This window comes from Strigops habroptila, chromosome 6 (assembly GCF_004027225.2).
Source record: "Strigops habroptila isolate Jane chromosome 6, bStrHab1.2.pri, whole genome shotgun sequence".
Taxonomy (NCBI): Eukaryota; Metazoa; Chordata; class Aves; order Psittaciformes; family Psittacidae; genus Strigops; species Strigops habroptila.
The window spans coordinates 47,545,713-47,616,253 of record NC_044282.2 but is presented as its reverse complement, the minus strand read 5'-3'; the positions used below and the strand labels follow the sequence as shown (position 1 = coordinate 47,616,253).

At 47.5% G+C, this 70,541-nt stretch overlaps 3 protein-coding genes across 4 annotated transcripts; 1 reads left to right on the top strand and 2 right to left on the bottom strand.

Moving 5' to 3' along the window:
* Window positions 1–6,661: 6,661 nt before the first annotated feature.
* On the bottom strand, window positions 6,662–12,940 carry RRM2 (ribonucleotide reductase regulatory subunit M2). The gene is made up of 10 exons (XM_030490591.1): window positions 12,806–12,940; window positions 12,652–12,729; window positions 12,259–12,396; window positions 11,487–11,603; window positions 10,856–10,989; window positions 9,685–9,779; window positions 8,767–8,900; window positions 8,237–8,341; window positions 7,988–8,101; window positions 6,662–7,610 (listed from the first exon to the last, which is right to left on the bottom strand). The coding sequence occupies exons 1-10, from the start codon at window positions 12,914–12,916 to the stop codon at window positions 7,458–7,460; spliced, it is 1,179 nt and encodes a 392-aa protein (XP_030346451.1). The 5' UTR covers window positions 12,917–12,940; the 3' UTR covers window positions 6,662–7,457.
* Window positions 12,941–35,194: 22,254 nt separating this feature from the next.
* On the top strand, window positions 35,195–50,845 carry CYS1 (cystin 1). Its single transcript, XM_030489939.2, has 3 exons — window positions 35,195–35,964; window positions 44,193–44,245; window positions 49,482–50,845. The coding sequence occupies exons 1-3, from the start codon at window positions 35,722–35,724 to the stop codon at window positions 49,585–49,587; spliced, it is 402 nt and encodes a 133-aa protein (XP_030345799.1). The 5' UTR covers window positions 35,195–35,721; the 3' UTR covers window positions 49,588–50,845.
* Window positions 50,846–57,340: 6,495 nt separating this feature from the next.
* KLF11 (Kruppel like factor 11) lies at window positions 57,341–69,832 on the bottom strand. 2 transcript variants are annotated; one of them, XM_030489937.1, is made up of 4 exons: window positions 69,692–69,832; window positions 67,060–67,314; window positions 60,967–61,957; window positions 57,341–58,977 (listed from the first exon to the last, which is right to left on the bottom strand). In XM_030489937.1, exons 1-4 carry the CDS (start codon window positions 69,731–69,733, stop codon window positions 58,679–58,681), a joined length of 1,587 nt encoding a protein of 528 aa, XP_030345797.1. In that variant the 5' UTR covers window positions 69,734–69,832; the 3' UTR covers window positions 57,341–58,678. The 2 variants fall into 2 exon arrangements, with proteins under 2 accessions (XP_030345797.1, XP_030345798.1); XM_030489938.1 differs by lacking the exon at window positions 69,692–69,832 and adding an exon at window positions 66,642–66,766 and having other exon boundaries at window positions 67,060–67,149.
* Between the last annotated feature and the right edge of the window lie 709 nt (window positions 69,833–70,541).

Genomic DNA, 70,541 nt, shown 5'->3' with positions numbered 1-70,541 from the left:
AGATACTGCCCTGATTCCCGACGGAAGAAGTTGAGATTAGGATCTTGATTAGAAGATTAAAAGTCAAGACATAAGGATCTCTCCCTGCTGAGAAAGTCTGCTATGAAATCTTCCTCAGAGCAGGATTTGCACATGTAATCTCTTGCCCTGCACTCTGTAAGCAAACCAATATGGATCATGCTTACATTCACTTAAAGAGGGAAAGCCCCACAGCCCAGCATTCCCCCAGATGTGACAGTAACCTGGCACTTCATAAACAGCTAGTGCTGAACTGCTGGAGCAGCTTTTGCTTTCTTTACCAAGGAGCACCCCTGCTGACAGCCAGATGTAGTGCGTGCAATAGGTAACACGTGAGCCGGCACAAATTACTCTAAAATAAGCTTTTAGCTTAACTGCTGTGTCAGGGGCCTAACTCAAAGAGAAAGAGCATTTGAGCTAGTAGAGAAACATTATGTGTACAGGCAAGAGAAGGGGATGGTCGGCCATGGGAGCACCCATCTGCCTGGAGCACTCCTCCAGAACCGGATAGTGCTTCCCCAAGAGGCACAGCAGTCCCTACCCACCTCAGCATGACCACCAACACCAGTTCTGTTATGTTTCGGAAAGCCCATTCCTAAATGGCTCCTGCAGGCAAAATTACTCCATTGTGCTGAACAACTTTCCCTCAGCCACACAAAATTCACTCCCCTCTGTGGAGCCTGAAAAGCTACACCTGAGTGTATAAGCATATTTAAACATGTCTCAGTCTGGTTTTGTGTTATTTGGGGGTATAAGTGGTGAAATCACATCTGCTTCTTGAATATCTACACAGCAATATTTAACATTTTATTTGAAGCATCTTTTCTTAAATTAATTTAAACGCAAGCCTGCCATCCTACTATTTCATAGATAATCCCAGGGATTTAGTAGTGTGAAATGCAGTATCACAGCTAAATAATAGAAAGGTGGCAAGATTAAAAACTTATGAAATTAACCTACTTAGCATAGCAAATAGCTTTTCGTTTTGACAAGGGATAACCATTTTATGGAAATGTGTATTAAAAATTAATCCTGCTTGGTTGCCCAATGTTTGCCAGTCTTAGTTCACACCCAGCAGTAAACCCACATCAGAGTAACTTTTCCAAAGTCTGTATATCTGTACATATTTGCGGTATTATCAAGAGCAACTGTAATAGTTATACCACTAGAATGAGGTATAATTTTCAGAAGCAGTAATTGAAACAGCAGAGTTATTGCTAAGCCTTCAATAAACCTGCAGTGCATTCTGCTTAAAGTTATTACAGAATCCAATATACAATATTTCTATTCCTTTTAGGAGTGAATTACATTTTAGTCCTCCTTATAGCTGAGATTGCATTTGAGCAGCATCACAGAAATTTACAGCCAGAACAGACACCAAATACTTGGCCCAGCTAACATTTCTCTGTTGTTAAATGCTCATTTCAAATATACTCCCTGCCTCGAAACCCTGTGTCTTGTGTTCAACTAATAACTGCTCATTGCTCCACAGCTTCCCTGCCAAATCACTGCTGTCCGCTGAATGTTCACTTTCAAAGCAGGGAAATGTAGTGGGTTTGGTTTTTCTTTTTGGGGGGGGTTATGTTAGCATCACACTGAAAATAAATTCAAAGAGATAAATCATTTAAATACCAAGGAGATGCAGAGGTGTATGGAAATCCAGCTGTCAGCAAATTCTCTGCTACTTACAGAACTGAGATTAAACTAAAGCAGGTGGCAATTCTAGACAGCTATTTGTGTCCTGCGTTGTAAAATAGATTTCAAGGTCTCCCACAGCAGAGATCCAGGGCTAGGAGGATGGAGATCCATTCTGAAGCACTGACACAAACACTGACACTGAAAGCTCCTGGATCACATCAAAACGAAATCATTACATGAAAGAGCGCAAAGGAAGTGATAAATTCACCACAAGACACACTGCTGAAGCCAAATACTGCATCTTGATTTTTAAATCACAGCAGGATTTTGCCAGTTCAGTATTTCAGAGATAAATTCTGACAAAATATTATCATTTTAATGAGGTAGCATCTTCCGAAGGGAAGCAGGAAAGCTTCGGCCAGCTATGGTAACAAGGCAGGCACACTGCAGTCCCTGCAGTAGAACAGCATACGAGGCTGCAGAAGGATGCAGATGACACAGGCAAAGCAAGGCTTGGTATTTGCTGTTGCCTGACTTAGATCTACATGAGCTTGCAACTGCCTCTGAGCTTGATCATTGGAGTAACAACCTGTCAAGCATCTAGGAGCTGGATTCTGACAGATGACTTAAAGGACAAGCAAGATAGGTAGTTCCCTACCTAGGAGAAGGATAAGAAAAGCACCTGGCAGTGTGACTAAGGTGTCAGAGAAGGCCAGGAAAATATGGCATAAAATGCTCCATAAGTGGTCAAAGATGCAGCTATTAAATAGGTCTTGGAAATGAATGAAGAGTCACTCCACTGTCCTCGCCTACTGCTCTAGCCCAAACAGCACCTTTGGAGATAGGGATCTGGAGGTACACTTTCTCCAGGAACATCACCAGGACCTACTTGCACAGCAAGTAGGGATCTGGAGGTACACTTTCTCCAGGAACATCACCAGGACCTACTTGCACAGCAAGAACTGGTTTGCCTAAATATTAGTCCATGTGCAAAAAATACCCACAAGCACCTTCTTCTGTGGCCAAACACCTCTGTCTTTAAATGACTGTCTTAGTCCATAGAATGGTTTGGGTTGGAAGGGACCTTAAAAATCATGTCGTTCCAACCACTCCTGCCATGGGCAGGGACACCTTCCGCTAGGCCAGGTTGCTCAGAGCCCCATCCAACCTGGCCTTGAACACTGCCAGGGATGGGGCAGCCACAGCTTCTCTGGTCAACCTGTTCCAGAGTCTCACCACCCTCACAGTGAAGCACTTCTTAATATCTAATCTAAATCTCCCCTCTTTCAGTTACAGCACCATTCATTTGGATGCCATGAACTGACTTAGTTACTTGAAGATCCATTTACTAGATCCTCATTAAAATGAGAATCTAGCAAAACAAACTCTCCCACACCACTAGGTCTGATTCAGTGGGGAGCAAAAACTGCCTAAGCTTTCTCAGATTATATCAGCAGCACTTGACAATATGAGAGATTGTAAGAGGAGTAGCAGCACACACACACACAGCCCCCAAGCCCAAAGAGAATAGAAATACACAGCTCAACTTTTTTGGGAGCTCAGTACTCCAAATATTTGGAAACCTAAGGACTGTAAACTCCCCTTTAAGGTAAATCCTATAGTACTTGGAAAATACTAATTTCTTACTGGTAACTCATAGCAGAAACAGACCTGGGATGCTCCTCACACACACAAACCCCCCAAATCCGCAACACAGAAGACCCAGAGCATATCCAACACTGCGGTCTTCACCTTTAGGCCAAAGAAAAAACTGAACACAAGTGTTCAGTATCAGGCAAATGCTGATCAACAATGACCATAGCAGCTCATCACTGAAGTCTGTGACACACACTGGAAGAATAAACAGTTTTCCCCCTGCCATTTCTCTGCAGGCTCAGGAAGTAGCAACATTACCATTACTTCAAAGATAACTGGGCATAACTTTAAAAGTAAAACCACTGACACATAGATTTTTCTTCCTGTTAGCTTCATCTTTCAGCCATTCTTCATGTAAAGACTTTTACTGCAGAAACCAAATGACTGTGCTGTGTGCATCATAGGATCTCAGAAATGCTCCCAAGGGATGAATTCCTAAGAAAAAAAGAAAAATAGCTGTCCCTCAGCAAACAGGACATGAGACTTGGCTTTCTGTAACTCTCAAATCCTTCCTGATGAAAGCATTTACTTCTCGTAGTTCATTATGCACAGAAGGAGAGGCCAAAGCACCAAGAGGTAATCAACAGCTTAAAATAAAATGAGCCGTGGCCAACTGTGAAAAGGAGGCTTTGAATGAGCACAACTCTGTTCATTTACTGCTTTCTGCCAGGCAAAGCTTCTGATTATTGACTGGTGCCAAGGAAGCAGCTAACCTTCAGGGATCACACCAGACTTAATATGCCTTCAGATTTTCAGGCTGGCTGTGCCCTGCTGCAGGCATGAGCAGCTGCAGCCTGCTCTGACCTCTTCAGGGCACCAATTGCTGTAATCACTGCAGGAAATTTGAGAAATCTGGGGATTTTCTTTGTCATTACACTGTAATATTGCAATTGCTTCCCGAGGTCAATGCTGACATTAGGCTGCTGCTCTTACTTCTCCATGTTGCCTAAGGTTTTCAACATCTGACATGTAACCTGAAGTGAAAATGCATCAATTAGAGTTATGGAACCTTTCTTACCTGAACCCATGCAATTACAGTAGGAAATAAATTTAACAAGAGAAACTGTGCTTGAGGTGACTGTTCTTGCATTTTATCTGCTGCTATTAAAAGCCATTAATTTTAACAGCAAAAAAACAACATGGGGGACAGCTAGGAATCAGTTCTGCATAAATTAACGACAGACATCAGAGTATTGCACCACCAAATATATCCAGTTTTACTTATCCCTCAGTATTTTTTTCACATCTACCAGCCTAATCACTTTACATTTGCAGCAATTGCTGTGCCAGAACCCCTACTAGACAGCTGTTCTGATTCATACATGGATTATATATCAGCACTTGCATACTGCTTCAAGTCTCTCCTGGTTCTCTAAACTCCATTCCAAATCATATTCCAAAGGGTCAGTCAAATTTTTACTGAAACTTTTGAGTGTTTGTGAGGATGAAGTATCAAAGCAACTGGCATCTCAGTCAAATTGGTAAGTATTCCATTTTCAGTAAACAAGTATTTTATCAAGACTTGGACATGATGTATGCAAACTAAGCAGCAAGACATTTAAATCTTCGTAAGAACTAAGATAAGTGTGTCCAAATGCATACCTTTTCTCCAGACTATAAATAAAGAACTGATTTGCATTATAGCAAGGATATAAGCCAAAACAAAGTAGGCATTTAAACATCAGTGGCACCAGGATAAGATTAATACCAGCCACAGCAAGTCTTACTTTTATTGAATCACTTCTAATTCCTATCTAATCTGTCTCTAATGCATCCATGTCTACACTATCTGTTACCCTATAACAGGAATACTTGCCTAAAAAGGATATTCTTACTACCTGCCATTACAAATGATTACTTGGCCATCACATATCCATTCCAAGCAGTCCTCCTATATCATGTTGAAGAGACAGTTCCAGTTCCTGTCTCCCAGAATTAAGGACAACTAAAACTTCTGGCCCTAATCATTTCTGCGTATTGATCCTTGGCACATACCAAGAATCAAGCAGGTAGAAATAACTGTAACACAGCCAGGCTCTCCTCACAGAAGAATTTTGCCCTTTTTCTACATTAGTAAAGTACATAAATTATCAATTTTAATATAAATTGAATGCTGCTAAATCTTACCTTGGTCCAGACTGATCTCAATACATCAGTCTCATTTATGTTCTAAACAACATAGCCTTACACCATGAGTTCTGATGTTTTGTATCAGACAATTTAATCAAGGCTTTGACTGTTAAAAGTAGCCAAGAAAAAGCAAAAAGCCCAATTTGCTATGAACAAAATGCTGATATTTAGCCAGAAACCTGCCTAACTTTAAAAACAAGCATTAACTTTCAGTGCTTTAAAATGATGCATCTAGCCATCCAACTCATCATATCCCTATTCCACTTCCTGATAGAGATCCTTCTCAGACCCCTGCAATCACTGACCCATTACCAACATCAGTGCTGCAGGGGCATCAGAGCACCATCTGTTAACAGTCTTGTATCTTCTACTCTGAATTCCAGACTTCGGAGTTTGGGATTTTTTAATTATTTATGGGTTTTGCCCCAAAGATAGATAGACTTTGAAACATGCACAGCCTGCTAGCTTCCCAGCCACACACCATCACCCTCAGTGCAATCAAGAGCAAAGAAAGAAAAACCAGCAAGTCAATTTTATGCCAAAGTAGCATCTCTCAAGCAACACTATATATATATGTATATATATACACACACACAATACTTTAAAAGGAAGCACTTTGGCAGAAAGAAACCAACTCCAGCATTCTTGCCTTTCAAGGAAAGGCTTTAAGTTCTGTAAAGTTTGTTTTCCATACCAACTACAGTTGAGGAAGAAAGGCAGACTTCCAGGACAGTCCTTGTTAGATTAGGTTATGGAATAAACTCTTTTGACACCAAGGCAGTAGCTAATTTCAGTCTATAGTCTCTCCCATTGTTATTTAATCCCACTGCAGATCATTTGCAGGAACTTTTAGACCACATGCCCTTACCAAAGTTATATTAAGCATACTCATTCCTGTTGCTCCATGTTTAGTGTGGAATAACAATGCTGTAGCACATACTTTGTTTTCACTACTGTTGTGTATTAAAACCAAAATTTAACTGCATGCTGCAGAAGCTAACACTGCTCCAGCCTAAATTAGCTGGATTTATCCTGAAACATTGTCCATTTAATGCAGTCGATCTGAGAGTAAGAGCTAAGCATCACGATTTCACTTGACACCAACCACATGACTAAGCAGCTATTTCCTGCAGAGCTTGCATTTCCTCTGAAAGCCTGCAATCCAGAAGGAAATTAACACATAGCTTTGCCCATTGGAGCACTGAAGCCAGCAGAGCACTAAATCCAACCAGCTCTTTATTACCATTATATGAAACACTGTTCCCAGATATTAAACAAAAAGTAATTAAGTCCAGAAGCCAGCTGCACATTTTCAGTACCCAGAATATCCAACTTATTAAACTCTTCACTTTCCATAGCAAGTTTGTCTGTTCTTCAATAGATTTCAAAAATCAAGTTTGATTCACAGCACCATTTTAAGTTACGTACCCAGAAAGAAGCACAAGTCATGAAAGGTTAGGTTGCAAAAGTCTAAATCTTTAGACTTGCATTTTACTGTTGTTGAATATTACAAGAGAGTTCTTTATTAAAATAAACATTAAAGTGCCAGGTATATGTACATACTATTCAAGCAATAGTAAAAAAGGTAAACTTAAAACCTGCTAAGAAAGCAGTGAGGTCATGTAGCTGACTCCAGAGTTTTCAGCAGGGTATTCAGCAAATTTAAGACCAGAATTTCCCAATGGCTCCTTTGTTTATGGGGAGAACAGCAGAAGCTAGTGGTCACTGCCCATAACCTCCTGTCTTGTGAAAGGAGGGTACCCATATCTTTCACAAGATGGAGTAGCATATATTCTAAGAGATACATCTAAACATTCTATGAATTAACACCATTGGCAAAGTCTAATAAAAAGGGATCTTACTGCTGGAGCTACACTAGCCTCCTGAAAAGTACCAATATCACCACACTTTAAGAGTGGGATTTTAGTACAGGAATTAAGTCACACTGACTCAACCCATCTAATGTTTCCCTGTAAACAGGAGCATACACACTAACTCATATGGTTTCAGTTCATTTAAAATTCCGCATCCAGGGTGAAAGAGTTGTCCGTGGGCTTCGACATGACTCCCATCCTCTGATATTCACCTACTCTCTTCTCAAAGAAATTGGTCTTGCCCTCCAGAGAGATGTTCTCCATGAAGTCAAAAGGATTCTCTGCTTTGTATATCTGAAATGCAAAGGCAATTCTATAGTCACTACAGGTGTTCACATCTTGAATGTATGAAAGCATTAGCAATCACTGGAAGGAGCCTCATGACATCAACAGGCTTACTACGTAGTAAACCAAAATCTCTGCCCTAAGCCTTCTACCACATTTGTTCCTGTCTTTTAGCTGCAGTAGACAGAAGCACAGCAACTTTTACATAGTTATTTTTCCGTATTTTGCTTTTCCTTCTGTAGGTCTCCAAACAGGATCTAACAGCAAGATTTCTAAATAGTTTTACAAGTTAGACCCATATTGCTAGTCATTTTAGGATTCGGCTTTCTGGAGGAAAATAAACTTTTTATGTTTTCCCCATGAAAGATTCAGTGTATTCGTCTTACCTTGTTAAATCCCAGTTCCAACATAAGCCGGTCTGCTACAAACTCTATGTACTGTTTCATTAAAGTGCAGTTCATGCCAATCAGCTTTACAGGCAGAGCCTCCGTCAAGAATTCCTGCAGATAATAGAAGCACTTTAAGTACAGAAACTGGTATTCACTCTGTACCACATAGGTTAATTTTGTACCCAACAGCTCCCCAGCTTTCTGCCTAATTGCGATCAAGTTCCTAAACAAGGAGCAGACAATTACCTGTTCTATGAGAACAGCATCCATGATGATTTCCTTTACCCTCTCTTCTGCTGGTTTGTGTATCAAGTGCTTGAACATGAGGCAGGCAAAGTCGCAGTGCAAGCCCTGGAATGAAGTTTCAGAAAATTATTTCAGGAACACTGATTTAAAAGAGCCACTCAAATCAGTAGCACAGAATAAATGGCACCATCTTTGCACTTATTATGTTAGTGTTATCTACAGGCAACTTTCTGCCTAACCAGAAAGAGGCATAAGTTCAGCCAGTACCAGCTGTACTTGCTCTGAACAGCAAGGAATACCAAGTGCAAGAGTTAGTGAGAAGCCTTAAACTACTTTACAGGAAGTAAAATGCTAAGTTCATTCATTCTCTGCTGCAAGACCCACGATGACACATGTTTACACAGTTTAGTGAGCTTTATAGACTGTCTGTTTCTAAACATACTGACTTAAAATATAGGCTCCAACTGAATATCATTACTTTGAGGAACTGCAGCACATTACCATCTTAGCTGCTAGAGTTTGATTCATACCTCATCTCTGCTGATGAGTTCATTAGAAAAAGTGAGTCCAGGCATTAATCCTCTTTTCTTCAGCCAAAAAATTGATGCAAAAGAGCCAGAAAAGAAGATTCCTTCCACTGCTGCAAAAGCTACTACACGTTCTCCTGTCAAGAAAAGATTTATGTTACTATCACACAGAAAACTTAATAAGATTAGTACCCAGAAGTTGCAAATAGACCAGTGATCTGCATCCTCCAAGGAGAATGAAGTTTCAGCTCAAGTGTATAATGCCCTGTCCTTAAAAGCTATTTCAGTAAAGCCTTCTGGTCATTAAGCAAAATTTTTCAACACAAGAGGAAGTAAAAACTAACCGGCAGGATTAAGTAGCTGAAGCCAAAGCTCCTTCCCCCAGGTTAACCAGCAATACCATCCTTTTTCCAAAGATGGCACAATGAAACACAGCAGTCACTTTAACACCTGATGTAAGTCAGTGTCTGCTCAGCTTTGATCAAGTAAGGAAGTTTGGCCATGAAGAATGCTGGTGAAATAATGATCAGTACCATCTCAAATCACCTTTGAAGCAAGATATCAAGAATCAACAAGGCAGAGGGGCTACAGCTTCCAACTGTACATGTCCACTGGAGCTAGATGGCCAGTACAGTTCTGGACACATAACAGCAATTTATAATGATCATAGAGCCAGGCATATGAACATTGCCACATGAGCTACCATTATTCAAAATGCCAGCAATTTCGCAAAGATTCAGGACAGCAGCTCAATTGCAAGACAAAAAGTATTTTCTTCAACTCCAGAATTATACCAGTATCTTATACTGGAAAGCATGTACTCTCCCATGAGAGCAATGATCCCTGTGAAGTCCTGACAAATAGTGGGTTTTGCCTTTTTCCAGGCGGAAATTTCACTGTGCTCTCAATAGATGTACTCACCATATGTTGCTTTCTTGTCCCCAATCCAGCGCAAGGCCCAGTCAGCCTTCTTTTTAACACATGGTAATGTTTCAATGGCATTAAAAAGAAATTCCCTGAAAAGGATAAAAGTCATTAGGATCGGACATCAGCACAACTCGTACAATAAGCACCCACCTCCATAAATGGCCTTGTTCACTTAAAAGTGTTCTGCACCTTCACCCTGATAATTAAGTTACATTTCCAATCTTATTTCGCACCAATCTAGCTCTATTTGTATCAATAAATTATCTTTTCATCACCTACTCATGACATCAACACCAGTTCATGTGGAATCTCAGGACAATATCAGATGTTGTACTTAAAAAAGGCTTTCTAAACTACAGATCAACCAGCCTCCACTCTCCAGTAGCAAGCACCAGAGCTCTCATGCGAGCAGCTCTTCTTCAAACATTTACTGGAATTAAGCACCTCAGAGTAAGAACGACACGGTCAGCTTCCTACGAAGTAGCAGCAATTAAATAAATCTAAAACAGCAAATAACATTTCAATACCACATGACATTTCGCTCAACACGGCATTGGTCTGACAAGACACCACCAGAATAATTCAGTCTGGACTGCTCAAAGCCCTGCATTTAGTTTTAAGATACCATTCTTGAACTGATTCATCTTGTTATATTGATTGTACACTTCTGGTTTTATTTTTAATCAAGACCAAAAACCACTTGTCAGCAAAATAATCAAGCGAGTAAGTGCAGCACACAATATAAAAGTGTAGCTGGTAACTAAATGCAGTGAGTTGAAGAGATGACATTTTAATAAAAGTGGCATTCTCAGAGAATTTTTCCAACACAGCTTTCTACTAGGTGCAGGGCTCCTCCATGTAAGTGCTTACCGTAATTTAATATACTCCCCTTATTCAGCTGCTCCATCTTTTACCTAGTTTCATTCCTATTTCAAGATTAAATTGCTTCAGTTTCACTCAGTCTAAGCAAGTTCTTGCTCACTTCAGAGGAGGAAAATAAGAATATAAAAATAAAGAGGAAAATATCACTGCTTTTAAGCAGCAGTGATATCTTATATAAATCTGGTTTAAATCCTAAAATTAGCCTTAAAGTCAGTATGACTGATATGTGTCATTTAAATCTCAACACATAAAAAGTTCTGAACCTTCCTTAAGCAATACAAACCTCTCTTTAGAATCTTTAATGTAGGTGTCAATAAGAAGACTGTACATTTCTGAATGTATATTTTCCATGGCAATCTGGAAGCCATAGAAACAGCGAGCTTCTGTGACTTGCACTTCTTGACTGAACCGCTCCACCTAGAGGAAATAAACCCGTGTTTGCAAAAGCATTTACAAGGAAGTTGCAGGTTAGACATCGTTGCCATCTATAACAGCTTTTGCTCAGCCCACAGAATCCTCCTCAGATTCATTCCAGGTGTTATTAACAGCAATATGAAGAGCAGTAGCCACTCACAGCTCTAACTCATGAGTTATTCTTCAGTACTTGGAGCTGTGAAATGGGTGAACTTCTTATTTTTACTCATTGCCCATTAGTGAGAAGAGCACTAAGAAGGCAGAAGCAGAATGAGGGCTCTGAACCAGACAAGTGTTATAGCAACACTCAGCACCTCGCGGGCAAACTTGTGGATTACAAAAGCAACCCCAATTTGCTAGTTAGCATAAGACAACATTACATGTTGTAATGGTATATGACCTAGCAAACAAGCTAGATGAGTCAGCAAGCATGTCAAACATAGCTATCTGGTTATCTTCACAAAGCGATGTTTCTTTCAGGCCTGTTTCTATGCACTTACCAAGTTTTCATTGACAATGCCATCGCTGGCAGCAAAGAAGGCGAGAACATGAGAGATGAAGTACTTCTCCTCAGGCTTCAGGGACTCCCAGTGCTGGATGTCTTTGGAAAGGTCCACCTAAAACATTACCAGAAGCAGACATTAAATACATAGAGATGAGGTCCCATGAGGCTGCACCTCAAATACTGTGTTCAGTTCTGTGCGCCTCACTACAAGACAGACATTGATGTGCTGGAGCAAGGTCAAGAAAAAGCAAAAAAGCTGAAGGGCCTGGAGCACAATCTTATGAGGAGCTGCTGAGGGAATCGGGGTTGTTTCATCTGGAGAACAAAAGGCTCAGGGAGTACCTTATCACTCTCTACAACTACCTGAAAAGAGGTTGTAGCAAGGTATCTCTTATCCCAATTAAGAATTAATAGGCTAGAGGTAATAACCTCAAGCTGCACCAGGGGGAGTTTAGATTGATTAGGAAAAAATTCTTCACCAAAAGGCTAGTCAGGTATTAGAACAGGCTTCCCGGGGAATTTAGTGGTAGAGTCACCATCCCTGGATGTATTTGAAAGACATGTAGATGAGGCCCTTAGTGACATGTTTTAGCAGTGGACTTGGCAGTCCTGGACTAATGGTTGGACTTGATGATCTTAAAGGGTCCTTTCCAACTTAAAGGATTCTATGACTCGGGATTAGGCCCAGACCAGAGCCCTGGGGCTGCAGGCAGGAGCACCCGGTCGGGAAGGCCGTGGCCGGTCCGGCGCTGCTGAGGGTACCTCACCTCCTCCGCCGTCCAGAAGGAGGCCTCGGCCTTCTTGTACATCTGCCAGATGTCGTGGTACTGGATGGGGAAGATGACGAAGCGGCGGGGATTGTCCCGCAGCAGCGGCTCCTCCTGGTCCTCCGCGCCCCGCGGAACCTGGAGCAGCGGAGAGACAGCGGCTGAGGGGGCGCCGGGATTTAGCGGGAAACTGGGGGGCGGCAGCTGGCGGGAACGGAGGGAGGGACGGGAGACCCCCGTGGGGGAGAGAGATGCGGAGCAACACCCGGCGGGGACGAGGGAACACGGGCGTGGGGGGAGACCGAGAGATCACCCATGGGAGACAGGACAGCAAAGCGGGAGTGACATGAGCCGCCGGGGAAGGGGAGAATGGCCCAGGCTTTCCGCACTCACCGGCTTCACGTCGCCCTCCTGGAAGATCTTGCGGGCCGCCTTGCTAGCCAGGATGCGGGCACTGCTGAACACGGGGGGCTGCGGGGAGAGAGCGGCAGGGTGAGAGCGCTGCGGCGCTCCCGGGCGGGGAGCGGGAGGGAGGGCAGACGCTCACCGTGTTCTCTTTGTCGCTCAGCGCCAGGTTCTTCATGGGCGACAGGCCCTTCATGGGCGAGCGGCGGGGCTGCTCCTGGCGGGCAGCGAGCGGTGCGCGGGAGGACAGCATAGCGACGGCAGTGGCGGAAGGACCGGCGGGAGCTCACAACCCCGCGCCGCCCCTTTATAACCGCTTCGAACTTGGCGCCAGAACGCGCCGCCGGCCACTCACTGCCCGCGCCGCGCCCGCCGCCGCCCGGCCCCCCCGCTGCCATTGGCTGGCGCCACGGCCGGGGCCCCGCCTCCCATTGTGGCGGCGGCGCCGGGAGGGAAGGACCCGCCCTCCGCTTTGGCGCCGGCGGAGCGGAGCGGGGCGGGGGGGAGAAAGGCGGGAGACCGTGGAGGCCACGCCCCCTCTCCCGCGCCGCGGTTTGGCGCGGAATTCGGCGCGGTGCGCGGCCCCGGGAAGGGTGCGGGGTACCTCGGCTGCGGCCCTGAGTACTGGCTACGTGCGCGGTGTCTCGCAAGGAGAGCGTTAGCTGCGGGTCCCGCGTGTTACACCGGGCTTTGAGAGGTTCGGGCCCTATAGGAAAGCAGAAAACTTGCTTCCGGAAATGGGAATGGCCATAATCTGGGATTAAAGTACAGATCTGGAAACGCCACGGCGCCTCCATCCCTGTCTTGCTCTCCCCGTCTCTTTTCTGGCTCTCCTACCTACCGATTCATTTTCACTTTCAACACTCATTCCTGCATTTGGAGGCAGAAATCGGCTTCCTGGAGAAACTGACTCCTTGTGCCACCCGGTCCCACGTTTTAGATAAAGAGCACGAGAAAGCGAGAACACAGGTATAAAGAAGAAGAGGTGAATACTCATTTTCTTTAAAACGTCAGCATTTATTTTATGTTAATTAAATTGCCTTTATTTGAACAACAGTGTTTCCCTCATCCAGCTCTGCAAAGGATTAGTTTCTGTCGACCAAAAGTGTTTTCCCTGAAGTAGTTTTAATGAAACCAGATGCTCAATGAGACCCAGAGGGCCTTCTGCTATGTGGGATGCACAATGTTCTTGAATGACATTGGTCACTGTCATCTGAGCTCATGCTCCCAGGAACTGGTATGAGTAGTTACATGGCCTCTGACACTCTGAATTCACATTCATTATTCATTTCAGTAGGTCAGTGTCAAAGTCACAAATTTGGGTCTGAGCTCTCCTCAGCTGGGATGTATCAGAAATGGCCAGCAGGGAGATCAGGCTTGTGGTATTTTTTGGTCATATTTAGGACATTGGGCTGATGCAGGCACCCACCCAGGAGATGTTCTGTGGGACCTTCTGTGGTAAATATACATCCCAATATACAAATCTAATATACATCTCCATCCCAGCAGAGTGAGCACTGCAAAACCCCATCCTAGCAGGCAGCCTGGACAGGCATGGACACTCTTGCTCTCTTCCAGGAAAGCAGGTCCCAGCAGCAGGCATGCCAGGCAGCTCACCAGCACCCACATAGCACCCTACTATCTCCTGCCACCTCTACAGTGGCTGGATGGGTGACGGAGAGCTACAGCAGCACCATCCTCACCCCAGCCAAACTCATTTACCCTCCCACCCCAGTAAAGGACCCCAAAGCCACCAGCCCCCAAGCCACGGTGCAACGGCTGTGCTACCACTGCAGCTCAGCCACTCTTCTCAGAAGCCCATGGCAGGGGATCAAAGCCCTGCCCTGAGGACAGTGGCTCTGCAGAGAGAAGAAACACCAGGAGAGCACAGAGAGAGCCTGCCAGGAAGCACATTACACCTCTGTGCTACTTAGGAATGAGTGTCCACCCTGAATTTTCCTGTTACAGCAGTTTAACCTTGATATGCTTTGTTCCTCAAGGCACATCCCCAAGATTTACATGCTGTGCACGTTACTTAGCCGTGTACCCACTAGTGGTGTCATGGAGGAAAGCCAGCATAAGGAGTCCTCTCCCCTTCACATACATCCTCCTCCATGATGCAGCTGCATTTTGGGACCAGCATTTTCAAGCCAGCTCTGTGGCCAGCGCTGGGTCCCTGCTTCAAGGTGCCAGTGCTCAGCATCACACCGGGGGATGTCAACTGGCTCGTGCCCTCTCTTTGGGTGTGTGAAAGGATGCTCCGCTCTTCTGACTTCAGGCCCAGAGTGCAGTTCTGTGTGTTCAAAACATACGACACCCCAAAATTTGAATTAGCTTCATGCCTTCTTTGTTTGCAGGAATTTAAACACTCAGAAAGGTGGAAGTAAGAGCAGCCTGGGGCGGCTGGGCAAGGCAGTGTTGTGTAACCATGCTGTTCACACAGGTCCAACCCCCTAGATTGCTCACCCTGAGTGGCCCCAGCACCCACCTCCACCCAGGCCTGGCATATCTCATCAACCCCCTATGGAGCTCAGCAGCAGCCACTGCTGTTGTGGGATCCTCAGTGGGATCCAGCATGGCAAAGCCCCTTCCCACAGGCACAGCTTATAGCCCCCAGACCTCACATCCCCATCACATATCTGCTTCATCATGATGGGTACCGCCTTGGCTCTCAGTTGACCTACATGATGGCATTATGTAATGCTCAGGACAGGGTCTTGCTTGCTCAGAGGATTGGTTTTCTTCCACTTTAATGCAGATTGCCTACAGGACAGATAATGACTCCAGGTTGCTGACTGCCTCCCACCACTGGTCTAACTGATGAAAGCTGGTGAAGATAACTCCATAGGAGACATGGGCTGACTCATCATTAGCTGAGGGCACAGTGTTTACTGATGTTTTTCCCCTGATTTGAGGAAGGTGATTTGGTTTCATGGCTGTGCCAAATCCTGAAATCCTCACTGACTGCTCAATCTGTCAGGGCTGATATTTGTATAGAGCACCATGCTGAAGGATCCCTGCTTAGGCCTGCAAATGACAGAGCCTGGGTTCCAGTGCAACAAAAAGAAATCTAAATACTCTAAATATAAGCTGAGACAGGATAGGTGAGCAGGAGGAGGCCATCAGCCAATACTGCCAAGATGACAAGTGGTGGTCTCAATGGCCACCAACAGGTTTGGAGGTAGCCCTCAGCATTTCCTTGCATGCTCACCCAGCTGTGCTGATAAGAAGGATGCTCCACGTCTGCCCAGAACCAATCTGAACTATAAGGTCTTGGATGAAAACTTCAGTGGTTTGAATGAAAAAATAACCCAAATGGCTTGCCTCACTCTTTAGAGGTGGTTGCCCTCCACTCACTGCAAGGAGACTGTAGAAACTGAGCTGCGGGGCTTTGCCTCTTGAGCCAAGGCACTTTAACAGACTGTTTCACTGAGAAATCTAGAGCAGAACAAAACAAGTCTTAGCTTGATTCTAGCTGGATATCACATGTGCTCATGCAGCCCATTAACGTGTAGATCTGAAAGCACCCTCATTAGTAGCCTGCTTCCCTGATGACTGGCCTTTATGGAGGCAATGAATGGCTGTTGAAAAACAAAGCACTCACATGCTTAGCATCCCCACTGTCTTCAATTCTTTAAAACCAGTTTCTTGCCTATTCAAGGCCCTTACCCCCCATTTACAAGTCTCAGGACAAAGTCTGCAGGCAGTATATGGCCGCATATGGGGTTATAATGGTGCAACTGGACATGTTCCCTTGCTGTTTGTGAAGCTGGGCAGGGAGTTGCAGACACGGTCCCACAAGTGCCATATAGTGGAACCAATGTTAAAAGACTTCCAAGAGCTGCAAAGATAAAGCATTCCAATCAGCTGCACTTGCTGGCCATCAGTGGTCAGTAATACACAAGAGCACCACTGATTTTGGTGCCTTCCTCAGGATCTATGATCACGTTGTAGAGCTGGAGTAGCGAGACCCAGCACTGCATTCATATGTGTGCTCAAGAAGGATTGTCACCCTTTCTGGTAGCACCACCCTCTTATTTCCTGCAGCAGAAGGTGGCAATGACACCAGTAGAAGGCTTTTGGCCCACCACTGACTTGCCTCAAGCAGGTTTTGGTTTCAGCTCTTGTGCTCTGATCATGGAGACTGTGGCTGATCTCTTGCCACACATGGAAAATTACAGGTCGTTCCTGCTCTAGCAGCCTGTCGGTCACCATAGAGGAATAGTGAACTTTTTCCTCAGGGTTACATTCCTCAGCACTTACTCATCTGAAGGAAGGCAGCCCCAGGTCCCTCATTTCTGGGCAGGCTCATGTTGTTTATGTGAAGCAGGGCTCTTGCACAGCAGCATTTCTGATGCATCTCACTCATTACTACCCTGCACACAAAGCAGTCTGAGCCATATTTTCCCTCTTGCTCCAGAAAACAAGCTTGCCATGTTAGCAAAGCAGCTAGCAGCCCCCCTGTACTTCTGAATGGTTTCAAAGAAAACCAACCTCAAACCGTGAAAGTCAATAACTGAGGAGACAAAGACAGGACTGCAAATGATTTTTCTTAACTGGGCCAGAAGTGGGCAGCTTGGTTATCAGCCAAACCTTACTCATCTGCAGGGAAGTCCTGGGTCTTAGGTACCTTAGGTACCCCCATCCCTGCTCTGTCTGCTCCCAATGACCTTTTCTTCCACAGCAGAGATTTTTTTTTCCCCTGGAAGATGCAGATTATCTTCAACAAAGTGAAAGCTTTCTGGTGTATGCCGGCATTCCTACACCAAGACATCACCTAGTCAAGATTGTCATGAATGGATCCTGCCTCTTGTCTTTGACATAGTGCAGCATTTTGGTCCTGTTCTGCTCCTGGTGCCCATGACATCTGCACTTTCCCAGCAGGGCAGAGAAAACAGAGACATTTATCATTGCACATTTTCCTGGCAGCATCTGCCAGACACTTCCATGAAGAGCATGAGAAGGTTCAGTATTTGTCAGGGTTCAATTGCAATTATGCTCAAAATGGGACTGGGAAAAGCAGGCTCCTTCCATGGTGTGTCCTGTTGCTCTGCCAAGGCAAATTCCATTGTGGGGTCTAGCAGTGACCCCATGGTGACAGGACAAGGTGCAAGGGACTGTTTACCTGGTGAGTCCCTGTGCACAAACAGCAGTAGGAAAGATCCCAAATAACATTCAGGTAAGTGAAAGATGAGAGATGCATACACCTACGTATGAAGGCAGAAATTGACCCTAGGAATTGTAATTAGGAAAAAAAAAGAGATAAAATGGAAATTCGAAATATAGAGGCGAGTGCCTGCAGCACTCAGGGGACCATGAAAACATAGAAAAGTGGATATATATTGCACTTGCATTCAAAGGGATAACCAGATGTGGATAAATTGATGCAGGTCTGATATTAAATGACACAGAGGCCTGTATGGAGATATAAGAGACAAAAAATGATCGGCAGTACAGTCACGCTGATCAAAATCCCTTGCTTTATAAGGGCGCATTTGATTTACTGCTTTGTGACATTGAAAGGATTAAAGCTGGTTAACTGATAGACTTAGAAAGTCATTGTAGGGGCATGTCATTACCAGCTCAGTGTCCTGAGATTGTCTGCAAAGTTTCCACATGGTAGATGTGGTGCGTGGTGAATAATGAGTGTAAAAGTGGCCCATCTCACTCTGTCCTTGCTGTTAATGAGCCTGTATGCAAAATCATGCACCAGGGAAGAAAACTGAAGACCACGTTTATGAAATGCTGGACTGCCCCCGCAGAGAGGGACTCCTGGGCGAAGATACGGCTCCATCAGCAGCCTCCCAGGCTAACCCGTGGCCAGCGGACAAACCAGGTCCTCTGCTGTGTAGGCAGAGGGATTGCAGCTGGAAGCAGCACTGCTTCCCACCTGCATCATGTGGGAGAGCATCCATGGGGCAGCCCCAGGGGGCTCAGTTCAGGATTCAGCCACCCAAAGGCAGGTGTCCGCCCATGGGTGGGATGTGTAGGCATAGAAGGTGCCTGACACGTCCTAAAGCATCCTGCCTGCCCTCACCGATCCCTGAAGGTCCTTCATACCTCCCACGTTACACCTGCCAGCCACACATCTCAGCCCCCTGGAGCCTTTCACATGGCACCAATGTCCATGTTCAGGCAACTGCGATATCTAAATGCCGTGTCATTATTTCAAACCAAACCCACGCACTGTGCCCAGTGCCAGCAAAAAAGGGTTGAAAGGGTGTTGACAACCTGGAGCAGTTCAGAAAACAGCCCCAGGGCAGACTGGAGGTTTAAGAAGCCTGTCTTGGAAAAAGCTGTCCTATTTAGTGCGCTGAACCAGCTTTCCTGGGAACACCACAGGTTCCTCAATACCCGGTCATGATTTCAAGGCTTCATGTGACAGTTTTATTCAGTCACATTATGATTTGCTCAGCAGTTACTGGCAAGTTTTGCTGAGGTTAAAAGGATTAGGATAGATTATTTTATTGGTCCGTTTGTCTGGCATCCATCAAGATGCTCTTTCATTTCACAGCACGCTCAAGGGCATGCCAGGAGCTTAGTTCCCCCCAGCTGTGCCTGTCTGCATACCCAACTGAAGAAAGGGGGGAAAAAAATCTTCAAGATAAGGTTTTAACAGTGAAACCATCAATAAATCAATCACTGACATTTTGTTGCAGTGGAACAAGCTGGTCTCATGTAACTTCAGCAGAAAAAAAAAATATATATATGTAAACCAGGAGACAGTGCTTAGCCAACAGACACCCACTGTACCTGCTCCAACACATCTTGCCACATGTTCCATTTGGGGGTTCAGTGACCTCTAGCGTTTCAGTGAAGCTGAGACATATATAATTCCTTTAAAGGATACAGCATTTCCCATACTCCTTTCCTTCTAAAACCCATGAACAGATCCACTCTCCCCTCCTTTCCCACGCCAGTCCTCGGGGAAGAAGAGGGATTATTCTATTTAGTTAACAGATACGTTTCTGGAACTGAATTACTACAGGTGTTTCCCTCCTAGCAGGAGTGGGGAAAGGTTCCACTGTGTAAGCATCCTAGATCAATCACAGATGGATACATCAAAGCATTGTATGACTATTCATTGCCTACACTGCGTTACACTCCTACACTCAGGTTTCCATTCTCCCTATCACCTCCTCCCCTTTCCCCAGCTGGTGGGCCAAAGGCCTTGCTAGCCAAGCTGGGCTGACTTCAGCTGCACCAGCTGCAAACAGGCACTCCTGTTGCATCCCTCCCCTTCCCTCTGGAACATCAGGATGCTCATATTTATTAAAACATGGTGGGTTGGGGTTTCTCAGCTGGTCCCTTCACAGGTAGCTGGGGGAGAAGGAAATATCGCAGTAAAACACCAAGCAGAAGTCTTTGCTGACAGCTCTGCCTTTTCCACCTCCTGCAAGACCAGCCTGTCTTTTGTGTCTTCACAGAGGACTACTGCTAGGGTTTTGCTCTCCTGACCATGTTTTGAGTCCATCCCTGCAGTCCTAACCTTTATTTTCCTCACCCAAATCATGCAGTACTACAATACTACAGACAGGTGCTCACCAGGGCACGTAGGAAGGCATCTGACAGCAAGTTCTGCAACACTGGTCCTGTTCTACAGCTGACATGCGGGAGCAGGGCAGGGGCTCAGTAGCTTCATTCCCAAGCAAATCCCTCATATCACACTCATTGCTGTGTGGGAGATGATAAGACAGTGAAGGAAAGCAAAAAAATGCTCATAGAGACAAAATATCCCAGGAGCCAGAGCTCAGCCAGTTCCCTTGTGGGGCTGAACCTCCAGGAAGAGGGGTCCTGCATCAGTAAGACCGAGCATGGGGACACACAGCTCCTGGAGCTCGGACACAGGGCATGGGACTGCTGAGAGTGAGGGCCCCTCCATCCCACCCCTGCCATGATGCTGTACCTCAGCACAAGCACTCACCACCCCCCTGACCCTGGTTATATCTTGTATATTCAAAGCCATCCACTTGGCACATGTGGAGAAAAAGGCGCTGGTCATGTCCCATGTGCCCTACCATACTGCTTCTACAAAACACCGCTCAATACCCTGTAAATAATCTATAGCAGTAACCACAAAGCCCAGAGAAAGATGTGCCGTGGGAGGAAAGCAGAAGGAATTAAGGCCATCACCAGTTTCCCAGGTCTCTGCCATCACAAGGAATTAGTTAGCCACTAAACAAAAGCATATTCACACAGGCATTTAAATGACGAGAGGAATGGTCTTCACCAGATGAGAGCAATGAGCAGGCCCTTGTTGTCTCCTACAGTAGTGCTAGTGATTAGGGAAATACACATTAGCTTCTGGCGAAGCATTTCCTGCTCTCACTGCTGCCAGGAGGAAAACGTGCCTTTTCCTAATGTGCTCACGCTGCTTGCATATGGAAGCACTAATGAAAACACAGTGTCGGTCAGTGTGTCCTCTCTTGCATTGCTAGAGAGGAATCAGCTTTTCTTGTCCAGCTATTTGTCGACTCGGATGTGTGTGCTCTGCTCCTGGAAGCAGAGCTTGTGCCGGGGGGCTTTGGGGGTGGCTCATATCAGCGGGCAGGAGTCTGCTGCTGAGTCTCAGCCTCTACTTGTCAATTGGCTCAGCATTAAAAAAGACATCTTCAATTTGCATCACCCCAAAATGCATCAAGCCAGCATCTTCTCCAGTGTATTGCCTCCAGGGGAAGCCAGGGATCGTGAGGAACATAGTCTATAACCTCACAGGACCCACAATTGCTTCATTTTTCAAGTCAGTCCAACTGGCTGCAGCCACAAATCATGTAAAGTTTTGTTAAACTGGAAGGAAAGCTGTATTGAGCTTGCCTGGCAAGCACAGGAGAAGCAACCATGGCTCGGGAGAAGTTTATTACCTCTCTCAGTGGTGCTAAGCTGGCTCTGCTCCCATTTACTGCAGAGAGACATGAACAGCTATCATCTGCTCTGATGGGGCAGAACAGAAATACAGCAAACCCAGACATATTTAACAGCTGGGCAGTTACACAATTACCTGACGATGTAAAGAGTAACCACCACCCTGCTGTCGCACCAAAACAAGCATTTGGCTGCCTGCCTTGACCATGGTCCAGGCCTCAAGGAGCACAGCACAGCCATTGCTCTTACTCAGCCTCCACAGTCAGCTGGGGCTTTTGATCCTAATTTCATGGTGTGAGCCCAGATTTCGGCAAGCAACTCACAGTCTCCCTGCAAGCTACACCTCGGGAGTGGAGGTGGGAGCTGGGAACAAAGCACGACTAGCTTCCAGAGGCAATGAGATGCATGTGGTCATCTCTAGAAGATGCTGCAAAGTGTTTTCAGGGCTCTTTGAAAAGCCTCCCACAACAGCAGACCCTCTAACCAACGAGGGGAAAAAACCCCAAAACTCGGTACAGCACAATGTGCAACGGTAGGAGAGCAAAGAAACCTCCCCCATAAGGTACTGCTGAGATGGTTTTACTCTCTGTTCCCTTCTACCACCATGAAGCAGCAGGAAAGCCATAAACCCACTATGGACTTGGCTGCCACCGTCGCTGCTACATGAGGGTGTTATGACAACCCCAGCAGGAGTCTGGAGAACGAACATCTCCTAACAGGTATATCAGTCCCTTACTCCTCATTAGACCTCCAGGCAGTGACGGTGCAAGCGCTTGGCCAAATGCTGGCCTCTCACCTCTACAGATGGCTTTATTTAAACAAGGACCACAGGACTTAGCTAGGACCTGCTCACAACCCCTGGAAAACCCTTCATAGCTGTCATGAGATATGGGTACGTCAGCCCCCTGGCTATTAATTAAGCCAGCTAAATTTAGGGCAGGGGCTAATAGCAACCCCCAGTCCTGGCTGGTGAGGCGGGAGGAGGGATGCACTTCACTGCTTGCACACAGTGTGTGTGTGCACACCACCAAACTCATGTTGGGGCTGCAAACCTCTGAGCTACTTCTGAAGTCTCAGGTGAATGTCCCATGAGCAGGTTATCTTGTACCCAGCACCCCTTGGGAGCTCTGGCACAGCCCTCCAGTTGCTTGCCAGGGCTGGCGAGCAACCTTGCAAATGGAAAGCCTGATCATCCATCTCCTGCCACTTCCCAGGCTGCAGCCACAATATCCTTGAGGGATTACAGAGGGGAACAGCCTTCAAAAATGGGTGGCCACAGCCAAACCACCCAACAAAGGAACCAGCAGTGGTGTTAGCTTCAAGGGGACCAGGACCTGGTGGGGAGGGCAGAGTCATGCAAAAGGAGATGCTGCTGAGCTGGGCATCCCTTTCATCCCTTCATTTGAGCCCTGGGTCTGATCCAGGCTCTGTGTCAGGAACAGTGCTGGCCACAGCCTCCCTGCATACCATCCGTGACATATTCTGGTGGTAAACACAGGGTTTCACAGACATGCACCACTGTTACAGTCAGGTTTTCACCCTCCCTCAGTGCCAGACGCTGGCTGAAGCAGAAGCCAATTTCCATGTACATCTGTGTTTTGAACTGGGTAGTGTTGGAGATGAAAGCACTGATGGCTGAGCTCCTGGGGTCTGCTCCTGACTCCAAACGGTCTTTAGATGTTCACTGTTTGAGAGGTGCTTATAAAAATCACCATATACAGAAAACAGTGACTTCTGTCACCAAACTGGACAAACATTTCCCTGTTCTGTGTTATCTCCTTTTCACAGGCATCCAGCAGCAATATTCTACAAGCATATTTTTAGATAGCAGCTTCTCACTGCTCACTCCAGCCAGTTCAAGCTGTTATAGCGTTGTACAACCAGTTATGCTTGATTTACTTTTAACATTGTAAAAAATAAAAAATACTCCTGACAGATTGGGTTTAGAGACAGAAAATACATGGTGAAGCTGGTGGGGTTTTCTTAGGTTTTTTTGGACCTAAAGCCAAATTAGTCTCTAGGCAGTGAGCTAGAAAAAACAAGTTTCTAATCCAGAAAAGCTCTCTGGTCTCTATTAAGCATTAGATGGCTGTGTTTTATTCACTAGAGGGAGGGCGGAGGGTCTCCCACTCATCCTTTCAAGATTATTATTATTACTTAAAATGTCTTCAGAAGTCTGGTTTTGAGTCTAATCCATGTTAAAAAAGAGCTGGGGGAAAGCTCTGTCTGGTGAACTAACAGCAGCTTTGTTTCAAACTTATATAACCTCTTTATGGGAAGTTCATCTGGAAATAGCATAAAAACAAATTTGAGGCCTGGGGAGGAAGAAAGAGAAAAAGAAATCATACCCTCCTTCTTCCAAAAGCAGACCTCTGCTGCTACGGTTACCATCCATGAAGAGTCCTTCTTTGCGATCCCCCTTAGCTCGGACCATGTGCAAATCCCAAGCCTATGTGCATTTATAAGCAGACTCAGGTCTTTAAGGATTAAAAGGCTCATTTAAAGGTTAAAAGGCTTATCATTTATGATAAGACAAAAATTAAGTACAATGAGACTCCAAGAGAGCAACAACTTTCTTATAGGTGCCTGTACCCAATATACAAAACAGGAATAAGCCACCATACAACAGTTTTAAAAGACCAGACTTTTCCTTTTGTTTTCCCATTTTTTAAATAAAGCTGGATGAAAAGCAATAGACATCTCCAGTAAGATGCCTGTCGATACCAGCTTGTGTTGGTAGCACAATGTAGATTCCTATGACGTTGTTTCAGGATGATCAAGTGTTTAAAATAAAGGCTATGAAATAGCCATGTCTGAAATTCGTATAAAAATCTGCATGCTCCAAAATAAGCTAAAGAAAGCAATGTAGTTAAGTAACAAATCAAAGTGCTGTGAAGTTCTCGTGTCTCTCCAGCTGACATACATTTATTTCTGCTTTATAAAAACTTACTGAATCCAACTTTAAAAAGGGCTTTGTTCCCCTTATGTCTTAAAACAACAGTTTAAGGACACACCTGTAACAGCAGCACACTCTAAAAGTCATTGCATGATTCTTATGGCTAACAAAACAAAGGTAACTTTGGTACAATATTAAAGCAGTCAGTGTTAATGGATTACAGGATTTGTAAGCAATCCTGCTGCAGAGGCATCCAAAGCACTGCAGGAATGCAGTGGTGTTCCCTGGCATGGGCCTGCAGTATCAGTCTAGGACTTCTCAGAAGGTGATAGATCATTCAGATTAGGGCCTTATTTGGTTTGCGCTTGCAATGGAGAGCTAGAAACACTGCAAAAAGCAGGCAGAGGCAGTGGCTGAGGCTATAAGTGTATCTCTTAGCTTAAGCATCCAGGTGCCATGCCACACCACAGAGTAACCCAGGGATGAGAAAGTTACTCTCAGACTGCTGGAGGAGGCATCACCACTCGAAAACATAGGGATGGACACACATGCACAGCAGGGCCTGGTGCTTGGCATATTCTGCCTGTCCTTCAGGTAATGCAGTCTGGAACATGCGCATCCCCCAGGCACCAACATCAGGATGTGGATGTTTCTCAGATCACTGCATGACCAAGCTTGAGCACAGCTTAAACAACATCTTCAGTGCACACAGCAGGACCCGCTCTGTAAACAGACCACATACCTAGAAGAAAGAAAGATAAATTCAGCCACAGAGCAGGTCAACAGCAGAATAAAGAATAAAATCTGATCTTCTCACCCCAAGGCCGCTAGTGGTTTCCACTGCACGTTTTCCATAGACCCCAAGAGCCTCTGTACTATTCCAGTAGGTCTTCAAAAATCAAACAAACCTACTGCCACAACAGGCTGAGGCTCTCACCTCTAAGATAAACATCCTTTGGGACCCCCAGATCAAAAGGGTGCATGAAGTTCTGCTACATCCAACCAAACCTCTGCCAACTATTGAGCAAAGGTTTTTACCAGTGCCATGGACTGACTCAGCTAAAAGCAGAATGGCATTAGACTGGGAAATGCACCAGTGTCAGCACAAAGTGAGTCCACACACAAGGTCTTATAGCACACAATTTATTATTTCCATCCTTATTACACCAAGGTGTCAAACGAGATCCTGAAGATGAAACAGCAACAGTTAGTATGCTAATAGCTACGCTCATTTTCAGTCCTGCACTCTTACTCCACAGCATACAAAACACTCAGACTTGGAAAAAAAAAGCAGTCTGCCTTGGCATTAGCACCTTGCAATTAAATCCTCACCTTTCCATCTCTTGCTTGGAGCACTGTGTTGCTAGAAATGATGCAGCCCTGCCCTGGCTGCCCACTTTCCGCACGTTTTTACTCTTCCAGCAGACTGAGACCACTTGTTCTGTGAGGCCCAGTGGTTAACAAATCCTTGTCTTGCTCTATGGGAAGCCATATCATGATAGCACAAAAAAACCCCACATTGATACTGCTCTGTTATACACAGGCTTTGAAAGCTTTGCAGTTAAATCCATTAACCATCTGCATTTAGAGGAGACACAACTACTCTGCCTGTAACTACACCTGAGAGGTCCTGCAGAAACGCTGTTTCACAAACCACCACCACTCCAGAGCTCCTTAAAGTGAGATTGCTATGCAGTCATTAAGGTGTACAGCACATTGCCAGCTAAGGGAAGTGAAGGCAGCCTCTTCTGTGGCCTTTGCAACTGCAATTTTAAAGGAAAAAATAACACCAAACTTTTAATTAAGTCTTTGCTTACTTCAAAACCAAAACCCACCCACACTATCAGGAGATGTAGCATTAAGCTCTTCTGAGGATGTGGGAAGCGTTTATATCAGCCCACAAACCACCTCTGCGCTCTGTTTTGCCCTTACAAAGCAGAGGTAACCCCATCCACCCCAGCAGGGGCAGGGACTCTTAATTAACTGACAGTTACACAACGCTTTTGCAGGGAAACCACGTGTTTACAGTTTCATTTTGTAATAATTAGTGTCACAAACTGCAGCAACATCTCCAGGACTTCAATACCCAAACTGTGCAAGGGGCATTTCACAAAGCTCAGCAAAAAAATATCCTTGTTATTAAGCAATCTGTTATTCCCACATAAGTATGGTCTGCGCTTGTAGATGCCCTGACATGTCTCAAAAGAAGCAGGTAGTAGGTGAAAGTTTGACTTGCACATGACTCAGTGACATTAAATCAATTTGCTTTAACTAACTGTCTCTGATGCAGTGAGCACTATTCACCCCACAATTAAGAAAAAAGAAAAGGAAAAGAGGAAAAGAGGAAAAGGAAAAGAAAAAGAAAAAGAAAAAGAAAAAGAAAAAGAAAAAGAAAAAGAAAAAGAAAAAGAAAAAGAAAAAGAAAAAAAAAGAAAAGGAAATATATATTTTGCCTTCACTGAAAACAAGCCTGGTTCGGATAGTTATCTGAACACAGGAGTGGAGGAAAGACAAATAATTTGGTGCCTTCTGGGCTAAAACCAAATTTTTCAGGTCTGGTCAACAGAGAAGTCCAAAGCTGTGTTGTTCATTGTGAGACTTGAGTGATAACGGCAATAGTCTTTCACTGCAGTGCTTCACTGACCCCAGGTCAAGGGATCGGCTTGGGCTCAAGGCAACTGATCAAAAGAGCAGATGTGACAACGAGCTTCCATATGGTCTGCTAATGAAGGTCACTAAAGGCCTTCAGGAGATACATCTTTTGATATCTCCTGGGCAAAGCCATAGAATCATAGAACCATAGAATAGTTAGAGTCGGAAAGGACCTTAAGATCATCTAGTTCCAACTCCCCTGCCACGGGCAGGGACACGTTGCACTAAGCCATGTTGCCCAAGGCTCTGTCCAACCTGGCCTTGAACACTGCCAGGGATGTTTCCTTTGGATCACTGTCAGATGTCATATGAGTACTAATCCCTATAAATACCTGAGACACTTGACATCCTTCTTCTGGGAATCTCTTCCTGTGTTTTGGAAACACAGACTTGACTGTAAGCACAGCTGAAGTGTTGCTGAGGTTTCAGACCATCCTGGAGCTGGCCAAACATTGACAAGTGCCCCAGAGGAAAAAAAAGAAGGATTTTTGCAGAGATTATGCCCAGGTAGTATCGTACACAGATTTTTAAAATCAAGGATATAGAGGGTCATTTAAGGTCATGCCTGGCATCATGGTAATGAACAGTTCAGGCCTACGGAAAAGCTGAGTAATAGTCAAAGAAAATCATATGTGAGATTAAAGGTAATGAGCATATAATATGACAAATCCCTTAGTTTTGTTTGAAATCACTTTTCCGTGCAGAGCATCTTTTCTCCCTGGCCTCTGCTACCACACAGCACTCCCATCTCCCCTAGGTGGAAAGAGCCTTGTGGTGGTTGTCTGCTCCAGGCCCATGACTACCACCGTGTAGGAAATCACACTTTGGTGGTCTCCTCCTATTGCCTCTCACTTGCACTCCAGCCATTTACTTCCCACCCTGACTTATTGCTCAGACTTAGGTGCAGCTCAGACATCCCGGCAGGCAGCCTGGGAGCAGGGTCCTGTGCTCCTCATGCACATGCCGGTCTGTCTGGCTCTGGGGCCGGGGCTCACAACCTGCCCCTCACTCTTCTTCAGCAACACTGCGAGGTCATGGCTTCAGTGCATCCATGAACATGTCACATGGATACTATGAGAGAACTAATAACTGGTGGTTGTGTGAATGAGTATTGGGAATAACCCTGAGCAAAGAACCTGGGGGTTTCAGTAGCCCTCTTGTGGGAAAGGTGAAAAAAAAAGCATTGTCATTTAGTTCGGTGGTTTCCACATGTCAGAAGCTGGGACACGTGTTGTTTTCCTCCCCTGTGCAGACAGGCTGCATGCACATCAGCAAAAATACACATATCCCCTGAGGCGGAATTTGATTGCCCAAACATAGGCTGGTGTCAGTGCTCTACTCAGTCACAACATCCATGACTCTCCTCAGAGCTGCTCAGCAACAGGACAAGAGGCAACAGCCACACACTGGAACAAGGGAAATGAGCAAGTTGCCCAGAGAGCATGTGGAGTCTTCATCTCTGGAGATACAAAACTGGACAAGACCCTGAGCAACCTGATCTATCTGGCTGTGCACTGAGCAGAGGGTTGGACTAGAGACTCTTCCAGGTGGGACATCACTATGGCATCTAAAACAGTTCTATGTTCCTGTGTAGAGATTCAGTTGAACTGTAGGTTGCCAAGTCTCTGTTCCTCCATGAGCTGGAAAAGTGAAAATCTGCCTTGCCAGCAGTACTGATTTGCCTGTCTCTGTTCCCAGTCAGGCACCTCTGTGTTTCCAGATCTGCCTCTCAGAGAAAATGCAGTCACTGAGTTTACAAGAGCCAGCCCTTGGATCTGTGACCCATACTTTTGGGGAGATCAAGGGAGCATTCCTGGCTCTCCTTCCCCCTTGTAACTTCCCAGCAGCACAGAGGTGAAGGCAATGCCAATCCCTGTGCTCCCAAACCTCAGGCCTGCCTTCTGGAATAGCACAGCTTGACATTGTTAACTATACACTGAAAGGTATATTGTACATTAGCTACATGCGGTACAGGTCGACTTTTTTATACAGGAAATGCTTTTAAAAACTTCCCTGCCATTAGCCTCTACAAATGTGAAATACCAACAATTGTAAGAGTGCTTTCAACTAGAAGAATGCAAAGGCTTCCCCTCGAGGTAAAAGCGCGTGATTCTGCACATTAAAACCAGGTTAGATGAAAGGAAGGTCTCTTCACAGCCGTTACTCCCAGCGCAAGCAATCTGTTCCTGTTCACACCACCCTTTGCAGATGAAGGCCTGGAATACCCTGCCCTGCCTCTCCCTCAGGCCACCCAGCTGTGGTCCCTCCTCCACCCCACCTGAGAGACGCATATGCTCTATCACAGGCCAGCTTCAGAGATCTTTGTTCCAAACCTGCCTCATCTCTGTGGCTCGTTAGGAGATACAGGTTTCCTAGCACCAGGATAGGTCACGCATACCGTGAAGGGACCAGACAGGATCCCATCACAGCCACTCAGCAAGTTATTTCATGGCCTGAGCCATTAAACTTGACATTACCCAAGTGTGTGCTCTTAACCCAGCTCATCTGGGAGACATGGACTCAACTCGAGCCTGAAGTGGGCACAGAGGGACAGTCAGCACAGCCTGTCAGGACCCATTAACTCAGATGTGTGTCACCCCAGGCTTGTGCAGCCAGCAGAAGCCCAGCCCAGCAACCCTACAGCACATTCAACTCTGCTGAAGTCTGGGACACAGTGCCTTGCTTAGCTGAAATCCCATAGCCTGAAGTTCCATGGGGATGCTAGGCTTTCTGAGGTCAGCCAGTCCTCATACACCTCAACCTTGTCCACACTCAGGATGAGAACCGATCTCACAAAACTGGAACAAGAACAAAGTTTGGAAGGGGAGGTTCATCTCTTGCTGATTAGCTTCATACACACAGAAGATCTCTGCAGAACACTTCTGCTTCCCTCCACCCTTGTGTTTACCCAACAGAGTTAGAAACAGCCATCTCTAAAGGCAACCCACAAAGTTCTACCTCAAGTATGCGGACAAAGAGAGGAGAAGGACGTGGCTGGGGAACCTCAGTAGGAAGTCCAGCAGGGCTCTGCAGAAGGGCAGCCCACCCGGGATGGGGTAGGGGCATGAGGTCCACAGGGCATCCCTGCTTGGAGAGATGGCAGGATCGGGAGTCACAGTGGGAAGGGCCAAGGGAAGCCAGGCTTGAAACAAGGAAGCTGGACCAAACTTGAAGGAGCCAAGTGGGGCCAGGAGTGGCATTCATGCTACTGATGAGGTGTGAGCACCAACAGAGAGCCTGAATAGTCCCCCCACCTTGGTAACTAGATCTATATTGTGGTCACTGACTTGAAGTTATAGTTTGAGTTGTACATTGCTGCTGGGAGCACAGCACTACCAGGCGGACACCAACTCATCTGCATGGTCTGTGCCTCACCTGCAGGATGCCCAAGAGCATCCCTCCTCTATCGCAGGTGACTGGGATTTTGGCCCTCCTCCTTATCTGGCCACAGCTTGAGCCTCACACCGGGACTTGACAGAAAGGGCTAGTCTTTTCAGCACGCAAGCTGCTCACATGGGACATGTCGTCATCCTCCAGCTGAGCCACAGCTGCTTCTCCAGCACACAGAGATGCTCGGCATAAGCCAGCTGCAGCTGCCGCTGGTGGAAGTGCTCCCATGGCATGAGTCCTCCAAGGCCCCAAAGGAAAGACCACAGGAAGACAGCACAGGGAGACACACAAAATGTAACTCCTCACTGGTCTGGGCTTTTGTCCTTGTGGTTTTGAACAAAGCAGAGCCCTTCCCTTAACCTGTGGGAAGCAGGGAGAAAATAAGCTTTTACTGACAATGCTTAGGGTGCAGTAAAATCCAAGATGTGTTGAAAGGACACTCTTAAAAAAGATGCTTTTATACTTAAACATCTGTTCTCAGCAGGTTTTTTTGCAAATTAGATGAGTCAAACTCCAGCCCTGGGCCAAAGCCCAGCTCTGCTAATTACATAGGGGCAACCTCCATCCCTCCTCTAGCTGTGGTTTCCCCACTGTGTCCTGATCCCATTCTGCTGTAGGATGGCTCTTCAGCAATGGAACCAGTCTCCCCTGATTTGAAGAACCCACCTTTCCAGATCATCTCAGCCAAAAGGATGCTTAGCATGATGCAGCACCATAAGCAGCAATAGAGATGAAGCAGGCTTGGGAACATTAACTCCTAACCATCACTTTCCAACTCAGCCTCTTGGACCTTTCCTCTCTGTGTCTCACTGGCCTCTCTTGCGATTATTTTTCTTGTGGCAGCAAAGTCAATTCCCTCCTCTGCTCCCCATTTGGGTACCCAAGCTGTGCTCTGTTCTCAAGCCCAGCTTTTTCCATGTGCTGTACTTCACAGCACATCAGGTCAGGATGTAGCTCAGACTCACAGGACATGAAGTCTCGGCATCAAAGCAAAACCTGGAGAACTGTCAAAATTAGAAATAAATTTTGCAGGACGTTTTGGGTCAGAACTGTAGAAAACCACAGGTGAAGATGGTATCTGGGAAAAGGTTTGAAAGCCAAGTGATAGAGGCTGGCTCTGCTTTGAGCAATGTGCCTTTGCTACACACAAGTTAATGACAGAAAGGCAGATTAATAAATAAACCTGTTCACTAAAGGGTAACGCCAGTCCAGCAGTTTGCAGAGGGAAAGATAAAGGTTTTCCCGCATGCTCCATGGAGACCAAATCTTATTATTTTCTTCTTAGAGCATGGCAAAAGCTGCCTAAGCTAGTTTGAAATCTACACGAACCTCTAATGGGCTTTCACTGGGCTGCTTCTAACAAACCCACAGTGAAAATCTGTACCAAGATCTCCAGGCTGTCTCCAAACTTGCCAGCATGTCCTTACCCATGGTGATCAGGCAGTGCCCGTGCCACAGTGGGGGACAGCCAGGAAGATGCAGCACCTCTCCATGCCACATCCCAGGGAAGCGGGTACCCCACAGGGGCCTTAGGATGCCTGGACAGCACAGGAGAAACCACCCCTTTAGTCAGTGGGCAAAAGGGAGAGATTCTTTCTGACATGATGCATTTTAACTGTGAATTTTAATCCTTTTTGTGGTTAATATAGATGACCACAAAAAATCCCATAGCTTTCCAGAGCTCTTACGCCAAGGGGCTGTATCTATCTTTATTGAAGACTTGCTGAAAATACTGCAAGTATTAGGAAAGAAGACAAAACCTAAACACATGGTGTGATATTTATTGTTACAAGATCAGCTCCTTCACTGGACTAACTGCAAATAGACTAGAAAATTTCTAGTGGGAACAAAAACCTGACAAAACAGAGCTCCCCAGGTTCTGTTTTGGTTATTGTATCAGAGGGAGCCTGTTATTTTACCCAGCAAGGAAGCTCCTCATATGTTTGCTCTCTGGTGCTCCCATAGTAACTACTGGTAGTGCTGCAGCTGCCCATCATGCCTTGCTGGGGTGAACAGCAAAACAACCCACCGCAGCCCCCCCTCCCAAATGCTGGTGCTCGGACCCTCTCAGGGTGTTGCTCCTGCCAGAGGAACATGTCTGTGGGGCAGAGGGTGTGTTGGTATCTGTCTTCCATCCCCCCCATCCCCTCCTTGCACCAATGCCACAAGTGCAAGGGATGGGCTGTGCTGGTCCTTGCACTGACTAAAATCATGAAGATCTGTCTTGTAGGCAGAGGGTTGCTTCAGGGGTTGGAGCCAGAGAGCAAAGACCTGAGGAAGCAGAAAGCTCAGGCTCTGGATCACAGAGAAACCACAAGCCCTTGGCTTCAGTAGAAAGGAAGCCTGGTACTATGGGGTCTCACTTTGAGGTTGAGAAGAGGTATGGGATAAGGTCCATAAAACCATCCCACAGCAACCAGGGGCTGGAGACAAGCAACTCGGCTGGAACTGGCTGCAATTTTTCACATGCCCTCACAGGTGAAAGGCTGTAAGGAGAGAGAAGAGTGGCCATCCTACATGTAGTCTGAGGATGAGAAATGGGGTAAAACAGAGTCCGTCTGGTTTATTCTCTTACTCAGGGAATGAGCAATCTGAAAGTCATATTTTGTCCATGCAATTGAATGTCTTGACTCCACTAACTTTGCTGTTAGAAGCCTAGTCAAATACTACAGCAGGAAAAATCAGTGCTGGTGGCTTCAATGGACAATAGCGATCTTAAAATAATCCCATGTTGCTTAAATAAATGTGATGGTTTGGGCAAGACGTGGATGTTACTATGTGTACTTATAGATGTGGGGGTGTGTATGCATGCATATGCATATATATACACATATACATACACACACATATATAATCAATTCCTTTATTAGAAGAAATGATTGCCAGGTTTGAAGAGTGCTGTCTAACAGAGGTAGGCAACCTTTCACACACAGCATACATGCTTTTCTTTCCCAGAGCAGAGGCCGAGGGTGCCAGCACAGCAGGAGTCAGAAGAGGCCACCTACCATGTAACTGCATCATCCTCCTCCTGAACAGCTCCTGGGCTCCCACAGGACTCGGGAGAAGCCGGGAGCCGGCGCCGCTGGCTCTCAACACTGTGCTTTGGATGTGAAGGCTCCTGGCTCCTCGCCAGCCTGGCTGGGCGCCATCCAAAATTGATCCACATGCCATACTTGGCACTTGCACTACACACTTCCAACCCTTGAAGATCAGCCAAGAGATTATCCACTGGCCCTGCTGGGAAGCAGTGTTAAAAGCCATCAGTCCATCATAAGGACGAATTTGATAGCCAATTCTTATTGATTTTCCTGAGAAGTCATGTGCTTATCAGGCCTTTAGTTTTTGGAAAATCTTCTAATTCTCAGCAGTACTAAAGTCTTCACAGCAGGAAAATGTCACTGAATGGCCTTAGAGTCCTTTGGTGTCACTGCTAAACCACAGCAGCAGCATCTGGGGTCACCACTGCTCAAACACTCCCCTGGCTCCAGCAGCGAGCCGCTTCAAAACACAAGGCATTTGGCTCGATTTGACAGCCGGTTTATGGAGCCAGCATCACTTCCAAGCCAATCTGAGGGACTGCCCTGGAATGAACTGTTTCCGTGGGGACAGCCAGGAAACTTTCCAGGAGGCTCCATGTCCTTCAGAGACAGCCTGCAGGGATGGAGGAGGAGGCATTTGCTCACTTCTTATTGGGAATACTTTTTGTCCCTGATGCCTGCAGAGCCTTTCCCCTTGGGGAAGGATGTGCTACACATGGTGAACCTCAACCCACAGCCCCCCAGGAGCCCAAGCACCAGTCATGCTGGGGACAGCTCAGAAAATAGACCAGGAAAAGGTGGCAGTGCCCCACGTCCTGGAGAGCCCTGAGGAAGCGCCCATGAGGGCTGATGACACCGCTGTTCCCACTCAGCCCAAAGGCCGTGCTGCCTTCTCTGCTTTCAGAGATGCTGACATCTTGTCCAGAAAGCAATATGAATACATGAATGTGCTTTCCCAGGATGAAACAATGTAGGCTGGGCTGATTCAAGGAAGCAGCTTGAGTCCAAGGTTGGGACTGAACTCCCCCAGTGTAGTTAGCATGGTCAAGGACAAAAGTCCTCTCCTCAACTCCCCTCTTCTCCAGCTGGAACAGCCCATTGCACTCACGTACGTGAGATGTGCTCTCCTTCCCACTCAGCCCTGGGCTGCAGTCTGGGGCCGGAAACCAAACAGCCACTTTATCCCTCTGCTCTCACCCCCAGGGGAAAAACAACAGCCTGGCCTTTAACAGGGACTTTTTAATTAGAGTGATACCTTCCAGAGTGTCCAACACAAATATTTTATTGTCAGAAGCAAAGACAGAAAAAAGCAGAGGAGGATGGTTAGGGGATCTGCTGCAAAGGCTCGACAGGCTGCCAGGAAGCAGAGAGTGACTCCATCCGTGGGTCAAGCTGAGGAGGTGCCCACATCCCACCCTTTGCGTGGGAGCTTTCCTGAAACTTCACTCCTTTCACTGATCAGTCCAAGGGCAGAAAACCTCCCCAGCCCACGAACACTGCCAGAACCGCCACTTGGTGCCCCAAACCTGCCCCAAATGCCATTATAGAATCACTGAATGGTTTGGGTTGAAAGGGACCTTAAAAATCATCCAGTTCCCATCCCCCTGCCATGGGCAGGGACACCTTCCACTAGACCAGGTTGCTCAAAGCCCTGTCCAACCTGGCCTTGAGCACTGCCGGGGATGGGACATCCACAGCTTCTCTGGGCAGCCTGTTCCACCCTCACAGTGAAGAATTTCTTCCTTATATCTAACCTAAATGTATCCTGTTTAAATTCCTCTGGGCTGCGTTCATTATTCTCCCAAGGTCTGCAAGACGTGTCTGAGTGAGGTGTCCTGGAATTTAGCCCAGGATTGCTGTTCCTGCTGCGTGGTCCCTGAAGCTGACAGCGCCGGGAGGTGGATGTAAGGAACGGGAGGCTCGGGAGGCCTGAGATAACGGGCTGGTCTCGAAGGTTTTGGCAGGATAAGAGGAGGGTGGCAGCCCGCCGGCGCTCCGAGCACAGAGAGCGTGGTTAGAGACACCCGGGCATCCCTCCCCGCACCCCGGCTCCTTCCCCCGCCGCTGGTTCACTCCTGGGTGGGATTCTCCCCCCTCCCCCAAAGGTTTTGGGAACCGAGAAGCGGCCAAGAACCGCGCCCGCCCCGGCCGGGAGAGGCGGCGGGGCCGGGGAGCGCTTCCCGCCGGCACAGCCCCTCGGCGGCGGCACCGGCGGCGGCCATGGGCAGCGGGAGCAGCCGGCGGCGGGGCGCGGCGGCGGCGCGGGCGGCGGTGCCCGCGGGCAGGGCGCCGGAGCACCGGGAGCTGCTGCAGAAGGCGCTGGCCGAGTGCGAGGAGGCGGCGGCGCTGCCCGCCCCCGGCCGCCGAGCCCCGGCCGCCGGCGGCACCCCCCCGCCCCGGGACGGCGGGCGCTGCGGGGACGCGGCGGCGGGAGGCGGCGGGGGGGCCCCGCTGGAGCAGGCGGTAAGTGCCCGCACCGGCCCCGGACCCCAGGACTCCCCATCTCCTGTGGGGTCCCCGCTGGCGCGGGGAGCCCTGACGCAGCCGAGGGTAACTGCTGCAGCCACGGCTTCCTCCAGGCAGAAGTGGCACTAAACTCTCTCTTTGCTAGCGAACCGTTCCCGGTCACACTGGCTGCTCCCTTCGCATTCTCTTTCTCCCTTGCATCATTCCCATGGTGCAAGGGGAACACGGTCCCGAAAAGGGCGATCCCGTTCGTTCTCCAGTTGCCCTGTGCTACTGAAAGTTTCTTTTCCTCCCTTGTGGAAATAGCTGGGCTTTATAAAGGCCGGCTCCTGCTTGTCCTGGGGTCGGGCTTGTAAACAGAAGTTAAAAAACATGAACATAAAGCTGCTGTTTAATGTTTGCCAATCCCCTGCAACTGCAGTCTGGCTCTTCCTAAAGACGCATTTCAGTCTCTTTCGGTTTAACAAGTAGTGGATTTGCCTCCGAGGGGGTTATCTTTTCTTTTTTCCTACCCAAATACAACAGCAGCATCTATATCATCTGGTGACAAGGCCAAAAATCACCAGCTTCTTGCATCTTCGCTTAGCTGTGGAAGTTGTGTGGTGGTTGTTAGATAAATGCTGCTCTCCGCAGATGCACAAAAGTCGTCAGACTAAAGTAATAGATTTAAAAATAGAAACGAATATTTAGAACCCGGGAACTTTCTGCCTTGCGTGCCTCAGTTTTACTCTTTAGAAGTGTATCATTTCCGTTGCTGAACTGCGCGTCCATGGGGTAACTTTAACATGAAGTAATTTTGCCATTAGGAAACTTGGCAGGGTTCAGTATGAGAACCTTTTTTTTTTTTTTTTAAAGTTTTAAAGAAAAGCCTCGAAGAAAGTAAGAATTGGAAATGGAAAACAAAAATAGACATCTTGTATTGTCGAATTTTTAACTTGCTCTTTTAACTCCAAACCCTCCCATGGTGTGAACAGGAGTTCAGACAGCACCACCTTTTCCTCTGACAAACTCTCATTTACGAGCAGTCCTCCTGACTTCTCCTTTTTACCTTTACTTATGGGAATAGAGGCTGGTGGTGTCGTTTCCTCTCTCTTTCCACATGTGAATATCATGGCTGGATCTTTAAAAATAATGATTATATCAGTGGTGAATATAATGCATAAAGTCTTATTTTAGCTCTATTCCGAAGTGATGTATATTCTGTGTAATTACTTATCAGAAGTAATTGGAATCAGAAGGGAGCTGCCCCCACCTCATTTAGAGAGGCAGTGTACCATGGTAGCGGGTACTAGTGAGCTAACGACAAGGAGCAAACCAGAAAGGCTGAAGAATTCAAGACGCGGTACTTGGGGTGGGGTAGAGGGGGTCACCATGCATCTCCCTGCCACAGACAGACCTCCTCCTCCAGTAGCGATGATGGTGAGGAACCCCTAGCATCACCTTGGCCACCCCATGCTGTGGTCACACCTGGTGCAAACCCAGGATGGGAACACTGTCAAGCATTGCAGCACAGAGATGACTGTGAGGGCCTTCAAAATCCAGCCTGAAGCCAGCATGTGGGGCCTCAGTCGCCCAGTGTGGCCAGCTGGGTGCAGCACACAGCTATGCTGCCTGTGACACCTCAGCGATGCCGAGCATCTTGTGTGTCTCCTCATCCAGCTGCTGCTGCTGCCCCTTGTTTGGGAAAGAAGTTCAAATCTCTGGGTACACTGGCAAAGAATTACCAGTGTTTTTCAAAGCCAGTGTTTTTCAAATATATAAAAGATATACAAGAGAAATCTGAGGTATTTTCAGGGAAAACTTTAAGCTCTCCTTGGTAGCACTTTCTTTGCCTGTGCCTGAGGTGGCCTTGGTACAGACAGCAGACATGGGCTTACCATTCTGACTCCTCGAGTCCTAAAAAGTGACTAGCCCGAGAGGAGGAGGGAGGGAACTGTTTACAGCACCAAGTTTTGGTTGTTTACTGGATGCAGTTTAGTCTTTCAGGTCATTGTGCAAACTGCAGTCCCACCCTTCCCATGAGGCTTGTGGAGGCAGTTTCTGGAAAGGGATACCAGCTTCATTGCGTCACTAGTTCCTTGCTAGAAGTTTTGAGGGCAATTTCTCTCAGTCTTGCCAGCTTCTCGAGCAGTCATTTGTAACTTCTGTCTTGTGGTGAGAGCTTGCTTGCTTTGCCCTGCTCATCTGTGCAGACTGGAGCATGAGCAAAGAAATTTCAGAGAAGAAAGGATGAGTTGATTCAATAAAGTTAGTGGGAGAAAGATGAGGGAGGAGGAGGAGGAAAGGCAAAAAGGAGATACTGCAGTAGAAAAGTCCAATGAGAAATAGCCCATGGAGGAGCAGATTGTGGCCAGTGGAAGGAGAGGAGAGGTTTGCCACCACCCAGAAGAGAGTGGTTGCCTGCAAGCAGGACTCAGCTCTCTGCTATCATGGTTGGGTTTCTCCTGCGTGTGATGTGCATCAGCGTTGTGCTTCACGCCTGAAACCCTGATGCACTGTGTCATCCAGCAGCAAGCTGGCAGCACCACTGGGCAGCCAGGCCAGCTGGCAAGGGCTGGAGGAGAGGGATGTGGCTGCATCTAAAGGCTTGAGCCACCTCTATTGCATTCAAATAGTGCTTGGAAGTGAAAGGGTGAAAGTACATTGCAGCAATGGGCTGAGAACCAAATTCTGATGGGGAACCTGAACCCAGCTCAGAGCAGACCCCAATACCTCCTTGTCAGCATCAAATGCTTATTTTCAGGATTGCCCTCAATTCTAGATGGTTGTATGTGCTTCTTCCTTGTTTCTTTGTTCAAGACAGAAAAAGTATTTGTGGTTTTGCAGGTGCTGCCGCAGCACAGAGTGGGATGGCAGCTCCTGGTGGGAAGCAGGGGAAAGGCTGCAGCCTCAGGTATTTCCCCACTTGTTTCCTGAAATGGAAGAGTCACTCAGACATGTTAGGGCCTTGCTTTAAACAGCTTTTTCCATGGCACCATCACTCCTCCTGACTGGAGACAGGATGTGATTACAGTAAGCCTATCTACCCCAGCTGCAGCACAAGAATAACGCAGGTAGCAGGTGCATTAACTGATTTCTAGAGGGGCTATCATATCCTTTCAGAACACCCAGGACTTCAAAGCTTTGCCTGATTTTTTCAGCCAGATAAGTGTTCTTTCTGCAGATTGATGTGGTGCAGCGTCATCTCGTGGCTGTGAACACACAGCAGGGTCCTGTGGGGACATTTGATGTCATGCCCATTAGTTTCTTACAGGAACTCGCATAAGTTTATTTTTCTACTCCTGTTAAAATGTGCTTCCCTCAAGCAGAAATTTGATATTTCTAATTCTGTGCTGTTAGCAATTTATTTCAACATTTTCTTCCTGGTTGTGTTAATGGTCAAAAATGCCCCCGAGTCCAGACATTCTCCTGCAGTTGTGTAGGGAACACAACCTTCACTGGTAGGGTGCTTCAGAAAAGGTCTTTTCCAGCTGAACATCCAGGACTCCTTGAACTCCAAACTAGGGAAGCGGCTATGTCAAAAGTCCAAAGTCAGATTATTTCTGATAATTTCTGGTTGCTGAGCAAAAGGTCTCCCTCTCTCTCATATTATGGTCCTTGCCTTTTTAAAAGCACCTGAAACTTCACCAGAACCCAGCAAGCAGTGAACTGTGCTGTCCCCTCAGCCCGTGTCACCCCCCCCAGCACAGCTGTGCTGCAGCTGGATCCAGAAACCTGCTAACTAAGTATTTTTTCCCCCATCACTTGGCAGAGCACGGGACGCTTTTGCCCTGAAACCATTCCTGATTCAGAAACTAAGCACAGGGCATGCGCAGCAGAGCTGGGAGTTGGTGTTTTAGTTGGCAGGAGAGGAGAAGCGTGGGAACTCCCCACCTCCCTGCCCACTTCCCGTCCACCGCCTGTTCCTAATTCCTTCACTGGCCAGAGGATGTTGCTGCAGACTAGAGCAAGGCTGGGAGCGCTTTGCCTGGGATGCGGCTGGAGCTATACATCCCGTTTGGTGCCTACTGACGCGTTAGGTGAGCTAGATTGTTTTGCCAGTGGTACTCGCGGCTGCGGGTCCGTGAGAGGCTGTTTTGGGCAGCGATGGCTGTTTTAGCCAGCCACATCGTTTGCTGGTGTCGCTGGAGGGTGCTGCCCTTCTGCTGTACCAGCTCAGCCGTCTGGACCTCTGTGCAAACTGCTTCTGCCACACGCTCTGGCTGACATCGCCTTCATTTCAGCTCAGACCAGACCCCTGATCCAGCTCTTGGGGCGCTTGTGAAGGGGGAGTGGAGGCAGGAAGGAGGCACTGGCTTACATTTGCGCTATGAAATCACAGCCCAGGGGACCAGCACTGCTGGGGACCACACTGCTCCCATGAGGATGTTTTAGGTGGCTCAGCCACTCTCTAGGCTCCCCCGTACATAATGAGACCACTCATGGTCTATGTCTCTACCATACCTCAGGGCTGTATCTGTACTGGTAAACTGTACAGATACAGTTTACAGTTTACAAATAGCAGCATTGGACCACAGTGATCTGCCCCACTAAGCTGACATGGTTTTGGCCAAGACCAACTTGCATTCTCCCAGATAACACTTGGGCATGGCACAGAGCCCATCCCCAAATTTGGGTTTGGCCACCCAGTTCTGGAGACAATGTGATTTTAACAGTTGAGACTATGGTTGGCCGGTTTCAACAAAACTTGGGGGCAGCTCAGAGCCTATGATGGTGCATTGGCTCCAGGTTGCCCTGTGGGTCCCAGGGCAGGGTGTTCTCACCCAGCTCATCTGCAGATGCTAGAGGTGACATAGGAAGAGGGGAAGGACGTGATGGGGTAAGGGCTGGACTATAAGGAACACCAGCCACAGCTTTTCCGGGGTTGGGGGGAATGGAAGGCTGCACCCTGGAAGTGCTGGTTCATGCACGCAATAGAGAGAAATAGCTCCTGGTTCCAGATCTCTTCTCTGCCTTGCTCCCAGGAGCCGCTGCCCTAACATAAAGAATGGCTGAACTGTGTGCAATGGCTGACAAACCCTTCCCCCTCACATCTCATTACATCAAATTAAACCCAAGTACATGCTGGGTGACCTTAATATCCAAGCCTTTCAACTTGGAGGAGGTGGCGACGTGGAGCATTGTAACACAACAGACCCCAGCACGAGATGCCTACGCTGGGAACAGGGTGGAAAACAAGGAGACACGCTGCGATCTGAATGAGTAATAAAAAGATGACTGCAAGCTGCAGAAAGGAGAAGGTGACTTCATTTATCTCTTAACAGGGTGCAGGCCAACCAAGCCTGCAATTACTTATTTAGCTGTAGGATAGGAACCCATAATATTAAAGTGTCATGACGTACGCATCATGTTAACCCACACAAAGGGCTGGTACTAATTGCGTGCTGACCTTGCACCACGCACACCGCAGCAGTCCCGGGCGAGCTGGGTGGGGTCGGCTTTATTGTGTCTCAGTGCCCGTGACAGCTCCACATCCTGCCTGCTGCCCGGCACCACGCGGCACCGCCGAGCCACGCGCCGCGCGCCCCAGTGAGCTGGGAGCAGCTCCCAAGCGTGGAGGCTCTGATGGTGAAGGAAGGGCAGGGGCTGGAGGTGCCTTTTGGTTTCACTCGTCACCATTTTTCCCTCGTGCGGCGGGTTATATGTCAGTAGAGATCCACCTCTGCCAGTGCCACGTTCTCTTGGGAAATAAGTGTTGCTGCTGAGAGATCCCTTGGAGAAGGTGTGAGCTGATTTTGCACAGAGAAGCAGATTCTGCTAACCAGAGCTGCTCTGTCCTGATGACTAATTAATTCTGTCTTCCACCCACACCACACGTACAGCTCGTAATACGGAGGAGTCAGCCACAAGGGAAGAAAGAAAAGACAACCTACTGTACAGTTCAAACCCCTCCCTAAAATGATCCAAACCCATCCTTTGCCCAGAAGTGTTGGAAGCTGGGTTCTCGCTGTGGGAGAAGCATCATCAAAGCACTCCTGGAGAACTGTATTACCCTTGGTGCTGAGTATTAATAAGGCTCTTCACCTGTGGAAGGAAACCAGGGTGGCAGCAGTAGCCCAGTGGATGATGGTGATGATGAGGACAAGGGACTGTGTTAGGGAGCACACACCCAGGAGAAGTCAGCCCTTGGAACACAGCGTGGCATCCTCCTGGCACTGCTGCTTGCTCTTGTCCCTTGTGGGAGATCACCAAGAAATGATGCTAAATAACCAGGCAGGAACTCTGTTCCCTCACCATCAGCTTTCTTACATAGCTTCATCTCTGCTTGGACCCAGGAGCTGTTTCTCAAGCACTTCAGGCTCTTCCAGAGAAAACAAACTGTTGCCAAAGAGCAGGGCCCCTTCTGAAAGGAAGTGGAGCTCCTTTTGACAGGTATCAAAAGATGTTACAAGTCTTCCATAGGGATTTAGTTTGTGATTTCAAGCAAGCAGCTAGGATGTGAAAGACACTGGATACACGCCTTTCCCAGCTCCAGAAATGGAAGCTACTTAGGGTTCACCTGGAAGAGGTGTTGACCCAGGGCCATGAGAGAAATGTCTTTGCTGCAGCCCCCCCCCCACCTGCTCAAGCAGGAGCCAAACGTGACCACAGCAGCACAAAGCCCACCCAGACGTAGGGAAGAGCTCAAGAGTTTGCTGCCAAGCACCTCTCTGCCTAGCAGTGTCTAAGACCACTGTGTTTAAACCTCAACTGCTTCCATCCGCATGAGGAGCGGCTAAGGATGTAGTGAAAACATCTCCTCTCAAATTAAAATCAGGTGCCGTGCAGTAACAGCAGACACCCAGGTGAACATTTCTATCTAGCGGACAGCACATACAAGCCTGACCAATACCAACTGATTTAAATCAGTGCAAAACTGTGCTTAAAGCCATCATTGCTGTACTGGCACTCCCTGTAAAGGGGTATCTCCCCTATAGCTCCCACCACGTTTACCAGCACCAGTCCCATGCACTGCTGGACCTCAAGGCAGTACAGGTTTGAGCTATTTCAGAAGCAGATACATGATTTTACTGAGGAATCACTTGACCCCATCCAGCCCTGCAGAAACACCATACAGCAGATGTACAGGCGTTGGCTCTAAACTGCAAGCTTTTCTACACTGCTCCCTCATTCCTTTGCATCCCTTTTTTCCATGCTGACAGAACAACTTTTCATTTCTGTTTTCTGGAAGTCAAGTCCCAACTTTAGTTCTGTGTGCTCCCCATTTAACATCTGTTAGTGTCATCATGAGATTCAAGGTAACTTGTCTGAAGGAGGCTCACCAGCTTTAGGACTGCAGCTCGGAAAAAATAATGGCAAACCAAAATGGGTCTAGTTTTGTGCAAAGCTACAGCCCTTGACCCTCTCCCCATCCCCTTCTCTTTGAGAGTACAGTGAAGAAGTAGAAAATGATGAAAGTGATATTCTTCTCAGTAGCATCTGGCTGCAGGGAGGTCATTTTATTACTGGTCCAGCTGGGGGCTCAGGCAGACACAGGGTCCCATCATTTTCCCATTTTAAATGCTGTAAGGTTTGGCTTTGGTTGCCCCCCTGATGTCCCACTGGAAACCTGTGATCTTCCAGCATAGGGAAGGTGGATGTTTCACTCCAGATGGGTCACTTCAGGGAAATGGCTTTGTCAGGTACAGAGAATTGGGTCCGTGTTGCCATAACTTCCTTCCTTAGCAGGTATTTCCATAGTGCTCCCTGTCAGCTGGTGGGGCAGTGTCCATATTCATGGGAAAACTGGGAGGTTTAATGAGTTAATGTTCAGTGATTTGTTTCTGTAGCCTGCAGCCACCCAGCTGCCCTGGATGCTGAAACAGAGCTAGCATAATGGTGGTTAGTAAAGCGGACTCTCTTGCACCTGTATGGTCGCCACAGAGGTTGGTTGGGTGTTTAAACCAGGGAAGACATAGCCCCCTCTAGACAGAGATAGGTTTCATAGAAATAACTAACGGTTTGGGTTGGAAGGGACCTTTGAAGATCATTCAGTCCAACCCTCTTGCCAACAACCCCAGCTCTCTCAGCCTTTCCTCAAAACAAAGGTGTTCCATCCTTCTGATTGCTTTTGTGGCCTCCTCTGGACCCTCTCCACCAGGTCCGTGTATTTCCTGTACTGAGGACCCCACAGCTGGATGCAGTACTGCAGGTGAAGTCTCACCAGCGCAGAGTAGAGGGGCAGAATCACCTCCCTCAACTTTACAGTGTTGTAACTGAAATACATGACTTTTCTTCTTTCACAGGCTTTGTCAACCAGAAGTCCTACGAGCCCAGAGAACAACAATGCTGACCATCAGTGAGTACTCTGTGCTTTCATTATAACTTTGGAGGGGAAAGCAGCTGGAACAATGTGAACATAAAGGGGAAAGCTATTCCTGCATGCCTCCTACTGTGCAAGAAGTGGGAATGAAATGGGTTATAGCCCTAAATACCCTGTCCTCTACCTATTTGCTAATTAAAAAGAAAATCCAGGAGCTATGCCGCCTGAAAAGATCCAGGCTGCAGCTCAGGTACAGTGTAGAGATTCGTTTTTGTCATGAGCAATGCAGAATTTAGGATGTCCACATGCCAGAGAGGCACCTTGATGGAACTTGGGAAAACTAGGGAGGAAAGCTGGAGAGAATTGCTTCAACAAGTAGCTCAGGCCTTGGTTCACCACAGGTCATCTGTGGGCTTTATGGGAATTTCTTTAGTCAGCAGCTCTACCAAGACAGAAAAGGTGTAGAAAAGGTGTAGAAAAGGAGAATAAGATCTGTTTGCTGTCCAGGAATCATAAAAGAAAACTCATGAGGCACTCCCATAGCATACCAGTTAGAGACGTGGATGTCCCTCAGGGACAGGGGAATGGTGGGGACCTACTGCACAAACAAAAGAAATCTGAAATCTTTCACAAGCAAAAGCTGTGCCTCTGAGTCTGCCTGCACCAAGAGCATTGGGAACAGTTTGACATACATGTTAAAGAAACCTAAATGAAACAAAAAGGCTTGAAAAACCATCTTAAAATATCATCTCCTCACACTGAAGAGTGACTCTCGTCAAGGTTAAGCGCTGTCTCCCAGTCCCTGTGCTCCCTCAGCACTTGGGAGCAGACTAATCTGCAGATCCTGGCTGCTGTGCTGTGTGACCTACTAGCGCTGAGCAGCGCTGGTGGATGTGACACGAGAGCCCAGGCACCAGGCACTGTGCTCCCTTGTCCTCTCCCTCCCAGCTGGCAGGGAGCTCACTGGCAAGGCTGCTGGATTCAGGAGCGCTTGGAAAGCACCTCTGCCCTCGGCTTTCCCAACAGTGAGGCTCATACCGGCACTTTCACAGGGGCTCTCGGGCTCTCCAGCATCCTCAGTGGGCTTTGGACTATGGTCGCAACTGAGCAGTCCCCTGTGGGGGTGCTCCCCACTCACTGGCTCCTGCTGGCCCCTTGCCCCCTGACGAGGCTTTCCTTCTCCCTCCCTAGCACGCAAAAGGGAAGACTTGAGACAGCAGAAGCAGGTTTCTAACCTGGGATGACAGAGCAGGAGCTGATTTTCATTTAGATAACACTTACTTTGTACCCACTGCAAAGCCCCATAGCACAGCTCACGTGTGAAGTGCCTGTACTGCCCGCGATAAGCAGTGCTGCAATTTCTGCTGGCAAGAACTGTACACAAACACTTTTTTGGAAATGGTCCAAAACCGCATTTTGGAGAAATCAAATCAAGTCAAGCCCAGAAACAGCAGTTAATGGGTGTAGGTGTCTCATCCTTCACATTTCTGCAGCTAGAATTATTCTCGGTAAGCGCTCACGTGCAGCAAAAATCAACCTTGTCTTGGTAGAGCTGCTGACTAAAGAAATTCCCATAAAGCCAGCTAAAGAAGAAATAAATGTCAATCAAGGAGAAGAAAAACTAGATATGGAGACTTAATGGTACCTGCCAAGGGAGCAGTCACGCGAGCTAGATGCTGTAGGTGTGCACCTCCTGTACTGTAAACATGCCAGTGTGACACCACATAAGCACCAAACCAGGCCCTAACAAATACCTTCGATGTGCATGGGAACGCAGCTGGTGTATTCCTGATTGTGCCGTTACCTCTCTTTCCCCCCACAATTCTTTTGGGAATTCTCTCTCTCTATTATCTGGTAGTCCATGGGTGAGATGAGCCCGGGAATGCTGTAATGACCTCATAACTGCTGCCAAGGCTCATGTCACTGGCACAGTTACCAGGGTGTTGTTTTGACCCATTTTCCAGCTGCAAGGTCTTGCAGAAGGCATTTTAATGATTAACCATGGACCTTCCCATCCTCAGCAAAACGATAAAAAACACTGGTGTAGATTCACCCCAGGCTAATTTTCATCAACTTAACTCAGGTGTCTACCTCAGAGCTTGTCACCCATCATGGACACTGTCACCAGAGCCCACAGGCAGCTCTCCCCCACACCAGGCAGCTGCCTGACATCATGGATGCAGCTATCCCTGCCACTGGGATCTTGCTCCAAAGTGGGTTTGCTCACTTTTGGTCCAGTTTTGCCCTTTGCATTTCCTTCTCATCATTGCATAGATCTATTAAAAAAAACCCCCGACATTAATTCCCCCTTCCCTTAAAAACCTGTAAGAGAGGCCTTTAGCTGAAATGGAGCACATCTCTTGCTTTCCTCTTCCTTAAATTCTTAAATCACTTTTATTGCTTCTTTCTAAATTCCCTCCAAGTTGTTAACTTTTTAGTAATGAGATACCCAGAAGCCTGCACAGTAATCTTGATGGAGCTGCATTGGCCTTTTTAATATTTATTTGCTGACCTATCATGTTGCAGATTCCCCTCCTGTATGCTTTTCAGCTAGCTCTTTCTCAGCTTTGCTCCTTCCCAAGTTCCTCTCTTTCCCCAGAACATCCGGGGTTTGACAGTTTTTCCCCTCAATGTACTGACCTGTTACATTCCGAATCGGAAAGTCTAACAGCCCTCAGCTGGATTCACCGTGACCGCAAGCCCTGACCTGCAGCCCCAGCTGTGTGTTGATGGAGCAGCAAGGGGCAGCCCCTCCTGCTGGAGCCGCTCGAGGAGGGCAGGAGCAGGCTTGTGGTGCACCCGCTCCTGTCCTGACCACATCCTGCGCTCAGGATTTCCCTGCCACAGCCTCTCACGTAATTCCAGGACCAGCAGAAACAGCTGCACCAACGTGCCTTTCGGGTCAGGAGGGCATCACGAGGTCTCCAGTCCAGTCTCCTGCTCCAGGCTGGATCAGCTGTGAGGTCAAAGCAGAATGCTCCAGGCTTTGTCCCATCAGGTCTTGAAAGGCTCCAAGGATGGAGCCTGTGTAACCACAGCCTGTTCCTCTGCTTGCTGTCCTCAGGGTGCAGAAGTTTCTCCTTTTTTCCAGATTGAACCTCTCATTGTTTAATTTATTTCAGTTTTTCCGTATTAAATGATACAGAACTTTGCCATAAAAATAGAAAGAACATGAGCAACAACTTGCTTTTCCTGTGCTCACAGCCCTCTCTATTACTTTCAGTTCTGGGATGTGCATGGTAGGTGGGCTTTGCTTTTGTCTTTTTAAAAGCACATCTGTGTTTCAATGAGCTCCAGTTTTACCTGGAGATTTTCTCCTGTGCCTGGAGGTCACCATGCAAGCCAAAGCATCAAGGATAATTAACAGTGGGAAAATATGTAACTGCCAAGAGAAACAATGACCCTTCTGTGGGCCTGCAAGCAAGCTGCCAAGAGCTCTGCCTCTAATTCATCACATAATATAAAAGTAGTTCAGGGACTGTCACAGTGTGGAGTTTAAATCAGTAAATCACATGTTGAAGTCAGATTTCTGCATTTCCTTTCCCTAATTCTTGCTTTGTAGCTGCTGGTGTTCGGTTCACGCTCTTGGACTTGTAGCTTTCTTCCCAGCTCTCTTTTACTGCAGTGGAAAGCAGATTGTCTGCAGCTGTGAGAAGGAAAATGAATAAAAGGAATAAGCAGAAGAGTCCACTTGCTAAACCCTACTCGCTGCCAGTTGAACTTGCCATCAAGGGCACGGTGCAGAGGAGTAGGACACCCACATGACCCAGCTCTCATGCCAGCTGGTCATCAGGTGGCTCCAGGAAAATATCCAACTATTTCTGACACGCAGGGGTATGGCATTAACACAGCTAGGTCAGAGCAGCACGGCTGGGCAGAAGCCTTTCTGACCTCAACAGATAAGAGCAGAGGAAGGGTTGCATTGCTGCCACTTGCTCCACAGTGATAGCAGCAGGAGACAGGCTGCTGTCTCTTTGAGGAACATTGCGGATGCTCCCTCGCCAGAGGAGAGCGGTTTATGAAAGCTCCTCCTCTGAATGACAGAGTTTCCTTTGAAAAGCATTTCAGAGTTCTTCAATTCTGATTCTACATTCACTTACCTGCTTTGGGGCAGCTCCTGTGATTTCATCTAATAAACAGGTCCTCATTTTTTTTCACTGAAGTATGCTAATGACCAAATTCATCCTAAGGGTGAGACAGATCTCATCCTTAGAGAAATGGTAAGTCAATAGATGCCACATAATGAGTGTGGGACAGATTTGGAGCCATGCTATTGGATATGGAAATCTCTCCTTTTTGGCAATCAACCAACCTCCATACAAAACCACTGCTTTCTTGCTTATTTGTCTCCCACCAGTGGATGGTCACAAAGTAAGCCCACCAATCTCAGGTGACATGGCTTGGCAGAGCATTTTACTGTTTGGGTTTACCAATTCAAGTCTCCATTTAGCTCCACACCTCAGCATGACCCCCATTTCATGGAGCCACGTGCCCCGGCTTCCAGAGATGCCTAGCCTGACAGCACAGTTTGCTCACGTCCCAGTTCTCTACAAGGTCAAGGGGGAGCACTCACCTGTCAGCTCTGTCTCCTCTCTTGAGTCCTGGAGGGCAAGATCAAGCAGACTTATTTGATAGCGTGAGCTGCAGTGGTCAAAGTTTGCAGAAGACTTTTCACTGTTTTCACTCTTCTCCCTCATGGAGGTAGGGACAGATTTCCCTTGTACCCAACATAACCCACCTCCGATAACACCAATAAAACCCATACCAGTTCCCTTTGAATTGTACATCATTTCCCTACCATGTGAGAGTTGTGCTAATGTGAAAATAATTAACAGCCATAAGAGCACTTTGAGGTGGCTGCACTCATATTTTGGTTGAAACTCAAATCCCTTACAAATACAAAAAAAAAAACCAAAACCCAACCCTTTCTGCACCAAACCTTAAATTAGTAATTAGCACAAAGGTTATACAGTCCTTTAGCTGGGCCTCTGATCTAACCCACCAAAAGGTTCTGGGCGTTCGATCTGGAGGCTTGTAGGCACTGTGCTGTAATGAACTCGCAGACTGAAATAGATGCCAAGTGATAGCAAATGTCAGCGAGCGGTGTGCCTTTGGGTATGGGAACTAGACGTGACAGGGTATCCGTGTCTCAGCAAGCCACGTGCAGCTTGATCTTTCCATTCACAAAAAAAAAATGAAGTCATGGTCATCTTGTATCTTCAGAGCTTGCTCCTCTCTCATAACACCAGTAACTCATTCCCTTCCCTGGCAGGTGCGCGCAAGGGAACAGCAAGAAGCCAGCAGGACCGTCCACAATATCCTATGATTACTCGGAGGAGGAGCTCATGGCAAGCATCGAGCGGGAGTACTGCCGCTGAACCCAGCCCCATGCCGCGAGAACTTCACGCATGTTCCTGGAAGCCCAGCTGGAGCAAAACTGCTACTGACAAAACAACCCCTCGCACAGTGAGATGGCACAGGAGAGGTGGGTGGTGAGGAGAGGCGGCGTGTGAGAGGTAGCGCGGCTGCTTGGGAAGCACGGGGAGAAGGTCCTCCTGACCAACTCTGCGTGAGAGCGTCAACCACCAACTGCTGGTTTCTGAGTGGTGCTCCTGGAAGAGGGACCAATTCATCTGTGAATCAATATCTAGAAGCTCATTTCTAAACAGTATTTACAAGTGAAGATGTACTAGAATTAAAGTGTCATACTAGTAGTGTTGAGGCATGGTGCTCTGAAGGAAAATCTTGTTTTGTCTTAGCAGAAACAAAATGCAGCAATATAATTCGATTCAGATCTCACTTAAGGGGGTGTTGCATGAAATTCGTGTTCTTACCACTTACCACAGGCCAAATTTACTCCTTGCAATGTGCAAGCATCAAGTCCACGTCTGAATTTGACGCTGTCTCTTTGAATGTGGTCCCCAGTATGGGATGCAAGATGAAAAGGGGAGTGAGCCCACCATCCAGTACATAGGCAGTGTAATTGCAGAGTTCAAATCCCACAACATGGGCAAACAAGGCTCCTGGCAGCTACCAAGGAGCATAGGATCTGTACAGTCCCTTTGGGGTGGGATCCCAGCACCAGTGTCCTACCTGGGTCTCCTTGGTGTGGATCCTCTAGCAAAAGCAGGAGGCACATCACCAGTGCTGCCTGCTGCAGCCAGTGATCATCCATTTCAAGAGGGACTTGTATGCCATAGCAGAGAAGCTGTGATGAGTTCTCAGAATTACCGCTCCTGGCCTTCCCGTGTATTTCTTGTCCTTGGTAGGTAGCCTAGAATTATAATCACTACATTTTAGCATTAGCTGACTGCAAAGTAAACCAGAAAGTCAGCTCTACAAAGGAAGACATGTTTTCAGTGCTTCCAGACAGGGAAGCCTGGTATTTGAGGGTTTCTGCTTTTATTTTACCTGCATCTTAACATATTATGAGTAGTTGCTTATTGCCAGAAGTAGAAAAATACCTTATTTCTGTCTTTAGCTGAAGTATAAAAGACGTCAGATGAAATCTTCACATAGCCCATGTAAATGCAAGAAGAAACAGCAGGACACATCTTAAGATGCTGTATTTTAATTTCTTTGTAATTCCTGGTATCTGAAACAGAAATAAATGCATCTGTGCTCATGTAGTCCTCAGTGAAGGCATCAAATGTTGTTTTGAAAAAGGCCGTTATAGCTTATGTAGTGAATCATCTTACGGTGCCTGCAGAGACTAAGCAAAACACTCTTGGAGGATGGCAGGAGGGACGACATGAGGCAGACCCTAGATCACACCCCTGGCACACATATTTATGCTCCTGGTGTCTTTCCTGCAGCAGCCTTCAGCAAGTCTGGCCACTGTGCTCTGCCTGAGAGCTTAGGAGCTGCCAGGCAGCCAGTGGAGGTGGGCAGCAGAGAGGGAGCCAACTTCCTGCAAGGCTACACAAGCCTGGAGACAAGCGCTCCCAGCATGCCAGCCATGACAGGACAAGGAGTAATGGTTTTAAACTGAAAGAGGATAGGTTTAGGTTGGACGTAAAGAATAAATGCTTCATTGTGAGGGTGCTGAGGCGCTGGCACAGGTTGCCCAGAGAAGTTGTGGCTGCCCCATCCCTGGCAGTGCTCAAGGCCAGGTTGGACGGGGCTTGGAGCAACCTGGTCTAGTGGAAGCTGTCCCTGCCCATGGCAGGGGGATTAGAATCTTTAAGGTCCCTTCCAACCCAAACCATCTATGATTCTGAAGTAGCCAGAGTAGAGAGCAGATGTCCTTGAGCTTGGGGAAGTTGGATGGGACCTCTGGAAAAAGGTTTCTCCAGCCCTCCTGAAGAAAATCCAGTTTTGAATAATAGCACTTTAGTTTTTGGCAGTGACTAATTAAAAAAAAACCAAAAAACTATCTAAACTGAACATATTATTGTTAGGTTGCAAGAAATCTCTCTGGGCTGAACACAGCAAACGACTAAGCTTCTTCACAAAATTAGCTTATCGAATAGCACAGGGATAGGCACATTTCTGCACCCGGAATAAAGGTGCAGTGGGTTTCACAAGTAACTTTTTCAGCATCACCAAGAGAACAGGAAGAGCTGCAGGAGCATAGGAAGGTCCACAAGGGAGTGATGCAGCTGGGACAGTCACTGCACCAGGGAAAAAGTGGGAGAAGGAAGTTTTGGGATGCAAGGAGAGGCCTCAAACTGTGCCACGGCCTTGCAGGCTTTCTCTGTGCCGTGAAATGACGCCTAGGAAGGCACCATCACACAGTTTAACTACCTGGTGTCAGTGTAACTCTACTTCTAATCCATCCTTTGTTCAGGGAAAATAAGACACTGCATCATTTACAAGTAAATAATCATATCAAAGAAGTACCACAACTAATTTCAACAGAAACTTTTTGAACTGAAGGACATTTGCACTATGGAGATCACTTTGCCACATCTTGGGCAGTGAATGCTGATATCCCACCAGCTGAATTATTGGAAAGTTTGTTTTCTTTTCATTGTATTCCTCTATAACCATCGTCAAATCACAACCACTTGCCAGACAAAAGGCAGTATTTGGCTTGCCAGTATTTCCTGCCTCTAAAACAGTTTTGCTGGAGTTAAGTAAGGTTCTGGAGTTTCCCATTCATCATTTTAGAAACTACTCTCCTATCCAGAACATGCAGCATAAGACAGGGTAGCTGACCACAAGTTTTAAGCTAATGCTATTAATCCCCATTAATAAAGCAGCAAAAGGCCATGCATATTAAGCAAATTACTACATCATTCATCTAACAAAGACAAATGCTACACACTATTACTTTTTAAGTGAGAAAAAACCACAGTTGCTGCGAGGACTGAAGAGGGTCATTTTTTCAGCTAATCATGAAAAATGACTCTTTAGTGCATAAGACTGCCACTTGAGCTTAGTGACTTCCAACAAGTTCAAGAGGTTTCTTACCTGGCCATGCAACAAGATGCCAGCTGAAAGGTTCTGGTGGTGAAAGCATCGAAGACGTATCTCTTAAATTAGGTGATCTTAAAAAACAAAACCAATGAACCAGTTCGCACACTTACCGAGACTCTTGATTCCACTGAAATCTGGGGTTTTCATGTGCAAACAAATGCTTTGGATCCTTTTTTTCCCTTTGTAGATGCCTTTCTGACAGCACTGCAGTGGTTGCTGCTGCTTTTTGCAGAGCTCTGCCTTTTCACTAGCCCAGTAAATGGGCAGAACTCTTTCCCAAAGAACAGCTAAGGAAACGGATCAATGATGGAGCTGTTTTAGGGAGTAAGTTGTGTTTTACCTGGAGCTGTAGGTAGACTTAAGTGGGGAAAACAAAGCTGTGACTCTCCATGCTTGGGTGAGATGGCTGGAAAGAACGAAGAGCAGCCAGTCACCATAACCACAGATCCCCAGGATAGGTGGTATTTACAGCCCATCTCTGTCTCTGGGACCCTGAATGCCGGTCCTTTTGGCCAATATATGTGAGGATGGCCCCATTACACATGTATCTGCCAGCATCCCATTGCCGAGTGCTGAGCAACCAGTAGTTCCCTGATGCATCATGTCCAGCACTGCTGTCATCTGCTCACCTTCACAATAGTAGGAGAATAGAGAACAAAGAACTCCTCTTCACAACAGAGAAGAAAGGAAGGTGGCACCCCCACCATCCCAGGGATGCTCTTCTTGGAGGATCAAACTCCAGCAAGCTTTCAGCCAAACTACTCGCACACACAGAAGCTGAAACGGAGCCAGCGCCCTGGACGAGGTGCAGCGCTGGAGCTGCGCCACACAAGCAGTGTGATGGAGCTCCCACTGCAATTGGCAGGGGAGTGGAGCGCCAGCTGCCTGGCACAGGCCACAGCCACAACAAGCTTTTTTTCCCGTACTCTGGATACAGGACATGTCAATTATTTGCATAGGGTGAAGTGGGTTTATCTGGACAATGATAACCAACACAAATCACTCTGAACTCGAGACACACTACAAGGGAGTTAAACCTAAGGTATTCTTCCTATCTAGGAAACTCTCCCAGGAAAGGATATACTCCATCGTCCTCAAGTTCTTTGCACATGTAAGATGTGCCCATGACCTTTTGCACACATCAGGATGTAAAAGTCGCCCAGTTTCCTGCTCCTACACTGAAGAACTGAAGCAGAAAACAAAGGCGGCTGCATTTGACAGGATGAAAGCAATCTGGAAAGAAAATGCCTCAGTGCCAACATACTTCCTGCAGGGAAGGCAATTCCACAGACTGCATGGACTGGGAGCAGACGTGGCTGAGGCTTTGCAGCTTCCTCCTGAACCATCTTGCTTTTTTCCTTAGCCTATAGGATGCCAGGTTTTGAGTCATGATTTACTCTTCCTGCACGCATGGAAGAAGTTTGCCTTCTCATGGCTATAACCTGCCTGCCTCAAGCTGCCTTGTCAGACACGAATGGAAGGTAAACAGGCAGATGGGCTCACAGATTAAACTTCAAAACCAGTTAGAGGATTTATCCCAGCAGATGAACGCAAGCCAGACAGAACCCTGGGGCAGGATTCAGCTCACAAGAGATGATGGATGAAGTGCCACCTTCATCATTCACAGGATGTTGAGCACAGCTTTCACACCTGGAAATGGGGAGTTAGCCAGAGCTGTAGCCTAAGCCACAGGAGTACACAGGGTGTGCAGCCACCCGGCAGCATGGCTCAGCTCTGCCCAGCAAGCGCTGCAGCTTCAGGAAGGTTTCATACTTCCAGTATTCAAACCGCAAGCTGATGAGTGCTCATCGGTTTGCGAGCAAGACAAGGCAAGCTGCCACCTAGCCAAAGGTTTGGCTGTGTTAACCACACACAGGAAAGCAATGCTGGCCCAAGTGCAAAACATAGCACTAAACCCATGGACACGTCTGAGTGCACATCCATTTTTCTATAGAAAATGATTAGTTTTCATGAACAGTCCTTCAAGACAGGACTTTTGCCCACACAATACGCGTGTCAGCACATGGGAAGACTTCCTTGCGTGTGAACCGTTCTGGTCTCCAGCCTTATCAGGATGTGTCCTGACTGCAGCTCCTGGCTGCACGTAACAGCTCAGACCACAGCATGGTTCTAAGGAAAAACAGAAAGATGAGCATGGAACTATGAAATCCATTGTCATGTCTCATGTAAAGCAAGGGAGATAATATAAAAAGTGGCAAAAAAGTTACAGGTATTGTTTAAGGATATGATGAGACTCAGAAAAATCTTCCTGGGAAAAAGGTAGAAATAGAGAAGTAGGACAACTTCCCCTGGGAGACAAAAGTATTATGGAGACCCACAGAGCCCAGGGGCTGAAGAGCTTGTGCTACTCTGCAGAGCATCGATCCCACAGCAAAGCCTTCCTTTCTCCTGAGGGGCGAGCAGGACCATCCATGGGATCTTCTCTTTTAACCTTCCACACACTTGAAGAACGATGTCCTCTTCTGTGGACAAAGCCTTGAGCCACCACTCCCAGTTTGTGCTCTGAGGGCTCTGACTACAGAGACTGTCACCTTGCGGTGAAAGGTGGTGTCATTACACCCTCTCCTCCCCTTCTCTTCCATTAAAACATGACCTTGCCAGAAATAAACATTGCTGCAGTCTGGGAACTGGTCTGAGGGAAAGAAACTGCAGAGATGCTTAAAAATGTGTAGTAGCTGCTGCTGCCACCATGGCTGGACACCTCTTTGCCAGACAAGATCTGGAGGTGACACCCACCTGCCAGAGCCTCTTCCCCACCAGAGAAGAACCAGGGCTAGTGCAGCCATCTTTTGAATCAAATTCTTCTCTCTTCTTTATTTCCAGAGTCATGCCATGCATAGCTTGCAACACCAACAGAGCAGCACCTTTTGCTGATAGCTTCTGGGGGCCATACTAGAAGGCCATAGAGCGCTATGGAGGCCATACAGAGCTATGGACCCCAAGAGGCTTGTTTTCAGAGAGCATGCAAAAGCCCCAAGCCCTGGCAGTGGTGTAGGCATTCTACCAAATACACAAGAAGCGTGTAAAATTATAAATGGATAAGCACTGGTCCATTTACAACAGCGTCCAAAACATCCTGCATTTACAGGTAAGTGAACCGGCAAGCCCCGAAGTCTTCCACTGGCTTAGATATATAACCTAATCCAGAAGGATTTACATAGTTCTGGAATGGGTGTGTATGAAACCTGAAAATTCACAATTTTTTGATGATTTAAACCCAGTCTCATTGCATACTTTTTATTTAAGAAAAGTTAAAAGTAAGTACAAAACCATGATTCCATTTCTTTAAAATAAGACTGAACAATAGAGTTCAGGCAGTAAAGTGCAACAAGAGCAGCTATCCCAGCCATGCTTTGTCGATGAACAACCCTTATGCAGCAGGAAGGAAAAAGAAGGGCAGCACAGACACAGCCACACCATGGCTCAGCTGTTCATGCACATCCACGAGATGTCCCAGGCACGAAGACCTTGCAGGAGCAGGCAAGAGGTAAGCCTAGCAAAGAGGGAGCCATTGCTCTTCTACATCGTGACACACATCCATGACACACTGGTTTAAATTCCATATTCTCCAGTCCATCATCTGGATGCTACAAGCTAGCATTACTGAATTATGACACAAGTTTCCAAACTGTTCTGCTCAGGTGAACACCGTAAGTGGTTAGTCTGTAAAACAAAATTACGTACACTGGCCATTGGACTGAGACACACTACTTTTCCCTTGGTTATGAGCATGCCAAAATGGCATCCAAAAGTCAAACTTCTTGTTCTAAGGGTCTTCTGAGGGAAAATGAGCAGCAACATCTCTTTCTTCACCACATGAATTTGGAAAACTGGGAATCGACAGAGAGCAGCAACACTACAAGCACCCAGGTTACCAGCAGAGGAGTTTGAACCACAGCGTGCTTGCACTCGCACTCAGCAGCACGCACGCTGGGGTCAGTGGGAGTACAGCACGTGTTAAGTGAACAGCTGTGGGCATTTTAAAGGTCAGACACCAAACCCTTCAGCATGTTTAGCACAATACTCTGAATACTTACTACTGTTAACTGTAATTCTTCACTATGAGGGTGCTGAGGCGCTGGCACAGGTTGCCCAGGGAAGCTGTGGCTGCCCCATCCCTGGCAGTGTTCAGGGCCAGGTTGGACAGGGCTTGGAGCAACCTGGTCCAGTGTGAAGTGCCCCTGCCTGCAGCAGGGGGCTTGGAACTGTATGAGCTTTAAGGTTGCTTCCAACCCAAACCAGCCTATAGTTTCTATAAACTACAGACATAAGCATAAAAAAATAACATATTCTGCTTTCAACTGAAACAGGCCTCTGCCCATTTCAGGGGAGTGCTAGCTGAGATCAGCAAGTCTGCACTTACATAGATGAGAACTGTGCTTTGCTCATGCTGGGAAACAAGACCGGGATTTCAGAACAAAGCAGAGCAAGAGATAGCGCACTCCTAGTTATCCACATTTTACACATCCAGGAAAAAAGCTCTTAGCACTCAACTAAGCTTCAGTGCAGGAGTGGCTGCAGGGAGATGAGCCTGGACAGAACTACAGAAATATTTCATTCAGTGGGTGAGCAGTCTCCCAGCAAAACAACATCTGGTGCTTCAGAGCACACCAGCTCTACCATCAGCTCTGCTACACCACTACACGTGCACGTCCTTCCGCACCACGGAAACCCATCAGTCCAGTTGTGCTACGGGCATTTCGTTTTATTACTCATACCATGCCATTACAACACAGCACTCCTGCTGCCAGCAATTCCACTTCTTAGCCATATTTACACTGGGTGTAAAGAAAATGCATTCAACAGGGAGAATATCTCATTTAATAGAAAAGGGTGATTTCATACAAAGTACTGTGGAGAAATACAAGGCCACATGAAAAGCATCATCAAATAGACATGGTGGCTGTTTCTTAAGTCAAGACACGGTTAGTACTTCCTCTGGTGCTTTGATACAGGTAAATGAAAGCCTTGAACAATTTCCTATAAGGTGCACAAGCATCCACAATACATAAAAAACCTCAATTTTGTATTTCTCTTGTACTCCAAAAAATAAAAAAACCCAGAGACCCAGCCAATTATCCCCGTGTTATCTTGCCATTTTTGCACTTTCCACTAGATTCTGATAAGCTGGTTTAGTAGGACTGAAAGTAAAGCATAATTTTTAGTGTCAAAGTTTCTAAACAGTGTTTGTGCTTCTAGCTCCACCAGAGCAGTGTGGCTCCTCCAAACTTTGCTCTGGTGGAGCGTGGACTCAGGAATGCCCAGTATGTCAAACTTCAACCAACATCCCAACAGCATGCACTTGCAAAAGGTATGAATTTATAAAATGTTGAAGATTCCACCACTTGTCTTCTGGAAGTCATTCTGGTTTGGTTTGTTTGAAAAATGATGACACACTTCAATCTCAAACCTCCAGTATCACCTGTGAAAAGAGGGTGTAACAGCACCAGCCCATCGCAGGATAAGGATCTGCAAGTGTGAAAATCCCAAGCACTGTAAGTTATCAAATATTCTATGTTTACAAAATGCTCTGAATGCAATTGTTTTGGTTTACTGAAAAGGAGTTTCCAAAACTCTGGGTCTCATCCTGCACACCCCTACTAATGCCGGTCAAGAAATTTGCCTGTATATCAAGACCAAAATGAATAAATACAAAATATATTTGGTATAGAAAATACTAGTATAAAAATTAAAAATCACCCTGTTTTACTGTCCATCAAAATATTAACAGCAAGCATTACAAGTTACTTTTTTAACCTATTGCCAAAATCATTTCCAAAGAGTTCTGCTTTCCTGAAGTGCTGGTGATTGCATTTGCCCAAGTATTGGAAAAAACCAAATAGGGAAGGAACGAGAAAATATATGATAGATTTCTCACATAGCATTATTAACAGAGGACCTAAACTGAAGGAAACTAAAGTATGCACAAACACGGCAGAAAAGAGCCATTGTCAGTTCTGCTCTATCCATCAGAGCTCTTCCTGATCTTCAGTCAGTTTGTAGAGAAGGTGCTCCCCCACACTAGCCCTAACAGACAGACGGTGGCATGGGGATGAGCATACTCAGAGCACTGCTGCTTTTCGGTTTCTCTGCCGTGGCAATCCTGCTGAGTTTGCCAACCTCTGTCTGCCAGCTGGGGATCTTCTTTGTGGTCATATGGCGGCGGGTGTGCTTTGTCAAGTGATCGCTGCGCATGAAGCGACGCTCACACACCGGACAAGCAAACTTCTTCTCTCCCGTGTGAGTTCTGCGGTGGCGTGACAGTTCATCTGAGCGGGCAAACTTCTTGTCACAGCCCTCCCAGTTGCAGTTGAAAGGCTTTTCTCCTGCAGGGCATAAAAGCAGCGTAATTTACTTTTGAGAAGCTGTGTTACAGTTTTAACAAAGAACTAACTTAAATTCTGCCTTGCAAAACCAGATGAATTCCACAGAGCCATTCATGTATGCAGTCAATATTAGCTTAAGCTCAAGTTGTGTTCTGGACAAAAATCATAGGTATCACTTCTGTGCATTCCCTCCCATCACTTTAAGTGTTCTTTAATCAAGTCTATTTTTTCAGTTGTCCGAAACCCCAGTTTAAAGAAGAAGATTCTTCATAAAGGTACCTTACCCGCTGACTGACCTAGAAGCAATCCCCTGCCCCCATCCCTATGTGACCACAGCTCTACAGCTGGTGCACATCATCAGCCAATTCTGCAGGCAAATGGGAAGCCTGGAATCAAGCCTCCGAGTCCTGTTGCTCCAGTGATCCAGTCCTACACAAAAATACACTGCCCCAGCAAGTACTACCGAGGAAAGGCCTGTCCTGCAATTCCCAACAGACAGCTAGGGGAATTCTGCACGTCCAGGAATGACAGCAGGCAGAAAGGCTGTTCACATCAGCTTCTGCTCATCCTGGGCAACTGCTTAACATCAGACCTATCCTAAACAACACGATCTACTGCCTGCAACCCTCGTAAAGCTCAAGATAAGCATCTACCACATGACCCAAATTTATGGTAACACTCTGGAGCAGGACACAAGTGTCCAGCAGAAAGGAAGCCCCACAGAAGTGTTGCTCTTATTTGAGATATCTGTGTTTGTTGCGTTTGATATCACCTAGCTACTCAGTGCGCAGGGGAAAGAAAGATGAACTACTCTGCCTCCTGATCCTGTAACGTGGGCTAGCTAGCAAAGGCTCAGCATGCTACACCTCCCACAGATGTCCCAGCCTTAATCACGATACAGGGACACACACACCTTCCCCAGGGATCATCGGCAGCATGTGAGTGAGAAACTTATTGCTAGTTTTATGTTTATCCTGTAGTGCCAGGTTAATTCAGCAGCCTGCAGCACTTACTCTCAAGTCAAAAGCAGAAGCATTATTCTACCTCTGAGCTCTGGTTTACAAGGATTATCAGCTTCATATAAGGCTTAAGCTCCTTCCCCAAAGGAACTGTAAAGACAAGCTGCCAAACTAATGCAAATCCTGCCACAGAAGCTGACATTCCATAAACCACAGTGTCTGCGGGGCAAGGGAGGGTTAGGGTTAAAAGGCCAAGAAAAAACAAAATTAGACAGACTTTTGAATGAGCTATTCTGTATCAATTTCCCACTATGCCTATCCCTCAACATCAAAAATAGTCCCCGAGAACTCAAAGTTAGTTTTAACTTAACAGGATCTTGGAGCCAGAAAAAGGGTAAGTAAATCACGTGTATACTGTCTCCACACTGACCAGATTTTAGGGAGCATATCAGCTCATCAGCTCACAACTAATTTTCATTTATCTTTAAAATTCCCGTTCTGTAACTGAATAAACTGCTACATTCCTGTAGCAGGTCTAGTTCCTAACACAGTAGCCCAAAATCTCAGTGTTTTCCCATTTAGCCTAAGCAAAGCTCTGGCAAAATGTGCAGTTTCCGAATTTCTCTTTTTTATTTTCCTCCTGCAAGAATTAAGACCAACCACCTGTACTGTGGTTTGCTTACACCAGACCTCTCCATGCCCCCAAAAAAAGGATTGCACAATTCATTTCCATCTAGTCCAGACGGCAGGATTCCACTCTAAACACACACACAGACAGCAAAGCTTTGCTCCAACTGAAGCACGTGAAATTCAACTAGAACTATGGGGTCAGCTGAGGTCTCAGAACAAAGTCTGTCTTGTTTTGCTTGCCCATGAAGAATGAACATTCCTCCCTTCTCTGAGATGAGCAGAAGTTTCCCCATCACCTGCCTCGTCCCTTTCCCACCCCCTCCCCTAAAAACCCATGCATTTCAGCACCCCAAGGCAAGCCAGTGCCAGAGTGACAAAGGACTCGCCCTGTTGTACGCACCAGTGTGGGTGCGAAGGTGGGCTTTGAGGTGGGAGCTTTTGAAATAGGTTTTCTTGCACCCAGGAAAGTTGCAAACATAATTCCTCCGTCTAGAAAAGTCCACCTGGGGAGCGCAGCTCTGACCAGAAGCGATGAACACAGGAGCAGGGGCAAGGGGCAGTAACTTGGTGTTCCCAACAGTCATTACTGTTTGTGGGCACGGTGGTGTCGGTGCGACAGCAGTCTGTGGGAGAACCAACATGACGGTCCCCTGAGGCACAGAAGGTCCCATGAGCACAGGCTGAGAGAGCGGGGCTGTCTGTGGTAAAATAGGTTTCATGGGAGTTGAGACTGTTGGAGTTGAAGGTTTAACATAGGCATTGATCATACTGCTTTGTCCATTTAAAGGGATCATTTGGCAGAGAACCTGGGGGCTTGAAACAGGGGCAGGTGTCACTGGGGTAGCTCTTTTTTGCAAGTCATTCTCACAACTCTTTGGTAAGTGGGTCTGCGGCGAAAGAGGCCGGACTGGTAGTTGTCCTTTATTGGTCACAGTATCACTGGAGTCCTGTGCATAAGGTTGACGTACTGGAGAGGTTTTGTTAATTAAATCATCAGCAGCACAGGAGTCCTGTGGCAGTTTGGAATGTCTTCGGTCATCCACTCCACACCAGTCTCTGGAAGTACTGTAGCCTGAAGTTACCTTTGTTTTCTCTTGCACAGCAGGAATGTGATGGTAAGCAGAGCTATCTCCTGTGTGACGTATGACACTTGTTGCCATGGCCCTGCACGGCTGAGGGGCAAACGATTCAGCTATCACTGCCTTCTGGCTGCTTGGAGACATGTTGGTAACAGATGGCTTGGTTATGGGAGAGGCACTGGTCACTGATGTGACTGAGCAGGCAGCTGTATTTGCCATGACAGTCCTTGGTTTGGAATAAGTGACTTGTGAGGAGAGGAGTGTAGCAGCTGATATCTCAACAAAGTCAGGGCTGTGTGGAGGGGTCATGCACTGCAAAAAAGAAAACACCATTATACATAAAATTACAATCCATGCCCAGAACCTGCCTCTTAGGACAAACTGCTTAAAGAATACTGTCATGGTTTAACACAGCCAGCAACTGAGTACCACACAGCCACTTGGTCACTTCAGTCTCCCCTTACCCCCCCAGTGGCATAGGGAGGAAAACTGGAAGAAGGTAAACCCCATGGGTTGAATTAAGAACAGTTTAATAATTGAATTAAAGAATAAATAATAAAGGAAATAAAAAGAGAGAAAGCAATAAAACCCCACAAACGACAAGTGATGCACAATACACTTGCTCACCACCCGCTGACTGATGCCCAGCCCAACCCGAGCAGTGATTGGTCCCTTCTGTGTAGCTCCCCCCAGTTTATATACTGGGCATGATGTGCTGTGGCATGGAATACTCCTTTGGCTAGTTTGGGTCAGGTATCCTGTCTCTGCTCCCTCCTGGCTTCTTCTCACTGGCAGAACATGGGAAACTGAAAAGTCCTTGACTTAAGGTAAACACTACCCAGCAACAACTAAAACACTGGTGTGTTATAGGCATTATTCTCAGACTAAATCCAAAACACAGCACTGCACCAGCTACTAGGAAGAAAATTAACTCTATCCCGGCCAAAGCCAGGACAGTATCCACCCTTTATTCCATACCATTTAAGTCATGCCAGGTCCCACACTTCCCAATTTTCCTATTTTTCGATACAGACACGCAGGTATCATTCCCTTAGTCTAGGGACCATCCCTCTAAAATGCCTGCTGAGTTCATTTAGCCCATGACTTTGGGCTCCATCTGTCATAACAGTCCTTCAGGGCGGGAGAGATGGTGCGTGGTGCTGGACTGCTGCGTGCTGAAGCCAGTTCTGATTCCACCACCACTGCACTTGTTCAGTTTCACCAAAGTTAATTCTTCATTAATCTAGGTGATTTTTACTGCAATAGCCTTGATATGGCACACAGCCACCACAGAAGTAATAATATACAGAATTATATAGCAATTAACATCATACAGTTTAGTTCATTGGCTATTTTCACTAAATCAAATCCCCTTGAGATACATGCCAGAATTCCTCATCCTCCCACATTACCTACCAAGTACACCCAGGTCCGTGAATGGGTTTGCCTTTGCCTGAAGCAGGAATAACCCAGACTGTCTTCCCCAGCTATTCCTTGTTATGTGCACCACAGGAACTTTATCCCTTCCTATAGTACCTAAAAGTTCTGACAGGGCTGGGCCAGCCCTGTTGGCAGATCCCCTAGTGTTGACCAACCAGGTGGCTTTTGGTAAATGTGTATCCCAGTGTTTGAAAGTCCCACTGGTTTTTAACAGTCCATTGTACCGCTGGATTTTCCCAGAGGCTGGTGCATGGTAGGAGATGTGATATACCCACTCGATGCTGTGCTCTTTGGCCCAAGTGTCTATAAGGTTGTTCCGGAAATGAGTCCCGTTGTCTGACTCAATTCTCTCTGGGGTGCCGTGTCGCCACACGACTTGTTTCTCAAGGCCCAGGATAGTGTTCCGGGCAGTGGCGTGGGGCACAGCGTATGTTTCCAGCCAGCCGGTGGTTGCTTCCACCATGGTAAGCACATAGCGCTTGCCTTGGCGGGTTGGTGGGAGTGTGATATAGTCAATCTGCCAGGCCTCCCCATACTTGTACTTCAGCCATCGTCCTCCATACCAGAGAGGCTTTAACCGCTTGGCTTGCTTAATTGCAGCACATGTTTCACATTCGTGAATAACCTGGGCAATAGTGTCCATCGTTAAGTCCACCCCTCGATCACGAGCCCACCTATATGTTGCATCTCTGCCTTGATGGCCTGAGGTGTCATGGGCCCACCGGGCTAAAAATAATTCACCCTTATGTTGCCAATCCAAGTCCATCTGAGCCACTTTAATCTTAGCAGCTTTATCCACTTGCTGGTTGTTCTGGTGTTCCTCAGTGGCCCGACTCTTGGGTACATGAGCATCTACGTGGCGTACCTTCACCACCAGGTTCTGCACCCGGGCAGTGATATCTTGCCACAGTGCAGCAGCCCAGATGAGTTTACCTCTGCATTACCACTTGCTCTGCTTCCATTGCTGCAACCACCCCCACAGGGCATTTGCCACCATTCATGAGTCAGTATAGAGATAAAGTACTGGCCATTTTTCTCGTTCAGCAATGTCCAAGGCCAGCTGGATGGCTTTCACCTCTGCAAACTGACTCGATTCACCTTGTCCTTCAGCAACTTCTTGTAGGAAACTCCATACAAGCGCCTTCCATCTCCCACAATAGGGCATTGTACTGACAAGCTACTTCATTCACCATCCTCTTCACCTCTCCAAGTCATTACTGCCGATGAGTTGGCATACAATGATGGTGCACTCCATACAAATTTCCACCACATGAGCTGTGTGCACTGGACTTGTGCCTGGATCTGTGGGTGACTGTGCATTGTTCAGGTCATAATAAATCACCTCCAGCACAGCTAATTCCCTCAGGTACTGGACACCTCTCTTCATCACAGTGGCTCACTTGCTTGGGTGACATATAGCATCTTCCTTGAAGGAATACCTTTCCTGCAATGCTGACAGGAGTCACCTCCAGAGGCTGATGGCTTGTGCCCCTTTCCCAATCACTTTGTCAATGCTCCCTTCCCTAGAGTGATCCCAGTTGCTTGGCTTCCCTACCCTCTAATTCGAGGCTACTGGCCCCATTATCCCAGCATCACAGCAGCCAGCTGACAATGTGCTCACCTGGGTGATGGCTGAAATCTTTTGTATATCCCACAGCTCACTCAGGGATAGGGAACAGGTGGATACCTCTGGTTCTGCCTCTTCCTCCTGTTCTCGTGATGTCCCTGTTTTGTCCTTCTTTACCAAACAAGCTGACTTTCATGTCCATTTCCTTTTGTGTATAGGGGCAACTGATACCAGCATGGACTGATTCTCTGATTTAGCTGTACCACCCTTCACTGAGGCCTGGGAAGCTGCAGTGCCTGTCACTGGGGCCCGAGTAGCTGCAAATAGTTGCTTAACCCTAAACAACACCTGAACCACATTCATGGTTCCCAGCAATAGGACCATGCTGGTTTCAGCGTCCCAAGGATATTAAAATTTTCAAAATTCTCAAATGCTAATTAGCCTGGAAGAGAAGGGGAAGATGTGGGAAGAGGACTCCTCCATAGGCTGGCTCTCCAAGGAGAAAACGTAAAAGCTGTAATTATTAATAGCTTCCAACAGATGGTTCCCAAAGTACAGAGGTGATGGCAGTGCTGAGTACAAACACCAGACTAGTTTCATGACCAGCAAATCTATCATATCATAAGTGAGCGTTACAAAGTACATCAAAATGATAACCTCAGCCCAGCCCCCAAAGGAGATGAACATCACCGCAGGGAACACAGACAGCAAGTGAGGAGTTACATGGTGCAATGCTGAGAACAAGCACAACAACCCTGAGAGCAAATACCAAAAAATGAGAGCAAATTGTGACCAGCAACTATTAAACCAAAACAATGAATGCTTGTAATAAACTTATATAAGCCACAATGGGATGGGGAGGAGAATCAGAAAAAGGTAAAAGCTGTGCATTAAGATAAGAACAGTTTATTAATTGAAATAAAATATTATAATAATATTTGTAAAGAAAGGGGGGACAACAAAAAGAGAGGAATAACCCCCAAGACAGACAAGTGTTGCACAGTACAACTGTTCACCACCCGCTGACCGATGCTCAGCCCATCCCTTAGCAGCGATCAGCTGCTCCCAGCCAACTCCCTCCAGTTTATATACTGGGCATGACGTGGTGAATAACCCTTTGGCTAGTTTGGGTCAGCTGTTCTGTCTCTGCTCTCCTCCAGCTTCCTGTGCTTCTCCTCACTGGCAGAGCACGAGAGACTGAAAAGTCCCTGACTTAAGGCAAACACTACTGAGCAACAACTAAAACTTTGGTGTATTATCAACATTATTCTCAGGCTAAATCCAAAATACAGCACTGCACCCGCCACTAGGAAGAAAACTCACTGTACTACAAAAAACTTACTCCTTTCTCCTCAGGAACGGGTACAACTCTAAGAGGCTATGAGCACTCTGCTGTTCACAGAAAACAGACTAGCAACAGACAGCAATACCACACCCTTTCAGTTTCAAGCTTCCAGCAAGCCCTTGATATTTTATCAATGATTACCCCATCAGCTGGTGGCTACTTCTGAGACAGAGACAAATGGAACTGCTCTTTCCCTTCTTATTCACCCATTTCTCTCTATTCTCTCTTGCTGCCGCCTCCTCTCCTTCTTTTACCACTGAAAACTCATGCCTATCTCCAGTGCTGATCAAGAGACAGTGCCAACACTGAACAGCAGTAGTATGAGAGAAGTCAGTCAAGCAGACTGCCATACTATCTCAACCTCTTTCCACTGTTATTCCCCCTTTTTCCTGATGTAACTGCACACTAGAAACCTACTGGTTGAAATGAGCCTTAACCATCTGGAACCTGAAAAACACCAAGCCCTTTTTTAATACGTACTTTTGTTGCAACATAAACGGCAACCAAAAAAAAAATTGTGATTCAACCAACATTAGTCAGCTGGAGCAGACCAACGTTCTGGGAGAAATAGCAGACTACATGTACAAACACATAGCACAGAAACTAATTAAACTGTCTATTTCATAACGGTAGTCTGTACTTTCCTTTATAACGACCAGAGTGAAGCCAAATGTCATCAAGAGCCTTTTTCATACGGTGCTTGCAGATGAGTTGGCGCTGAACCACTGAGGCTCGCTCTGCCACTCGTATTCAAAATGCTCCAAGAAACCTACAACAGCCATCAGGCAGCACCCTCAGCGTGCCTGTCATATTAAATCACCTGTCAGCAAGGGTTTTCACATCCAGCTTTAACAAGGGATCAAACCCTACATTTGCAATTCCAGAGACAGCAGAAAAGCCGTATCTCAGCATGGCCACCTCACCATTCTTGCACACACACAGAGCCCTGGCTGCTCTGTAGCTATTCTACACAAGGACACATGGGCCAGCCCAGTTAAGACATTGCAGAGATGTAACACCCAGATGTCAGGCATATTCATTTTGCATCCATGTTTTTCTTACCAGTGTAGATAAATAGTCCTTCGGCAATTCAGATGTTGCCTCGGTGTGCATTGTGAAATCACCAGAATCCGAGAAGGGCGTAAGTGGCCTTATCTTTAATATGTCACCTTTCTGCGATCTTTGACCCCAGGAGCTCATACAAACAAGCGCTTCAACAGCTTCGATGTCATTCTGCTCCAAGGTGCTGCAGGTAGACCTTTCGCTGTCATGACGCTGCCTTTCACGGATAGACTCATAGATGTCCACGATGTCAACCTAAATGTAATCAGATTAGTGGCTATTAGGACAAGTCAGAATACAAAGCTGACACCACCCACATTCTGTCTGCTCATGATGAAGGTCAGCTGAAACAGATCCCATGCCTGCGGCAAGACTTCTACCAACCAGCTCAAGCCCTCCCCTCCCCCACCAGCTCATCTCCCCACCCCTGGTACTCTTAAAAAATAATCAAAAGTAAGTGTGATTTGCAGCAAAGGAACACACACGAGTGTAGCTCACATTTCTAGAGTTACTTTCCTGGATTACACTGCTCTGAATAAACACATCCCATGTTTGCACACAAGCAAAAAGAGGGGGGGAAAAAAAATCCTGGCTTCCAACTTTGTTTAAACAAGGCTGTTTGAGTCCTGGACCCAAACTACAACTGCTATTCAGGACTGATCTCATTCTGGTAACATTTAGAAGATAAATTTCAGCTGACAGCAAGATGCTATAAGGTATGATCACAGATTTAGAGAACTACACCTTGCAAAAACCATTTTACTCTTATTTTTACTAGTAGGGAAGCCAGGATGGGGGAAGGTGTTAAAAAACCATGTAGATGATGCCCTCTGTGACAAGATTTAGTGGTGGACTTGGCAGCTCTGGGTAACAGTTGGACTTGATGATCTTAAAGGTCTTTTCCAACCTAGTTGGTTCTATGTAGGAAAACAGCCTTCAAAGTGCAGTGGGGATTGTTTGCATTGTCCTTTATAAAGGTATGACACTACACGGATGCTATGTATCTCAAAACACACTACAAGTAACATGAAGACAAATGTCATTATATTGATTTGTTTCCAATTGCAAGCACCACAGAAAATGTGTGTGTGCACGCACGTGCATGTGTGCATGCAAAACACTTGACTTCCTGTGCAAAGATACCCAAACTTCACAAAGCTCTCACTGTAGCGCTTGGCAGTGACTCCAAAAGCTACGCTGCGCTGCTGGTTTAGTGCTCACGTGCCTGCTCAGTCTCAACTAGGCATCCAAACTCTTCCAGTCTTTAGGCACACCAACTTACTGTGAAGGCTGGGATTCAGCAGCGCAGACCAAGATTCTTGAGCCTAGTGCTGTTATACATCATGCTTATATACTGCAGCAAAAAGGCTTTAAATAGAAAGGCACCACCACGCTGTTAGCATCGCCTAAAGCCCTAGAGGGAACTAGGCTTGGGTGACATCACTTACACACCTACGTCAACGAGTTTTGTTACTGAGTTAAGTAACATGCAATGATCCTGGCTCAATGCTGTCACAAAGATGCAAAGCCCTGTAGTGAAAACACAGGGATACGCATGGCAATCACGTTAAAACATAATGGATCCAAAATGCCAGTACTGCACTCACAGATGGCTTTTGCCTAAAACACCAGGTACCAGACATGGAGATACCAAGACTGAGGGGCAGGAAGTGGTTAAAAATACTCAAGAGATTAACTGCTCTGAGAGAGACTTCTAAGAATTTCCACTGAGAGCAATGAGAATGGGAAGGAGGGCAAACCCCCATGTGCCTGCACGCCTGGACCTAGACCGCCTGTCAGACAGGCGCCGCACCAGGCGAGGCTCTGCACTAAGCAGCCAGGAAACCTGCGAGTCTTCCCCAAAGTGCGACTGCAGGCACCCAAGCCAGCAGATTGATTTTCTTCCCAACCCTACGCTTCAGGAGAGCAGTGTTCCCTAAAGAAACATGAAAAAATACACCCCGCTTCAAAAAACAACAAACCTGAAACAGCCCTTTCTGCAGGCGAGCGCCGCGGCCCCGGCTCTGCGGCTGCCAGGGGAATGGCAGGGGAACCGCGCCTGGCCGCCTGTCCTCACCTCACCCCGCCGGTTGCCGGGGCCGCCGCAGCGCGGGCAGGGATAGCGCGGGCCCCCGCCCCGGGCAGCGCCTCTTCCCGCCCGCAGGGGCCGAGCCGACCCCGCCCGCTCCCCGCATCACGGCGGGTGCCCCGGGCCGGGCGGCGCCGCCGAGGTGCGGATGGCGGGAAGGGAAAGGAGGGGAGGAAGCTCCCGCGCTGCCGCCACCGCCCCCACATGGCTGCTGAGGGCGGGCCGCCCCCCCCCCCCCCAGGTAACCAGGAACACCCGCCCCTGAGGGCTCTGCCCCAGCACAGCCTGCGGCAACGGCACCGACCGACCCCCCCCCCCGCGGCGGGTAACAGTGCAACCGACCAGCACCCCCAGGGGTGAGCAACGGTCCCGACCGACCGCTCCCGGGGTGAGCAACGGTCCCGAGGGTCCGCCACGGAGGCGACCGGTAACGGTCCCTGCCCACCACCACGTGCCCGAGCCGGACCGGCGCCGGCTGCCCGCGGCCCGGGGATCGCCCACCGCCGCCGCCACCGCCCCTTCCTCCCTCCGCCCGCCGCTTACCGCGGACGCATCTCCCATCTCCGAGCAGGGCGAGCCGTGCATGGCGCGGCTGCGGCGGGCGGCGGCAGCGGTGTGACCGAGGAGCAGCAGCGGCAGCGGCAGCAGGCGCAGCAGGAGGAGGCGCAGCTCGCGCAGCACCCGCCGGCACCGCCCCCTCCCCTGCCCCCGCCCGCCGGGAGCCCGCGCGCCAGGGGGAGTGCTCCTGAGCGCTCCCTGCGCCAGACAGCGCGGGCGGGGCGGGGAGGGGGGGGGGAGGCAAAGAGAGGGAGGCCGGCTCCTCGCCAATCACCGCCCGCCGCGGCCCCGCTCCCAGCCAATGAGCGGCGGCGGTCGGCGTGATCGCGGCGTGCCGGCGGGAAGGGCGGCGCGTGGGCGCGCTGGGCGGGAAGCAAAGGCAGGGGCGGGGCGGGGCCGCGGCGCGGGCGGGGGAGCGCGCGCGGGAAACTAGGGGAAAGGTCGGACGGGAATGCCCGTGCGCGCGGGGGTGTGGCGGGGCGCGGCGCGGGGGCGCGGCTCCCTCCCCCCCCCCCGGCGGTGCGTGCGGCGCTGCACGCAGCGGGCACCGCCGCACCCCACTCCCCGTGCCCCCGCGCCGCGGGTCTGCGGGGACACCCCCGCGAGCTGCGGTTTTACCGCGCAACGCCGAGCCCCCGCGGCGGCGGCGGGGCCCGGGAGCCTGGGAAGGGGCAGCCCCCGGCCCCCTGCGCCTTCGGACGGCCCCTGGCCGCGCCAGCGCTTTCCCTGCCCGGCCCCACTGGGGGCCTTCCTGCCGCTGGAACAAAACGCAGACAGTAATGAGCATTTTTTCCCGCTGGATTATCTCTGCGTGTTCCTTCCTCGGTTTCTCAAG

Excerpts from the sequence above, each read along its gene's own strand:
- KLF11 (XM_030489937.1), bottom strand. The coding sequence starts at position 69,733 with ATGCACGGCTCGCCCTGCTCGGAGATGGGAGATGCGTCCGCG. Across the intron at positions 67,315-69,691 it reads AGATGGGAGATGCGTCCGCG|GTTGACATCGTGGACATCTA; the intron begins GTAAGCGGCGGG and ends GATTACATTTAG. Across the intron at positions 61,958-67,059 it reads AGGACTATTTATCTACACTG|TGCATGACCCCTCCACACAG; the intron begins GTAAGAAAAACA and ends TCTTTTTTGCAG.
- CYS1 (XM_030489939.2), top strand. The coding sequence starts at position 35,722 with ATGGGCAGCGGGAGCAGCCGGCGGCGGGGCGCGGCGGCGGCGCGGGCG. Across the intron at positions 35,965-44,192 it reads GGGCCCCGCTGGAGCAGGCG|GCTTTGTCAACCAGAAGTCC; the intron begins GTAAGTGCCCGC and ends CTTCTTTCACAG. Across the intron at positions 44,246-49,481 it reads AACAACAATGCTGACCATCA|GTGCGCGCAAGGGAACAGCA; the intron begins GTGAGTACTCTG and ends CTTCCCTGGCAG.
- RRM2 (XM_030490591.1), bottom strand. The coding sequence starts at position 12,916 with ATGCTGTCCTCCCGCGCACCGCTCGCTGCCCGCCAGGAGCAGCCCCGC. Across the intron at positions 11,604-12,258 it reads CCTTCTGGACGGCGGAGGAG|GTGGACCTTTCCAAAGACAT; the intron begins GTGAGGTACCCT and ends GTAATGTTTTAG. Across the intron at positions 8,102-8,236 it reads ATGCTGTTCTCATAGAACAG|GAATTCTTGACGGAGGCTCT; the intron begins GTAATTGTCTGC and ends TATTATCTGCAG.